This window comes from Grampus griseus (genome assembly GCF_964374135.1).
Source record: "Grampus griseus genome assembly, chromosome: 11".
In the NCBI taxonomy this organism is placed as follows: Eukaryota; Metazoa; Chordata; class Mammalia; order Artiodactyla; family Delphinidae; genus Grampus; species Grampus griseus.
In genome coordinates, this window is record NC_139005.1 from 98,022,590 (window position 1) to 98,091,856 (window position 69,267).

At 58.7% G+C, this 69,267-nt stretch overlaps 1 protein-coding gene across 2 annotated transcripts; it reads left to right on the top strand.

The window, feature by feature from the left end:
- The first annotated feature begins 9,006 nt into the window (after window positions 1–9,006).
- Window positions 9,007–60,180, top strand: PRR5 (proline rich 5). Of its 2 annotated transcripts, XM_082665813.1 has the most exons (9): window positions 9,007–9,051; window positions 34,625–34,744; window positions 44,543–44,623; window positions 47,052–47,100; window positions 48,604–48,661; window positions 53,373–53,464; window positions 53,886–54,026; window positions 57,514–57,649; window positions 59,225–60,180. In XM_082665813.1, the coding sequence occupies exons 2-9, from the start codon at window positions 34,635–34,637 to the stop codon at window positions 59,698–59,700; spliced, it is 1,143 nt and encodes a 380-aa protein (XP_082521939.1). In that variant the 5' UTR covers window positions 9,007–9,051; window positions 34,625–34,634; the 3' UTR covers window positions 59,701–60,180. The 2 variants fall into 2 exon arrangements, with proteins under 2 accessions (XP_082521939.1, XP_082521938.1); XM_082665812.1 differs by lacking the exon at window positions 9,007–9,051 and having other exon boundaries at window positions 34,529–34,744.
- Window positions 60,181–69,267: the final 9,087 nt, after the last annotated feature.

Genomic DNA, 69,267 nt, shown 5'->3' on the forward strand with positions numbered 1-69,267 from the left:
CACACCTCTCCCCTGAGCTCACCCTGCTTCCTCCATCTGACCCACCCTGTCCTGCCCTCTCCTCTGGGGTAAACCCCTCAGCCCTCTGGCAGAGAGGATTCTGAGTCCTGTCGTCCCCCCCCTCCCCGCAGAGGCCCTCTGGGATAGACAGAGCCCCAAGCCTGGTGTTGGTCCTCACATCCAGGGGCTCACTCTGTCTTGGGGTTGGGGTATGGCTCAGAGGCAGGGCTCCTGTCTAGGGATGGGAGACCAGCAGAGGTGGCCCAGGGGGAGGCCCAGGCAAGCAGAGCCAGGGCGTGAAGGACAGGAGCCTCACCCGACCTCCCTGCAGCTGTTCCCATAGCCCCAGCATGGCAGCGCTAACCCTCCTGAGCTCCCTGAGCCTTCAAACCTGACTCCCAGGACTGGCTTGGAGGGGCCAGCCCCGCCCCCTGCCCATCTAGGTAGGGGTCGGGGCCCCGGAACTCAAGCTGCATTGCCCTCTTAAAATTCTCCCGATTGGCTTCTGCTGGTGGCTACGAGGATGTTCCCACCTGAGTCTACTTTTCCAGCTCCTGTGCACCAGGGAAGGACATGGGGGGCCCCAACATCCAGCGCCTGCAGGCTGAGTCTGGATGGCTCAGTGGGAGTCTCTGCCCGGGGTCTGGCTCTTCGCCCAGTTCTCCCAGGTTCCTCCCATCCCACAGGCAGGGAGACCCCCTCCTCGAGAGACTTGCCCCTGGCCACACTGAGGCATTCTGGCAGAGGCGACATGGGTGCCCACTAGTCTCCTGACTTCTCCTTCTGGACTTGACTACACCGCCTGGGCTTCTTGGTAGATAACCAGGCGTGTGTGAGGGGGGTTGCCAGGAGCTGCAGTGACACATGCCAGCAGACAGATGGGCACAATGAATGTGCAAAGCCTCTGACAGCCCAGGCACAGAGCGCCCCGATAAAGCTGCTGGGCTCACCCCTCCCTTCTCCAGGAGAGCTCGTGTCCATTGCTTGGGGACAGGAGCTGGGCCAGGAGGACGGTGGAGAGACTGGAGCCAGGAGAAAATGGAGGCAGAAAAGGAAGGTCCCTGGAGAGAAACGCTGCCCACATAAAGCCACATAAAGTCTTTCAAGTGCTAAATAAGAAGATGCCTGTTATTTGAATTAGAAATAGAATATGTAAACCTCTACTCAGGCGTTAAAAATACAATAACACTAAATAAAATAACCTAAGATAAAGTGAGGAAAGCATTAGAAGTGCCGCTGGCTGGTTTTCCATACGGACATTTTTATCCACCTTGAATAAATTCAAGCCCCTCCCCATCCACTATGGACATCTAAGAAAATGGGGCTCTGAGGGTGGGCATATCAGAAAAGACCCTGGACTCCAGCTCTGGCAGCTAGCGCTCACACCACACCAGGCCCACACTCAGGTGCAAAAAAAGGGACACCTCACGATGCCTCTGTGTCTCACAGATTATTTTTTGCATTTCGGGTAAGTGTATTAGGGCCCTGATATCCATCAGAAAGGGTAGAAGATTCATCTAAGGAAACGATTCTTGTCTAGGGTTTGATTTAGGGTTTTTGGTAGGTTGTTGATGTCGTTTTGGTTTTGCACTCATTTATACTTTTTTAAAAAGTATTTTAACAAGTTAGAATTACACTGATAACAAAACGTGGCAAGGACCTTATAAGAAAATTACAGACCAGTATCACTTATGAACATATATGCAAAATCCTCAACACAAGTTTAGCAAATCGAATCTAGCAACATATACAAAGGATAATGAATGTGACAAAGTGGGCTTTTCTTCACAAATGCAAGGTTCGTTCAATACTCAAAATCAATGGGGGCTTCCCTGGTGGCGCAGTGGTTAAGAATCCGCCTGCCAATGCAGGGGACACAGGTTCGAGCCCTGGTCCGGGAAGATCCCACATGCTGTGGAGTAACTAAGCCCGTGCACCACAACTATTGAGCCTGCGCTCTAGAGCCCACGAGCCACAACTACTGAGCCTGTGTGCCACAACTACTAAAGCTGCGTGCCTAGAGCCTGTGCTCTGCAACAAGAGAAGCCACCACAATAAGAAGCCTGCGTACTGCAACGAAGAGTAGCCCCCGCTCGCCTCAACCAGAGAAGAGCCCACACACAGCAACGAAGACCCAACACAGTCAAAAATAAAATAAATTAAATAAATTTTAAAAAAAAACAAAAACAAAATCAATGGGCTTCCCTGGTGGTGCAGTGGTTAAGAATCCGCCTGCCAGTGCAGCAGACACGGGTTCAAGCCCTGGTCCAGGAAGGTTCCACATGCCGTGGAACAACTAAGCCTGTGCGCCACAGCTGCTGAGCCTGCGCTCTAGAGCCCGCGAGCCACAACTACTAAGCCCACGCGCCTAGAGCCCGTGCTCCGCAACGAGAGAACCCACCGCAATGAGAAGCCCACGCACCGTAACAAAGAGTAGCCCCCGCTCGCCCCAACTAGAGAAAGCCTGTGTGCAGCAACGAAGACCCGACGCAGCCACAAATAAATAAATAAATAATGATTCACGTAATTCACAGAATAAAGGATTTAAAACATCATATGATTTCAATAGATGCAAAAATCACATGATCAAACTCATTCATGCTGAAAAGATGTTTTTAATTTTCATCAATGCAGGAATAGGAGGGAACTTCACCAACCGGATAAAGAAACTGCAAGAAAAACTACCCCTAACATCACAGGGGAAGCGGAGAGACTGAGGCTTTTCTCAAAAGACCAGGAGGGAGACAGGATGTCCACTGTCCCCACTTCCATCCAGCTTGGCCCATGGTCACAGCCCACCTCTGTGTACCAGCAACATGGTAGTCCACACTGAAAACCCTGCAGAATCCACAAAAGGCCTCTCCCCGGTGAGGGAGGTCCAGTCCTTGCACTGAGTCGGGGGAACCCAGGAAGACTGAAGCTGGGGAGAGGGCCGCAGGCGCCTTCTCTGCTGAGTTATTTCAAGGCAACTTGGGCCTGCGTTTCCTGCGGAGGCCAGGCTTGCTCTCTCTGGGAAATCCGAAAGCAGCAATTGAAGACAGATTCTTGGCGGGACTGCGGGGTTGCACTAATTCTGCTCACCAGCCCCGGGTTCTTCGGCCGCGCGCAGGGGACTGGCTGCCAGCTTCTCAGAGTGTGCATTGGAGGAGTGGGGTTTTGACAGCTGGCTGCGTGTGAAACGCCTCAGCCCAGACCCTTTCATCGGCAAGTTATCCCCGCCCAGGGAGGGAGTGTCAGTTGTGTGGTCAGAGCTGTTCCCAGAGGGAGGGGTGAGAGAGAGGGTCTCTGGAGGAGGAATCTGGCCCACAGGGCTGGCAGGCTGGGTCCTCCGAGCCCACCCTCTCAGGCACCCCTGCCTTGGCTCAGCGCCTGGACCTGAGCCCTAGACCGTCACAGGCAGGATCAGGCCTGTGGGGTGTTCAGGTGGCAGCCTGCAGGACGCACATTCATCCCAGAGTCCCGAGCCGGGCTCTGCCCTTGGTGGGTGGGAAGCTTCCACTCAACTCCCAGGAGGGGGCGCGGGGGGTACCTCCAGTTCCAGCTCCCAAGACCCTTTCTGGGCTTCCAGTACTACAGTCCTCGGCCACCACCTGGCAGAATTGGTTTCCGGCTCTGGTTCCCCTGCCTCCACCTCGGAGCTCCCCAGGGCTCCCATGTACAGCCGGGCCCAAACGCAGGGCCTAGCACGGATGAGACACGTGGAAACACTCCTTGAACTGAACCGGACTCGGGGCACAAACCCGCGTCCCCAGTATCGGCAGGTGGACTCTCAACCACTGCCCCACCAGGGAAGCCCCGGAAGCCTCGTTTTTGATCAGCTCTGTCTGGTGTTCTGTGCAAATGCTTATGTTCCATGGGAGCACACGCTGTTTGTTCTGGAGAGGGAGGGCTCCCCAGGGAAGGGGGAGGGCTGTGTGGAGCAAAAGTCCCCTTAAATGTTCAGGAAAGTTCCTGAAGGCCCCTCATGCTGGGGTGGGAGGGCTCAGGTGTAGGTGAGGCAGAGGGGCCAAGCCCTGCACTGATGTCTCCCAGGGCCCCTGGATCTCCTGTAGGGCTCGGGAGCCAGGCAAAGGGACTGCCAGGCAGTGTAGCAGCCGCCCGGAAGCCCCAGGGACCCTGGGTGGACAGGCCAAGAGGCAGGACTGGGCATTCCCAAGCTGAGAGGTCCGAGGTTCGGTCACTAGGAAATAGCCTCTTGACACAAGCTTGTCAGGGTGGGTTCCATTCGGACCATGAGCCCTGGGATGGAGCCGGCACTTCCAGAGTCCAAAGGAAGAGTCTGGAACCTTCTAAGAGAGACACAGTCAAGGGTGAAGCCTGGGCTGCGGAGAAGAGTGTCAGGTCCTCAGGCCTGGCTGAGTCTGGGTCCTTCCTACTTGCCAGCCTGTGCCTGGTACACAGGTGTGATGCCCAGATGTAGGGCCCAGGTGAGGCATGCATTTACCAAAACGTCTCTTGGGTGCCGACTTTGCCCCGCTCTCTGCAAGGTACAGCCATCATTTGCCATTCACTGAGCACCTATGATGGGCCAAGCCCTGCACTGCACCCTAGGGACCCAGAGTTGAAGGCCAGGCTCCCTGCTTTCGAAAACTTTCCAGTCCAGGGACGAGGAGGAGGTAAGGAAGGGACCCCAACAGTTACTCCTGTTTATCAAGGCTGCTCGGCCACGCCAGCTCCGTAGTGAACAGGCGTCTACCTAGGGGACAGGAGGATCCACGTGCTCCCGCAATGCCATCAACGCAAGACCCAAGACAAAAGGTCAAGTCTGAGAAGCTAAAATGCAAGGTGAGGGCTTCCCTGGTGGCGCAGTGGTTGAGAGTCCGCCTGCCGATGCAGGGGACATGGGTTCAAGCCCCGGTCCGGGAAGATCCCACATGCCGCGGAGCGGCTGGGGCTGTGAGCCATGGCCGCTGGGCCTGTGCGTCCGGAGCCTGTGCCCCGCAACAGGAGAGGCCACAACGGTGAGAGGCCCGCGTACTGCAAAAAAAAAATTCCTTTTGCCATGAAAGGTAATATCCACAGGCTCCGGGGCTTAGGACGTGGACGTCTCTGGGGAGCCATTACAAGCCTGGCACACAGGGAGACCTGAGGCAAGTCACTGCACATTGCTGGCCTCCGTCTCCCTGTGGGCAGTCACTGGGTAGATGTCCCCAAGGGTCTTCCCCATGGAGTAGAGGCTCAGCGAGCCCTTGGAATCTTTGGGCTATTACCCCATCCCACAAGGGCACCAGAGCCCCTCTTGGCCAAGTGGGGTGTAGGAGACCCCAGAAGGGACCCCAGATCCACAGGGGCAGTGTTAGAAATAGGCAGACTCACCCGTCAGAGAACTGAGCTTGGCCCAGGGCCTTCGATTTGCAAAGCGCTTTTCTTACATGCCGGGCAATGAGCAAAAGCTCGCTAAATAATGTTCAGTGACTCAGCCAATGAACAAATAAATAAAAGAACAAACTTGTGAAACTGTACGGACGAGGAGCTGAGGCCCAGGATGGACGGGCCACTTGACAAGGGACTCAGCCTCGGTCTGCTAGCTGCAGAGCCTGTGCCCTTCCGTGCCGGGGCAGTCCTGGCACAGGGGGGCTGCCCTCCACCAGGGCGCAGGGAAGGAAATAGGAAATTGGCTGCCACTGCGGGGCTGGGGCCTCCCCTGAACCTCCCACGGTTTCCCACAGTCTCTCGAGACCCGCAGAGCGGCTCGGAGGTGACACATGTGCGTTCTGGGCTTTCCTGCCAGGCCCGGGGACACACTCAGTTCTCACCCGGTTGCTTGGAGGATGTGGATGGGGCTCTAGGGTTCAGCTGCCTCTGCATCACCTGCATCCCCTTCACGTTTACCCCACCGTCCTGGGCCCCTCAGAGGAGAAGAGCTCAAAATCCCCCAAAAGCCAGATATAGACTTTAAACCAGGGGTCTTGGGTTGGGACACTGGCTCTGTCGTTCCTCACTGTGTGGTCCTGGACATTTTTTTAAGACTTTATGTTTTTGGAAGAGTTTTAGGTTTCCAGCCGAATTAAGAGGGAGGTACAGAAATTTCCCATATACACCCTCCCCCCCCACAATGCATAGCGCCCTCCCCCACTATCGATACCAGATGCCTCCTCGTGGCACATTTGTTACAACTGGTGAACCTACACTGACACGGAGTTGACATTAGGGTTCACTCTTGGTGTTGGACATTCTATGGGTTTGGATTAATGTATAATGACATGTATCTACCATTACAATATCATAGAGAAGTTTCACGACCCTAAAAATCCCGTCTCCACCTATTCACCCCTCCCTCCCTCCACCCCAACCCTTGGCAACCTCTGATCTTACTGACCCCATAGTTTTGCCTTTTCCAAATGCCATAGGGTTGGAATCATACAATGTATAGCCTTTTCAGACTGGCTGCTTTCACTTAGTGACCTGCACTTACTTTCCTCTGTCTCGATGGCTTAATGGCTCACTTCTCTTTAGCGCTGAATAATGTTCCATTGTATGGCTATACCACAGTTTTTCCACTCACTTACCGAGGGACACCTTTGCTGCTTCCAACTTTTGGCAAATATGAATAAAGCTGCGATAAACATTTGTATGCAGGTTGTGCATGGAAATAAGTTTCAACTCCCTTGGGTAAATACCAAGGAGAGTGATTGCTGGATCGTACATATGGTAAGAGTATGTTTAGTTTTGTAAGAAACTGCTAAGCTGTCTTCCAAAATGGCGGCATCATTCTGCACCCCCGCCTGCCGTGAAGGAGAGTTCCTGTTGCTCCACATCCTCGCCAGCATTTGGTGATGTCAGTGTCCTGGATTTCGGCCATTCTAATAGGTGTATAATAGTATCGCATTGTTGTTTTAACTTGCATTTCCCCAATAACGTTAGATGCAAGGTATCTTTTCTTATGCTTCTTTGCCATTTGTATATCTTCTTTGGTGAGGTGTCTATTAAGATCTCTGGCTCGGCATGTTTTGTAACCTCTCCATGCCTCCGTTTCCAATTCTGTAAAGTGGCAAAAATCATATCTATCTGTTTCAGTCACGGTCCCAGCAGAAGACAGAATTTACCCCAGGTGGTCCAAATAAGGCACGTGACCAAAGGGACTGCTTACAGAGGTGCGGGCAGGTTCAGGAGCACCCAGAGACTGGCAATGGCGGGAAGATGCTACCATCCCTGGGGCTGGAGGAACTAGCAGAGGAGATGATGCTTCCAGCGGAAGCTGGTGGGAGCTAGAGTCACAGAGGGCCTCCCGGCAGGAGCTGTGGTCATAGAGAGGTGAAGCCGCATCCAGCCTCTGTCCCCAGACACCGAATTAAATCTCGGAGACAGAGTTTTGGGTGAAGTAGAAAAGAACAGCTTTATTGCTTTGCCAGGCAAAGGGGGCCAAGCGGACTAACGCCCTCAAAACTGTGTGTCCCACCTTGGAGAGGGTAGTGAGAAGTTTTATAGTAATGGTTCAAAGAGGGTGTGATCCGCCTGTGGACATTCTTCTGATTGGTTGGTGGTGAGGTAAGTCGGAGTCAGCATCATCAACCTTCAGGTTCCAACTGGTCTGGGGTCTACTTGCTTGTGGGCGGCATACCTTGGTCAATTGTTCACTTTTCCCACCTGGAAGGGGTTTCAGTATCCGCAAAACAGCTCAAAGATATTGTATGCATATGTTGATGGGGACCCAGGACCTTGCCCCAAGGCTGCCCTATTGTTTTTCTTGACCGTTTGTTTCTCCCTTGTCTCCCATCCCTTCCCTTTGGCTCCCCGTCGGGAAATCGAACCCCGGTCTCCTGCGTGACAGGTGGGGAGCCCTCTTTGAACCATTACTATTAAACTTCTCACTACCCTCTCCAAGGTGGGACACACAGTTTTGAGGGCAGGAGCCCGCTTGGCCCCTTTTGCCTGGCAAAGCAATAAAGCCGTTCTTTTCTACTTCACCCAAAACTCTGTCTCTGAGATTTAACTCGGTGTCGGGGGACGGAGGCTGGATTCGGCTTCAGGGGCACCGACAGTGTCAGTGTACAGCACATGGCAGTGGGAGGAAATGCCCCATCCTCTCTCCCTCTGATCTCCAGCTGTTGCCCCCACTGGCCAGACCCAACCACGCACCAGTGGGGGATGCAGCCCACCAGGGTCGGCGCAGAGCCAGCAGCGGATGGATCTGGGGGGCAGGGGATGCCACAAGTGAAAAGTGACCAGCGCTGCTCAAGATGGGGCCATTCATCCACGTGTTCTTTCAACAGACACTGTCTTAACCACTGGGGACCCTCTGGGGGAAGAAAAGCGACAAATCCCCCACCTCAGGGAATTGACATCCTACTATGGGTGTGGGGCATGGGGTGTGGGCTATTTCCACCAGAGCAGAACTTCTCAAACTTCACGGGAGCTTGGGAATCACCAGGAGGGCTTGTTAAAACCTAGATTCCCAGGCCCCATCCCCAGTTTCTGTAGGTCTGGGGAGGCCCGAAAATTTCCATCCTACCAAGTTCCAGGGTGCTGCCCATGGAGCAGTCGCGCCACCCTTTGACAACCATGGCCCTGGGATATTTAGATGCTGGAAGCGTTTGTTTGTCCCATCCCTGATCCCTCGGCCTCCCTCAAGACCCCAAGCCCCAGGGCAGGGACTGAATCTGAGTGTCTGATTTTTCCTCCGGGCTACCGGCGACCCCCACAGGCTGGGGCTTGGGGAAGGGGCGCTCCGTGGGCGTTAGAGGGCCGCGGAGGAATGCTTACTGGCCGGAGAGCCGATCTGAGCCGCCAGGGTGGCCGGGGACACCCCCTTCCCCGGCGGGCACCGCCCACAGCCGGCGCAGTACACCCGGGTGGGGGGACCCCGGGAGGGCGCCCCCGGCCCCCGGCTCCCAGCTCGGCCGGGCCCCGGTGGGTGGGCGTACCCGCGACCCAGGTGGCTACCTGCCGCGCGTCTCCAGCAGCCCAGGAGTCCGGTGGCTCCGGCCGCGTCGGGCGCCCTACGCGGGCCCGGGGGGCGGGGCGGGGCGGGGCCTCCGAGGCCCCCTCCCCCGGCCCCGGGCTCCGGCTCTGCGCGGTGGCAGCGGCGGCGGAGGTGGCGCGGGGACCAAGGTGAGTGGCGGGGACGGGTCCCGGAGGCCCCGTCGGAGGAGGGGTCCGGGTGGGCAGAGGGCGGCACGCGCGCCCCTCGGAGGGCGGGGGCCCGGGCGGCGCCGACGGAGTGGCGTGTGTGCGCGCGCGCGCGCGCGTGTCCCCGCCGAGTGCGGGGACATGGGTTGGGCGGGGGTCGGGCCTTCCCCTTGGTTGGGGGTCCAGCCCCTCCCACCCCCGTCTCCTGGGACCTCCGGAGCGCATCCTCTCTCGCAGTCTCTCTCTCGCCCACGCCCCGCTCCCCCGCCCCCCCTTCTCTTCTCTGTCTCTGAGTTTTTCTCTGTCTCCGTGGGTGGGTCTCTGCGTGTCCGTCCGGCCGCTTGTCCAGCTGCCTTGTTTCCTGATCTTCCCCTCCCCCGACACTGCCCCTCCCCATCGCAGCTCCCCCCTGTCTTTCCACTGCCCCCCCCAATAGAGCGAACAAAGATGGTCAGAAGGGAGACACCTCCTTTCTGAGCCCTGTCCTGGCTCGGCGTGCGGCCCCACCCCTCTGGCCTCTGGCCTGGGCCGCCCGCCACCTTCCTGCAGGGAGCTGGCCCTGCAGAGCTGTGCGGGTGCGTTTGGGGCAGCAGGCACAGCTGAGGGCAGAGGCAGAGCCTGTAGAGGTTCGTGCCCTCAACCTGGTGGGCCCCCTCCCATCCCTTGAGAGGTGGCACACGGGGCAGGTCTGCCCGGTCCGGGGTGTGGGCCTCTGGCAAAACCTCATCATGCAGAGAGCCCGTTCACATGAGCAGCGCCTGACGCTTTCTAAGGTTTTCTCTGATGGAGCCAAGGTAGGGGAGAACTTGCTGGGCTGGGGGAGGGTTCCTGGCCCGAAGGTCGCAGGGTGTGGTCTCAGCCCTGCTCGGCCAGGCCACTTCCTGAGGGCGAGCTCCATTTTCCCGTCCGTGGCTCAGGGCAGCCCTGAGAGCTGTGTGCAGCTGCTGTGAGAACCCAGCGTGTCCAGGTGATCAGCGATGCTCTTGGCTAGAGCGTGGCTGTGCCTGAGTTCCCCGGGATCCCAAAGGCCGGTCCCTGGACTGCATCTGGAGGGGGAGGGCGAGCTCTCTGTGGCCTCTCAGACCTGCTGCACCAGGCCCAACCCAAGACCCTCCCTGGAGGGGTAAGCTGGGGGCTCTGGGAGAAGAGCCTGGGACCACCAGACTGTCCTCTTTAATGACAGGGCTTGATACAATGCCGATTCCTGGACTCCTATCCTGACCTCTGATGGGGCACCAGGAATCTACATTGTACCACTCCCCCCCCCTTCTGGTGCACATTCAAGCGTGAGTGCCGCTGGCTGTGGCATTGGGTGATCGGACAAGGTCATATTAGCTCCCTCTGGCTGGCAGGCAGTGGAGCGGACCCAAGAGGAGTCCATCCTGGGTGCATGGCCTTGCTGTGTCCCTGGGCAAGCCACTTCCCTTCTCTGAGCCCACGTCCCCGTCAGTCAGAGGAGATTAGGGCCTCCCTAGGGTCTTTCCTGCCAAACGGTCTGGGATTCTGAGCCATTTGTTTAAATGGTGGTAAGGGGTGGGTGAGGGCTAGAGAAAAGCTGACCTGGGTTAGCACCTGGGTCAGCATCCACCACTGGCTGGCTGTGTGGCCCTGGGCAAGTCACTGCTTCTCTGGGCCTCAGTTTCCTTATCTGAAAACTGGGAACCTTAAAATTACGAACTCCTTGTGGGTAGTCAGGATCCAAAGAGGCACAACGCCCGACATATCACAAGCTCACCGCAAACTGGCGGTGGGGGTGGGTACCCGTTTTGAGAGTGGCTGGCACTCCGTGTGTCTCGACTGTTTTAACTCTCTGGTGATGGGGACAGTCACATGAACTTAATTTCTCATCAGCAGGGAAAGTGGTCTGTGCAGAAACATTTGGTAGCTGATGGATGTTTTGTTTCTAATGGGTGGCTTAAAAGGCCTGAGGACGGGCACGTGGAATTGCCTCGCAGCCTCAGGCGGCATTTCATGGCATCCGGCTGTGCGCCAGTGCCAGCTCTCTTGCTCAAGGCAGGCACTGGGAGACGACACCCTTGTTCCCCGGCGACTCCCAGCAGATTCTGGAGAGGCTGGGATGGGAGAAGGAAGGCGAAAGCCCCGGGCCCTCACCAGGTTCCCCAAATTGTGGACATTCATGGACGTGAACAAAATCATCTTCTGGGACATCTGTAAGGAGAGCAGAGCTCTCGTGACGCCCAGAGAGGAACGGGAAAGTCATTCATTCATTCGCTCACTCACTCGTTCCCCCAGGCCTTCTTCAGGCCTGGAGGATGGCAAGCGTCCCCAGGGAGGCAGAGGAACCCACGCAGAAAGGGGGAGGCCACAGAAGCAACCTGGATGGGGAGCTGTTGGGTCAGACGTGCTGTCAGTGGTCCTCCAGGTCAAAAGCGGAGTCAGGACGTCCTGCTGCGGGACTCACCCCATAGCCCAGGGTGGCCCTCGGGGGTACATTTGCTGAGGAGGACCAGAGTTAGGGTCGGGAGGAATGAATTAGGACCGTGGGCTGTGATGAAGACATGGGAGAGTGAGACAAGGAGGTGACTTCCTGGTGACAGTATAACCTTCTTTTTTTTTCTTTTAACCACATCCCTCTTTTATGTCTCAAAATCGAACCTCAGTGGGGGAGCACCTAGAGGCACAGGGACTTTGAAACTCTGTGTGAGCAGAGTTCTAGTGACTCAGGAATCCAGATGTCTCGGGGGAGCAGCCCGGGTGCCGCTGCATAGAGGACTTGGCTCTAACCTCAGACCCTGGACTCTGGGTGGCCTGGAAGGGGAGCCAGCAGGGGCCAGGGAGGGGCCGCAAAGGCTGGAGAGCCCAGAGTCAGGTCCACCTGCTGAGCTTCAGTGCTCTCATGTGTACAGAGTGGATTGGAAAACACACTTAGGTGATTAAGACCTGGGTTCTGGAGCCAGGCTATTTGGGTTCGAATTTCAGCCCCACCTCTCACCAGCTATGTGATGTTGGCAAGTCACCAAACGTCTGTGTGCACCTCGGTTTCTTCATCTATGACGTGGTGATTATCGTAGCACCTACCACATAGGGTGCTTGTGAGGACAACGTGGCTTCATGGGAGGTTTCCAGAAGGACGGTGCCCTGTGTTGGTGTGGTAGAGTGGTCGTGCAGTGACGTGTGGTCTTGCAGTGACAGTGGCTTGCGGTCAGGCTGACCTGGCACCGGCCCTGGAGTTCTTATCAGTATTAGTGTTAATGTTGTTGTTGGAAACTCACTTGTGGGGTCACGTGATGACTGGGTGAAGCCATGTACAGGGCCCCTCGGTGCACAAGGAAGCCCTCAGGTGATGCTGGCGCCCATCTGTACCCTCTAGGGAGAGCAGAGAGGACAGAGGTGACATTTGCTACTGCATTACCACGTACTACACCCAGGCGCAAGTGGGGAGGGGCCAGGGCCAGCTCCGTTCTGAAAAGATTTTCAGGAAAATCTATGTAGTTCATTGCAGTGGGGAGTACTGCTCTCCTCGGTTCTGACTCCAAAGCCTGGATTTACCTCTGGAAGGAAGCAGGGGACAGCCATTTCCTGAGCACCTACTGTGTGCCAGGCCCTGTGTGAAGTCTTCCCCAGGCACCGTCCCACTTACTCCTCCCAGCAGCCCAGAAGGTGATCGTGGCCATGCCCAGTTAACAGATGGGCAAACTGAGGCCTGGAGAGGCCAAGGGCTGCCCAGAGACACAGGGCGGCAAGGAGCAGGGTTGGGGCTCAAACACCAGGGTCTCTGGCATGAGGTGTGCGCGCCCACTTTCCACAATGCTACATGCCTTAAGGTGAGGGAATGTCACCAAGATGCCTCACTGTCAGGAACTGCCACCGTGGGCTCCTCTGACCCCAGCAGAAGTCCTGCTCACTTTCTGGAACGTTCTTAAGGTTTTGCTTTCTGTGCCATCAGCTGGGCTGGCTAAAGGCCTTCTTTGTGTTGCCAAAGCAGTTTCTCCAGCAAAAACAATCAGCTTGGAGTCACTTACATCCCTTTGAGTCTGAGGGGGTGACTCTCTTTGCTTCAGTTTTCAAGTCTGTGAAATAGGAATTTTTACTTCTGTCCCACTTAGCTCCCACAAGTGGGTAGGTAAAGCTGTGAAATAATAATAGTCCTGGATAGGCACCTGGAAGGCATCTTACATATTTGCTCTCAGTTAACCCTCTGAGGCCTTATGAGGTCATTGTATGATCCCATTGTACAGATGAGGAGGGCAAGGCACAGAGAGGTCAGTATCTTGTCACACAGCTGGTAAGACTTTGGGTCTCATTAAGATGGACTGAAAGACAGCCATTGAGGCCACGTCTTGGTGGAGAGACATGACGCTCCTTGCTTGGTTATTCCCATGACAGGGAGCTCACTACCTCATGAGCCCCTGTGATTGTGAGTCTAGGACTTGAGTAGGTGGTGGTGGTGGTGATCCCTGGTACAGTTGACTTAACGTGGGAGAACATCCTGAGCCTGGCTTTGGCTGTGCTGGGTTTGAGCTGCTGACAGGCCCAGTCATGGAGAGATGGGGAGGGTGGCCCCAAGTTCTTTGTTACTTAAAATGGTGTCCATCTCATTCCTCCCACTGACTAGATCTGAGGCTGAGAGAGGAGAAAACTCTCAGCAAGGGAGGGCAGACACTAGGTGCTCAATAAATCCTTGTGGTGGACCAATCCTACTTCTTTTTTAAAAAAAATTATTTATTTTATTTATTTTTATTTTTGGCTGCGTTGTATCTTCCTTGCTGCACGCAGGCTTTCTCTAGTTGCAGCAAGCGGGGGCGACTCTTCGTTGCGGTGCGCGGGCTTCTCCTTGCGGTGGCTTCTCTTGTTGCGGAGCACGGGCTCTAGGTGCACAGGCTTCAGTAGTTGTGGCTCACAGGCTCTAGAGTGCACAGCAGGCTCTAGCTGGGCCGCATGGCCTTAGTTGCTCCGCGGCATGTGGGATCTTCCCGGACCAGGGATCGAACCATGTCCCCCGCGTTGGCAGGCGGATTCTTAACCACTGCACCACCAGGGAAGCCCCCCAATCCTATGTCTAAGGAAAATTTCAAATTATAAAACCGACATAGCCACGTTGTACAAAGTCTGCAAAATAGGCTCCGATTTTACCCGTAACCTCAGCCTCTGAACATTATCATCTTGTGTATCATTTCCAGTCTTTTTTGAATCAGTACATCTTCATGTAGAACTATTTTCACAGGATGTCATCACAGCACACGCAGTTCCGTATCCTCTTCCTTTCCACTTGCTGTAATACTGCTAGCATTTCCCCTGTTCCCTCAATAGTCCACTAGCTCCTAAAGAGCAGTGACGATTTTTCACTGGCTGCACCGTATCCTGTGCATCTTCATCATTTGACTTGGACCATCCCCCTCTCAGTGGAGCCTCCACGTGGACAAGGATGTGAAAAGCAGGTGTTGACCCCGAGGACACGCCCCAGAGGTCCAGCAGGACAGCTGGTCAGCCCCCCCAAGCTGTGTGACCTCAGGCAGGGTCCTACCCCTCTCTGAGTCTCAGGTTCCTGCCGTGCTGTGAAATGAGGGTGGGAACCTCATATCACAGGGCTGCTGGGAGGAGTAGACAAGGGGATGTGATGTCAATTATCTGGCAGTAGTGGGGGCTTGAAATGTGGTAGCTGTTATTACTGTTGCTGTTATTATTATTATTACTATTATTATTATTATTTATTATTTATCTCTCCACAGTTAAATTGTGGAGCCCTGCAAGCAGGAGCCAGGCTCTATATATTCCTGTGTCCCACCCCTAGACATGCCCTATGATATTTATTGATTTGATTCCAAATGTTCAGGTCCCTCCAAAAAGAATGAGTCCATGTGGGCAAGGAGCTGGGAGATCCTGTGTTTATACAGTCTCATCTGGTCCACCATGAGTGGGGACCACCAGCCCCATTTTAGAAACAGGCTCAGAGAGTGTGATGGGCCTGCCCAAGGTCACACAGTGGGAAGGAAAAAGCCAGGAATACTTCCTGGAGGAGGTGGCAGTGCTCTGGGCCAACAGGAAGGGGTGTCTGACCAGGCCAAGGTGCAGAGTGCTGGTGTTCTGGGGGCAGTGCAGAGGAGCCTGGGAGCTGTCCAGGGCAGAGTGGAGCCCAGCACCCGCACAGTGCAAGGCAGATTGTGGCTGAGGCTCAGGGGCGTTTGCTGGGCTGAGCTGACCTGAAGTGACAGCAGGGCAGGAATGAGCTAGCTGTCTGGGCTCCTGACCCCACCGGCACCCCACCCAGCCACTTCCTTCTGTCCAGGCAGGAAGGGGTGCTCTGTGGGATCAGAGGCTGCAGGCACCTTCCTGGGGCCTGCCTGCTCTGTGAGCAGTGATAAAATATTTATCAGAGATGCCGGCAGCCGGGCTTCCCTGCACAGCGTATGGCTGGGGGCACTTCCCACCCCAGACCTGCAGCCTTGACAAGTTCCGCTGAGTCACGCGCGAGCCCGAGCCCTCCTCAGCCCCTCTGCCCTTTGGCCACGTGGATGCCTCGTAATATGTAAGCCATTCGGCTGCACACGGGGCCAGGACATCCAGCTTGGTCAGTGCTGAGGGTTTCAGAGCTCATTCGGCGGCCAAGGTCATAGGCAGAGGAGGCCAGAGGGACGGGATCTCCCCCGCACCCACCTCCGCGGGGTCCCAGCTCCTTAGTCCTCACTGCACCCACCCAGCAGGGTAGGTCCTCAGCACCTCCGTTTAGTGACGGAGACACCGAGGCGCAGAGCAGGGGCACGACGGGTCCAGTCTCACGCTGTTAGTGGCCGAGCGGAGATTTGGTCCTCAGCCGTCTGACCCCTCCGCCGAGGTGCTGGACTCTGTTCTAGTCCGGGGTCAGGGGCTGGGGGTCCTGCCCGCCCCGAAGCAACACAGCTGTGAATTCAGGTTTGTGCGTTTGATTTTCAGAGTGACAGCAACAACAAAACACAGTAGCAGACGGCTCCTTCCTGCTGCCGGAGGTGTGGGTGGAAGGACAGGGCTTTCGGATTCTTTCGTTCACTCATTCATAAAATACATTCTGGGTGCGCTGGCCAGGGCCAGCGTTCCAGGCCCTGGGGACCAATGGGGGACACTTAGGCCGTGGCTGGGGGCGCCCTCGGAGCCAGAGAGGGCTGGCCTGTGCGCCCGAGCCCACTTACTGCTTGCGTCCGTGCTCTGTGACCTCTGGGGGGTTGGTCTCCAGTTTGTGAATGGGGGCGTAGAATCTGCTTTCTCAAGTGAGGATCACACCTGTGTCCTTGTTCTCCGTCACATCTTCACGTTGGCCTGACGGACATCGATTGGCCTTTGGGACAGGTCTGGTTTCCAGAGAGATCCCAGCAGGCCTTGAGGTTGGCTCTCCCAGGAAATAACCCGGGACCACTGCCCCAGGAGCCTTGCAGGTCTGATGGTTGAAGGTGGAAGTTTTTGCCAAGCTTGGTTCTGAAGGGAGCTGGCCTCTGGAGCCTCACTGGCTGCCCACAGCTGTGAGAGGGAGCCCTGTGGGTGGCCCGGGTCATCTCCACGCTCACTGCCTGCAGGTCATCTCATATTCCTGCTTGCTGTCCGCCTTTCCCTCCTCTGGACCCTCCTCCTGCCATTCCTCTATCTGGAATTCTTTTCTTCCCTTCCTCACTGGGGGCTTTTGTTGGTTCTTCAAGCCCCCGCTGGAAGATACCCTCCTCTTCCAGGAAGCCCTCCTGGCTGCCCTGTGTCCCCCCCAGGCAGCGTGGGTAGGCGCCCCTCCCGTGCCCTTTACCCTGGAATCTTTGCTCATATCTTTGATCCAGCACTGGATCAGGTCCCCGGTCTCCTCCCCTCCAGCCTGGGGCTCCAAGGGCGGAATTCTGCTCTATTCATCTCTGGGTCCCAGGGCTCAGCTCAGGGTTGGCACAGAGTGGAGCCCCAAGGATGTCTGAGGAACGAGAGAGAATGTCGGACATGAGGGCGGGGCTGGGGTTTTAGGAACGTGTGGTAAGGGGCAGCCGCAAACCTGTGAGGTATGCTCCACGTGTGAACTCCCTGTGTTTCTGTGAGGGACCCCTGTTTTCTTGGTCTTCACAGACAATGGACGTTCAGCTAGACAGCGGGAAATAAGGGCTTCTGGGGCTGAGACTCTTGTGGGGCAGGGGGTGCTGAGTCCTGGGGGTCGGGAGGGCTGGGCCCCTCCTCTTGGAACTGCATGACCCCAAGCGACTCAGCCCCTCTGTCAGGCCTCACTCCCATTCTGCAAACCCAGCATTTATTTGTGGAAGAGAAGCGGACAGGCGGCAGGCTTGCGTTCACGGTGCTCACGGGGATGTCCGACGAACACTCACGACCGGCACAGAAAAAAGGCTGGAGGGAAGTGCACCAAGATGGTAGCAAGAACTTTCTCTGGTGGTTTGTTTCCTCTTCCAACTTTTTCGTGTTTTTCCAGTTTTCTCAAGTTCATTCAGTGACTTTGCATGGGTGTTGAGAGCCTTGTGCTGAACCCTATGAGGCAACAGAGCCCGTGCTGCTGGAACGCTCAGTCTGATAGAGAGGTAGCCCCTCTCCAACAGACTGACCCTACATGGTCTGATGGACCCATGGTGTGATGGAGCTGTCCTGGTGGGAAGCCCGGAGGAGGCCCCTGGCCCAGCCTGCAGGCTTGTGAAGGTGGGACCTTGCTGGGGAGTGGGGGAGGGCGGGGGGTGTGCAGGGGGTGGGTTGCTAGGGAGGCCGGTGTGCTGGGACTGGGGAGTGGTCTTTGGCTGGAGACCTGGATGACGGTGAGGTGAGGATGGTGAGAGACCCTGCAAGGAGAGGGTCTGGACCAGATCCTGAGGGATGGGGGGAGGGGGTGCTTCTGTTAGAATCACAATGGCTGCATCCCCTGAGGGTCCACCCACCAGCCTTTGGGGGGTGGGGGGAGGCACTGTGCACTAAGGAGCCCAGGCAACCCTTACCCCTAGAGGGACCCTATGGGACTGGCACTGCTGTATCCCCACTTTACAGAATGGGGAAACTGAGGCCAAGTACAGTGAGTGACCAAGCTGCACTTCAGATCCAGGTGTGTTTGTCCCCAGAGCCCAACCGGGACCATCTGGCCTCTCCTGCAGCCCTTGCTTGTCGCTGAGCCTTGGGGCCTCTGTTTTGTCATCCGTAGAGTGGGGATTAGAACCTGACATCTTAGACCAAATGAGCACCCTTCCTATAACTGTCAGGTCCACCCCTTGAATATTTGCTGAGTTCATGATTTCTGTCATCTATGGTTAGAGCATCGCCCAGGGTGGCAGGTTAGGGGGACGAGACACAAGCGCAGGAGGCGCCTTGGGGACAGGGCTCTGAGGAGAACCCACAGAAATGGGAAATGAGTTTGATTTCACAAGACCAACCGGAAGGAACTTCAAGCAGCCAAAAGGAGGTCAACGTGGACAGTCCCAGGACCGGCCCCGGGGGAGTGTGGGCCGCGGGCCCCGGGGGTGGCAGAAACAAAGCAGGCCGGTGGCGAGGGAGCCGGTTCAGAATGCTCTGGGCCGGGCCAGCTGAGGACTCAGAGGCAGGTGGGGAACACAGCTGCCCACAGAGGGGGCAGCCCCCGTGCAGGTAAGGTGTCCTTTGCTTTACCTGAAGCTGCAGAGAAGAACCAGCCAGCGAAGGGAAAAGGCCTCCGTGCTGATGGTCAAGGTCACCGGCCATCACCTTGGTCTGTGGGCTGCCGGCCTTGGTGCTGGGCGAGGTGTAGGGGGGATGTCGCGAGCTCAGATGGGTTTCCTCCCTGCATGTATGCTAATACAGCGGGCTCTGACGGGTGCTGTAGGCAGTAGGTGGGCGAGAGGGGAGGAGGGGGGAGGGAGAAGCCCGCCCAGGCCCCAGCCAGGGCCCACCATTCTCTTCCCTTTGCTTCACCAGCAGAGGGTGAGGGGCCCCTGCTCTCTGTGGCTTTCAGCTGGGTGGGCAAGGTGGGCAGAGAAGGCAGTGTGCGGTGGCCCCCCAGGGGCCTGGACGTGTGCCCAGTGTGGGCCTCTGTCCCCCGCTGGAAAAATGAGGACAGCCCCCTCCCTCCCCCACATTCTAGCTTGCTTCCAGAGCAGTTATGAGGCCAGACAGACACTGAGGCTGCCATAGGGTAGAAGATTTGGCCAAGGTCAGGTTCAAATCCAGCGCTTAGCTCAGGGCCTGGTACATATTAGATTCGCATGAAGTACTTCCTGGAGAGAAAGTGCACATGGCCTTTGGCAAATTGTGTGGCCCTCTGAGTCCCTGTGTCCTCAGGGAAGGGGGCTGCCGAGGCCCACGCCACCCAGGAATGTTGTGCAGACAGGCCTGGTGCGGAGGGGAGTACTAAGCTGCTAGCCAGGTTAGGACCACAGGAGCCAGCTAAGGAAAGAGACAGGAGCATGTCCTTAATAGTGAGGGATCTCACTCTCTGAGCTTCCTGGGGGAAAGTGCCACTGCAGCAGGTGGCCTGGGCAGTACTGTCCTCCAAATGCACGGGTATGTGTGGTCGGGTGGGGCTTATGGAGAAGGCTTAGGTGGGTGACGTCACCCTGAGCAGGGTTTTGCAGGATGAATAGGAGTTGGCCAAGCAGCCCAGGCTTAGGAAAAGGTTATCCCAGACGGTGGGACAAGGGGCAAGCATGTGGACGTGAACTGGGCCTGGCCTCCAAGGACTGCACCTTCCACCAAGAAGCTGACTTCTGCTTTCATTTGTTTGGGAGGCTTCAGGAAGGCTATTGGCTCCCTTTCGTCTCCCTTCAGACAACCCATGAGCTGACGGCCTCCCTGTAAGGGGCTGGGAGCTTGTGACTGACTGCTTACCCTCTGTCTCATCCCTGCGGCAAAGCCCAGGAGACCCCGCTCCTGTCACCTGCCCCCGAGTCTGGGGAAGTCCCGTGGGCCCGACCAGTGCAGGAGGTACCATGCAGCTTTACAGTGGAGCTGGCGGCCTCAGCTCCCAGGCAGACTTCTCACCTCGGTCCCCCCCCGCATCTGCCACCCACACCAGCAACCACAGAGAAAGAGCCCAGGCCTCCATGACTCAAAAACAGAAACTGCTGAGACCTGAGCTGCTTGGGGGTCAGGCCGGGGGCTGGGCAGGGCCGCCCTCCCACGCCCAGCACCCCAGAGGGGGGCTCCAGGGAGAACAGGTGCCAGGACGCTGTGTCCCCGTGCCAGCTCCTGGCCCTGGCCCTGTCAGGCCATTGATCTGCCCAGGCTCTGTCACTTGGGTGACTTATGGGCCCGCGGGGAGTCCCTTCTCTGAGCCCATCCAGCCATGCCCCAGGACCCCTGAAGGCACAGTTTCGATACACTCACACAAAGAAAGCAAAGTCACAAGAGTCACTACTTACAGATCCCAGAAATGGGGCTGGGGGAGCATAATGAGGGGGAGAAGGGGGAAGGGCAGCCCGTCCCAGGTCACCAGCAAGAAGGACACGTGGAGAGCAGGGCGGCAGCCTCCGTGACTTAGAAGGCGTCTGGGGCGGAGGCCACTGGCTCTTCTCAGCCTCAACTCTAAGCGCCCCGGGGAAAGCAGAGCCCCTGGAAAAGCAGAGCGGGAACTCCGGGCGGAATCCTAAGCTCAGGCCCTTCCTTATCTAACTGTCCAGTCTCTGGGCGTGAACCGGGTGGTCACACTGTAAAATCTCTGGGCGGCAACTCGGACTCATCACGGGGTCTTCCTGAAACCTTTCCCCCCAAACCCCCTCATGCACCCCGAGGCGGCATCGTGGCACCCACTGTCCTCCCAGCCTTTGGGGCCCCTGCCTGGTGGCCTCACACCCTTCACAGCCCCTGGAGCTCTGGCTCCCGCCTCCCCGGGCTGCATCTTCTGCCTCTGCTCTGTGTGTGCTCTGCCCTCCCTCTGTGGTGCCCTCCCCTTCGGCCTGGAGAGAGACCTGGCCCATCTGAGCACCAGCCATGGCCCATCCCCAGACGCCCCCCACCCAGATGCCCCGGGCAGGTCTGGGGCCTGCAGCTGCAGGGGGCTGAGGAGTGCTGAGGAGAGAAGGGGAGGCCAGAGGGCCACCTCCTGCCTTTGCCCTGACTGTCCCCTCCAGAGCCCAGAGTCTCTCCCGGGGACCGCTGAGTGCAGGGCCTGTCCTCTATTGATGGCTCAGCCCGTGTCCTCATCGATGCTGCGGTCCGTCCAATTCCTGCCACCAGGGCTGCAGCCCGCCCCGGCCCTGCTGGGCGAGGCCATCCTTCCAGGCTCGTTTGAAATGTCACTGCCTCTGGAAGCACTTCGGAGCTCCCCAGGGCAGCTGGTGTCCTCGGGGTTCCCATAACCCTCCACCCATTGCCTCCTCTGTTCCTGGCCTCCTGTGACTCCAGGGAAGGGGAAACGTGGCCTCCCCTGGGGACAGGTTCCGGCCTGCAGCAGGTGCTCACAATCACTAATGACTTGATGGGGGCAGAGGGGGTCCCCCGGAGTGACAGCGTGTAGTGCGGGCCCTCCAGGTTGGACCTGGGCTCGATCTCAGCACTGCCGTGCAACAGGGTAGGTCAGTTCCCTCAGAACCTCAGTTTCCTCCTGAGAAGAATGTGAGTGGAAATTCTGACCTGGCTGCCCCAGGAGGGAGGGAGTGGGGGGGGCCCAGCACCCAGTAGGACCTCAGTATTTGCTCTTTTCACCACACATTAGGACAGTCCTGCTCTGTGTGTGACCCTGAATGTGCCACCCCTGCTCCCGGCCTCCGTCTTTCTGTCTGTAAAATGGACAGCTGAGCTACATGAACTCCGGGGGCCTTTGGACCTGACCTCCTGTGGGAGAGAGTGGGGTGCAGAGGGCCTGGGAAGCAGCGTCAGAGCCAGGCCATCCCCTTCTCTTCCTTCCCCCTGCGTTTATTGTATTGACCGGCCTTTCTTGTAGGAAAGGAGTGCCAGATGGGTTTTGTTAAATGCTCTTTCTTAGCTGCTTGTGTCAGTTACCAAACTTAAACCACATTCACGGCCAAGAAAGTGTAGGAACTGCAGACTCAGGTGTGTGAGGAGGGGAGAGTAACGGAGGGCTGGAGGGTCCGAGACTCCAGGGTCCTGGGTCCCTTCCCTCCAGACACCTCTAGGAGTGGAATCCTCCCAGTCTCCTACTCCCCCTACCCCCAGTCCACCCCTGCCCCCAGCCCCTCCCGAGACAGCGGAACCTGATTGCTGCTGCTACCCTGCTATGCAGGCTGCCCGGGGAAATGCCCTGTCTGAGGCTCCACTGCTCTGATCTCACCCTCCAGGTGCCGCGGGAACATCACCGCCCCTCCTGCAGCTTCATTAGCCCTGTCTGCAGAAGCGGGAATGGCGATACCCGTGTGAGAGGGTATTGGGACTGTATGATTGTATGGTACACCCTTCAGGCCTGTGCTTGGCTATTAGGAAATGCTTATAATGTAATTATGGTTGTGTTATTGCTATAATCATTATCAAGATGTTCCTGGATTTTAAAAAACAAAACATGCTAGGAGATCTAGTACATGTGTGAGATATGGACTGATTTTTTTTTACTCCGAGCTTCCTGGCAACAAAAGCAAAGAGGGAAAGTGGCTCACTCACTAGATTCATAATGCCCTTAAGATGAAAACACAGCCTTTCCTGGGAATGAAATCCAAGGGATGATCCTCCTAGGTGCCCTCCTAAAGGGCTCCCTGTGTGATGTGGTGAACAACACCCTGGCTTGATCCAAGGACCTAGTATCTGGAGCAGGACCCTCAGGCTTTCCTAACTGCAGGGAAGATGGAGAGGGGCATCCTCAGGTGGTCTGCAAGGGGGACCCAGTGAGGCCCATAACCTTGAGATGACTGAAGCTTCATGTGTTATCTTCAAAATCCGTGAGGATTTCACCTCAGTCTATAATTAAGGCATCTGTATTAACTCTAAAAATAATGTTTTCCCTCCTTTACTCAAAATCTTTGGGTACCACAGACGTTCCCTACAGATGGGCCATGCTCATTCCTTGGCTTTGCCGTAAGGTGGGGTCCCAGCCCTTTTAGGGAAGCCCATGAAAGCCACACTCCTCTCCCCAACAAAAGGCACACTCACATTCAGGAGCTATGCAGACAATTTCAGGGTTTCACAGATCCTGAAAAACTCCCAGGCCTCCAGGACCCTGGCTTGACAGGCTCTGATCTGGGGTGACAGGGGTAAGTGCATATCTTCTGAACCAAGCTCATGAGAATTTTTTCTCCCAGGTGGGCTTCTGTTAGACATGGAGCAGCAGAAATCTCCAATTGATCTTGAGGCTGTCTACTCTGTACAGAGCCAGATGTTTTCACTGTGGCCCAAACAGGAGTAGACCTGGTGCCTAACAGCCTCCTGGACACGCCAGGCACTTGAGTCAGTGAGGACTTTTGCACTGACTGCAGAACACCAGGGAAGGACAGGGAAATCAATGCTGAGACTGCGTACGATGCTCCCTTGTCCTGGGTCCCATCCCCTTTTTTTTTCTTTTTTTTTTTTTTTTGCGGTATGCGGGCCTCTCACTGTCGTGGCCTCTCCCGTTGCGGAGCACAGGCTCCGGACGCGCAGGCTCAGCGGCCATGGCTCACGGGACCAGCCGCTCCGCGGCATGTGGGATCTTCCCAGACCGGGGCACGAACCCGTGTCCCCTGCATCGGCAGGCGGACTCTCAACCACTGCGCCACCAGGGAAGCCCTCCATCCCCTTTTACACCTGGGTGGGTGCCCAGTAAGCTGGTACCTGGCTTTTATAGCATCTTGTTATATTCATGCTTTCTTTTCTCTTTGATTATGTTAAGCAAGTTCACTTTACAGTCTCTTTCCAATAGTTTCGTGGCTGAAGTTTTAGGAATGTCATCCTGACATTTGTAGCGTTTGCTCTCCTTTCCCGCATAGCGGCTGTTTCTCCGTGTGTCGCATAATTTGAGATCATGAGTTTATTTCCAGCCAGGCTTTATCTGTGGAAACCCCAGGAGGCCTGGCTTGTGCGCTTACCCTCCAGAGCATCTCTGTGGTCGCTCTGCTTGGCAGCCTAGGGCTGTCACAGCCCGGGGCCACGTCTATGTTAATCAGTTTAGGCTCTCTCCACCCTAACCCAGCAGCCTGTGAAGGTAGGCTCTTGGCTACCGATTTTCAGGAGCCCTGCATGCTTTTTCCTACCTCGAGTTCAGGTGGTCAGAGACAAGTTTTCTTGTCATCTCTGTCAATGGGGAGATCTTTCTCCCGGCTACCCATTTATTAGGGGTGCAGCCCCTCGAGACCCCTGGCTTTCTGTGAAGAGCTCAGTTGCATCTCCCATCGTCCTGCTTGCTGGTGTCTTATCTCCCGACTGCTGGGTTTAACCTCTCTGTCTCGATATCCCTCTCCCTACCCTACAAGACACCTTCATTTAACGTCTGGGTTTTTAGTTCACAGTATTTTCCTGTGACTTAAATGTTATGCGAATTAGAGTACAGCTAGTAGAGTGTAATAGTTAAGAATACAGACTCTGGAGCTGGACTGCCTGGGCTTGAATCCCCGCTCCACCAGCATGAGATGTGCTCAGTTTCTTCATCTGTGAAATGGGAATAGCAGTAGTTGGGGTTGCTGCAAGCGCTAGAGGGCGTTGACGGAAAACAGTAAAACACCTGTTATTTTACCAGCAAAAATGGGTTTATTCGGGAACGGCAAAGAATTGCAATTCGGGATGCACAACCTATGGTGAACCACAGGCGCGTCCAGGGTACCATTCTTTTATAAGAGAGAAGGGGAGCTGGGAGGGGCTGTTATAAACAAAGAGTCCATTGGAGGAAACTGGGAGTTTGAAGTGTAATGGCTTTTCATTGGCTGAGTTGTACCAGTCTCTCATTGGCTGGGCTGTTGCCAGGCGAGGAGAAATTCTTCCTTCCTCCTGCTGGCAAGGAAAGTAGTAACCTTTTTCCTGTTGGAGATGCAAAGGTATGTCTCTTCCTGTTGGGTCTGTGGTTGACCAGGAGTGATGGGGTGTGAGAGCTCCCCCTTCTGGCCTCCCAAATCCATTTTAAATGAAGTTTCTGTTTATTAATTTTCACAAGGGCTTGATACATTAAGACAATTGAGAACATCGCTCCTTATTGAATTATTGCATATTGCAAGCATTATACTGGCCTTCAGTAAAATTAATATTAAATATGACATAAGTATACTGATAAGATTATCTTAATGATAATCCTAATATTATTCTGGCCCCGGTGATCATCCTCATTTTCTTACTAGCTCAGTTATGCATTGAGATGTGTGTAATTTTTTTATCCAGCATTTCTAGGCGCTATGTAGGAAAGAGCTTTCAGGTTGTGTCGTTCTCTAAATTGACCTTTCAGTGGTTAATGCAAAACAATGATCATACTCTCCAGGTATTACTACTTCTTACCAAGCACTTTCAGAGCCTGTAGATACCTGTCTAATTCTCCTAGTAAGTTGCAGGCCACCTTTGGAGTCCGGTGGAATCCAGCTCAGCCGCATACCTGCCAGCTCTGTGACACATCTGTGACACATCTTGGGGTCTGTGCAAATCTTCCATCCTTTATCCGACCGACACCCCCAGGGCCAGATGTGACTTTGGAATTCCTACTGTTTTTGAATGATAATACAGTCTGTTGCTGCCCTGTAGAAGGGATCAAGGAGGCATCCTGGGGAAAGTATTGCACAGGATCTCCACTAAGTAGGGTAGACAGAGACTCTAAGTAGCCTCACTTCTGGTCAGGTCAGGTTTTGTGGCCGAATGAGCCCTGAAAAATCTGAGTTTTCAGAGCTCTTTGCATTTCTGAATCACAGATGGAGTCTTGCAGTCGGGGCGGGGGATTGGACTTGACTGTCACTCCAACAGGGAGAAGTGGGGATTTATAGCCAAGGAGCGGGGCGGGGGTCAGTGGATGGGAAAGTAGGAAGAGGAAACATCTGGGGAAGGAGGATTCTTGCTGACCCACTTAGCCGAATCCTTGCTCAAGGCCAGCCAAGGTGGTGAGACGGCGGGGGGGGGAGCAGGACGAGGGGGGTCTGACAGTGGCGGGTGGAGGATTTTCACTAAACTGACTTAGGATTCTCACAGTGGATCCTACAAGGACAGAGAGGGAAGCCCAAGGTCAGGCCTCGTCCAGCAGAGGCTCCAAGGAGACTGGTTACAGTTAGGTCAAGAAGAAAGTTTTTGTCCGTGTCCGCTGGGCGTTTGCCTCTCACCTCAGCTTGCAGAAGCCTCGGCCTCCGAGAGCATCTGATGGAGAAGGTAGTCCCGAGATCCTAACGCAAGACAGAGGGAGGACGGCCTGGGGGTTGTTGGCTGAGCTGGGTCGAGGGGAGAAAGGTCTGCATCACTGGGGTGGGGACCCAGTGCCCAGGGGAAGCCAGAGGACTGGGAGTGGAGAGCGGGAGGCCAGCTGGTGGTAATGGCTAAGGCTGCTGAGGACCTACTGTGTGCCAGGCCCATCCTAAGCGCTGGACGTCTCTGAATACATTTACAGCCTTGAGATCTCCCAGGGAGGAAGGTGTTATTCTGACTCTCATCTTACAGATGAGGAAACTGAGGCACAATTCAACAGAAGTACTCAGCCCCAGGTGGTCAGCTGTCCACTAGTGAAGGCACGTTCCAGCCCAGGCCATCTGGCTCCAGAGCCCATGCCCCGAATCACAGTTCTTTACTGCCTTTTACTACTAATACAATCCCTGAAAAAGAAACTAGTTGGAGGGAAGGGAGGAAGGGCACCCAGGCAGAGGGCAGAGGCTGGGTAAAGGCCCGGAGGTGGGAAGCAGGCAGAAGGGCTGTAGGACAGTGGTTGCTTTGTCTCCTCGGGGGCTGGGGGTGGCAGGACGGGGCCTGGAGGGGCTTCGTGGGAGACGCAGCAGAGATGGGAGGATGAGTACCGCACCCAGGCTGCGGAGGTCTTGGACACCTTGCCGGAACCATGGAGTTCATCCTGCAGGCGAGGGGCCCCGGCTGAAGCCGCTGGGCAGACGGACAGGTCACACCTGGGTGGCAGAGTGAGTGTGCCAGCAGCAGGGTGGAGCCCCGTAGGCTGTGAGGCCAGGAGGCCGTGTCTGGGGCAGGGGAGGTGGTGAAGTCTGGAGCCTTCGAGGCCCAGAGGTGGGCAGGCTCCAGGGACAGGGACGGGGCCTACGCTAGCTGGCCCTTCAGGGGCTGGGGGACAGCAAGGGGGTGCTACCTGCCCAGGCTTCGGGCGGGGAAGGCCCCAGTCTCCTCCAGGAGCAGGCCTGGGTTCAGTCCACGGCCCACCATGGAAGAAGCCGGGGACTGGAATAGGGACCCCTGCATCTATGCTGGCCCTGCCTCTCTCAGCCTGTGACCTGGTAGGTGACACAGGATCTGTGGCCTCAATGTCCGTCTGCAGTGGAGGAAGAGGCAACCCCGCTGGCAGGGTTACCGTAGGGACCATGGGCCAGGCTGGCCGGGGTGAGCCCTCAATAAGGGGTACCTCTCACCCCTAGGAGGAGACGCGCCCCCCCGCCCCCAAACCTTACAGCAAATCTCCGCAACCGTTTCTCCTGCATTAAATGCATCCCTTCGTGGACTGTGAACTTCGTCCTTGGAGAAGCGGGAGGATGGCGACTGGAGCGCCGTCCTGGGGGGACGCCCCTCCCCTGGGAGCGAAGCCTGAGCAGAGCCCAGCTGACCCCGCATCACCTCCCCTCTGGGCTCTTTGGGCTTTGTTTACAAGGTCAAGAACACAGCCACCCACCCCCCACCGGAGCTAGTCATTCCTGCCTCACGGGCCGTTTGGAAGAATACGTGAAGCGGCACTTCCAAAGCTCCCACGGCCACCAACCTGGTCCACGAGCTCAGGCTCCTTCTCCTGGGGCTTTTCATCATCAGTGTGAGCTCTGATGTCCTGAGCGGTACTTTTCTTTCCAAGGATTCTTCTAAGAATAGGCTGCTGGCCAGGAAAGTGCCTAGGGAGGATATAAAGCTGGACATCAAGCCCAGTCCGCCCAGCTCTGCCCTGTGTGCCCTCAGTCCACCTATCTGCACAGTGGGGATGGTGGCAGGGCCGCCTTGCAGGGCAGCTGCATTTATCCAGGGCAGGAAAGGCAGATGCGGACCCGGCTCTGCTCTCGTTCAGGGGCCACACCACGATGCCTTCGCCAGAAGTAACCTGTCACCGCCCGTCTCCCGGAGTTTGTGTGCTCCTGTTAAAGAAATCGGGAGTAGGGGGATGAGGGTGCCTCCGGTGTGCTGAGCTTTGGGGCCTGGCCTTTCCACGTTTGGATGTGGGAGTTTTCTGGACGTGGAGGTCAAAGCCGGAGTCTGGGGGCGTGCAGGCCCTGTGTGGGGAAAGGCAGTATACTGGTGTCTTAGGACTGCTTTCACCAGTCGCCACAAACTGGGTGACTTAAAACAGAAGTTGATTTTCTCACAGTTCTGGAGGCTGGAAGTCTGACATCAAGGTGTCAGCAGGTCAAGGGTCGCTCCTCGTCTCTTCCAGCCTCTGCTGGTAGCTGCCACCACGTCGCTGTCTTCCCTCTGTGCCTGGATCTCTGTGTCTTCAGGTGGCCTTCTCATAAGGACAACAGTCACTGGCTGCAGGGCCCACCCGACTCCGGTATGATCTTATCTCAGCTTGAGCACAGCTGCAAAGACCTACACCCAAATGAGTTCACAGGCACCCGGGGTTAGGACTCCAGCGTGTCTTTTGGGGGCAACGACAACGGGTGAGCAGTCTGGGTACCCCAGGACTCAGCCCAGCGGGCAGATTGCTTCTCCTGTCTTCAAGTTGATGGTGCAGAGCTGGACGGGGCAGGTGGGGTCCTTTTCCGAACAGGAGGCACCTGGGTGGTGGTGGCCCCCCTGCGTCAGTGTTGCCTCTTCTCGTGACATCGCTGAAAGGAAGGAAGTAGTGGCTGCTGCTTTCTCGGGGCCTGCTCCGCGCTGGGTCCCAGGCAGACATGCACATCCTCATTAGTGTAGGAGGTCACTGAGCAAACGTCCAGACGCCGAAGCCAGCTGGTTTGAATCCCTGGCCAGGCCGCGTGACCTTGGACCCATCACGTTTTCCAGGGGCGCCCCTGGCTCACCTGTAAACTGGGTTGATGAGAGCAGCTCCCTCCCGGTGGAACTGCTATGGAAATTGAAGGGCGGGTGCCGCTCACGCTAGGAGGGACATTCTGCAGAGGAGTCCAAGGCTCAGGGGGCTAAGGAGCTTGCAGGGGAGGTGGCCGAGCAGGGAGCAGACCCGGTTCGGGGGGCCGTGGAGCCTGGCATCTCTGCTGTGCTCTACTCCCCTCACTGCGCCACGGGGCACCTATTTATAGACCAGAATCAGGGTTACACAACACCCGCCCGGGAGGGGCCTTGAGGACTGATTGTTTGAGACCTCGTTTACAGATGGGAAACTGAGGCTTGGAGAGTCTCCTGTGGATGCCCTGTGGGATCTAAGAACAGGGACCTCTGCTGATCCGAGCCCCCTGACCCACCCCAGGAGTGGGATCCAGAGTGAAAGGAAAGGGGAGTGTTCTGAGAGCAGAGGACAGAGACCACTAGTGTGGGGAAGGGACTCCAGGAGGGGTCCTGGTGGCCGTGGGGTGGGAGTCGGGGCTCAGCTGGTAGAGAGAATACTTCAGGGGACCATGAACATGTCAGGAGGTGTCGGATGACAGAGCTAGGATGGGACGGCGAGCTCACCCCATGACGGCAGAGACCCTGTCTTTCCTGTCCCCTGCTGTATTCCCGACACCGAGAACAGCGCCAGGCATGTAGTAGGTTCTCAGCGTTTATTAAAGCACTGGGGAGGTGGGCTTCGTCCCCCAGCAGCACAGTGTCCTCACTCCCGCACTTTCTAGCTGACAGCTCGAGCAGGTAGCTTAACCCCACTCAGCTTCACTGTCCCCGTCTGTGAAATCGGGGTGATAACGGTTGGCACTGGCTCTGAAGCCACTGGAAGGGACTTTTCCTCCGGAGCACCGTGAGGGTAGGACCCACCCACCTTTGGTGTTGGTGCCCGCAACCCAGGCTTGGCACGGGGAGCATCTATAAGTCCCCCCAGTCACGAAATGCCACACATGTTGCTTCTGGTGGGCCGACGCCCATCCAGCCTTGGAGGAGGACCGGCCGTGCAGCCTTGGGACGGAACCGGCGCGTTGCAAAGCGTTCGGAGATGACCAGGCTGGAGTCACCGAAGGTGACGTGGGCTTAGCCCTGACTCAGGAAGCTCTTTCTGCAGTGCGACCGTCACAGTCGGCAGTAAGCAAGCCCTTGGCGTGCACCCCACGACTACGTGAATGGTCTCGTCCCACCTCGGCCCATCGTGGGGCAGGTGTGTCCCCATCCCTGTCCATCCCAGAGAAGGGAGGGATGGGCCGAGCACTCCCCGCATGGCTCCCTGCGCCCGGCATATTGCCAAGCCCTTGCCTGGGTGTCCAGGCCCTGGGGGTCCCCAACCAGCAGGAGGGACTTTCCCAGGCAGCTGTGGGGAGCACCAGCCTTCGCCACCAGGGGGCGCACGTGCCCCTCAGAGTGGGCAGGCCTGGGGCGGGCAGGGAGCGGCCGGCTGAAGTCAGCACCCGAGAGAGGGACAAGAAGGTGACAGAGCTGGCGGCTGTCTCTTCCCCGCTCGTGTCCTCACCCCGGTGGCCTAGAGGTCTGAAGGCCTGGGTTCCAGAGCTGCACGGACTTAACGGCAGTCCTGTCCCCAGGCGTCAGGCCGTCCATCCGTGACGTGAGGGGCTGAGCCAGGCTCAGGGGTTTGCAGACCCCACGGAATCACGCAAGAGTCCCCGAGGTGCTCCTGAGAAATCCCAGGTCCCACTCCCAAAGGTCCTGACTGGGGTTTTGTCCCAGCCCCAGGGGACTTCCTGATGCAAAGTCCCAGTGCCTTGAGCCCATCCTAAAGGTCACTGCCAGTCCTAGAGCGGTGCCCGTGAAGACAAAACCTCTGGCCAGCTCCTCAGCACAGTCATACCTCAGGGACCAAAGACACCTAGGTCACCATCTCCTGCCACATCTACGGGGAGCACGTGGCCTCTGAAAGGCTTTATGGGGTCTCATTTCCCCTGTCCCTCAACCCTCAACCCCATGCATCTTACAGATGGGCAGACCGAGGCCCTAGAGGTCATTTGACTTGGTGGCAGGGCCAGTGGACCCCAGTTCTGGCCCCCCAACCGAGGGCTCCCTCTCCCAGCAGAAGGAAGAGCCCTGCGGGGGGCGGTCCCGCTTAGTGACCAGGGTCCTGTACCAGCTCCCGACACCCCACTGGTCGGGGAGGGGTTGGAATGAAGTTTGGATCCTGAAGGAGAGGACATGGTTGATGCTGTCAGGCCTGGCACGGTTCTCGGGGCAGGGTTACTCTGGCAGCTTTGGGGGTGCATGATGGGTAGCCCCGTCTCCCATTCCCTTGAATGGAGGGCATTTCCCATCCCTGAGTGCCAGACACACATGGGCCCAGCGCAGCATCCCCCCTCCCCCCGTACGGTTGCTCAATCCCCAACCCCTCTTCTGGCCTGGAAGGCTCTGTAAGTGAGTGGAGGGCCCGTGCCTGCCTACGGGGCAGCAGCTCAGCCAGAGCGGTCACGTGGGGCCTCAGGCCCCGCAGGCCTGGTCATCTGATGCTTCCCAGGAAGCCAGAAATCAGGGTTTCTATGTCAGCCTCTCCATTGTAAAACCTTGGCTGCATGCAGTTGGGGTTTTTTGTTTTCTTTCCCCGCACTGCCGGCTGTGCGGAACACGTTTAAGGGCTGGACTTGGCCATCGGCCACCCAGTTGCCCCCTGCTTTGGGGGGTGGGAGGGTTTGTCTCCTCCTGGCCTCGGCCTCAGATTCTGGCCCTGGGGGCTGGCTGCTCCCCTGGCTGTCCAGCCCCCCTCCCCGCCCCGTGCCCCTCCCTGCCTGTCGCCAGCCCAAACACAGGGCGGCGGCACCTTTGCCTGGGTCTCCACTACACCCCCAGTACTGGGCTGTTGGGTGCAGACGGATCTTACAGAAGTCTGCGGCGGGCTTCAGGGGGCAGCTAAAGCTAATTCCTTAACACTGAGTGTGCATGGCTTTTAAATCCCTCAGCCGTCCCCACCTCTGGCATTTCTTGCTGGCCTCTTCTCCCAGCCCCTCCTCTTCTTGTCTTCTCCTGCCCTCCCACCGTGGGCTGCCCTTACCACGCACCTCCATTTTTCCCTTGATTCCCCATCCAGAGCAGTCCAGCCTCCCTCCGCACTCAGCTGGCCGCTCTGGCCAGCAAGGGCCTCCCGGTGGTTGGGTGTTTCGCACCCGAGGGTGCCAAGCAAACGCAGCCAGCCCCTCCCCCGCGAGTCTGCCTCCAGTTCGGGAAACCATCCTTCATCCCGTCCACCCGGGGTCTGAGCCAGTCCCGGGGGTTCTCTGCTGCATTTGCACCAGAGGCAGTTACAGTGGTTCTATCTCTGTCCAGTGTGGTACCTTTTACAAAGCATTGAATCCCTTCCTGCCTGTGAGACAGATGCTTATCCGTCCATTTGACCAAATATTTACTGCGTGTCTACTGCATGCTGGGCTCAGGAATGTAGTGGTGAACCAGTTAGTACAGTCCCAGCCCTCCTGGCTTATGGCATCGCATGGAAAACTCACCAGATGACCAGAGGGCAACCCTTGAGCCTAACCCAGGGTGAAGGCGGTCAGAAGGGGGAGCCAGGAGAGGCAGGGAAGGCCCTCCAAGCTCTGGCTCTGGACTCCAGGCTCTGGACCTGATTCTCGGGGCAGTGGGAACACGCAGGAGCTCTAAGCACAGGGGCGTGTGAGTGTGCACTCCAGCCACCACCCAGAGGATGGGCTTGTCCGGTGACCTGTGTGGCCCCGGGGAGAGAGGTCAGGGAGTGTCTGTTGTCCTGGCCTGGGAAGGTGACAGTGGAAGTGGAAGGAGTAGACGGGGTCCACAGAAGTTTCTAAAAGGGCGAGAAACCACCAGGGGCTTCACTGAGAGTTCAGTCCTTCCTGGTCTGTCACTCACACCGGGTCACGCAGGTCTCGGCCTTGGGGATTATGGGTTCTGGGGGAGTCAAAGGTCTCTGTTCCCTCGATTTGGAGCTCAGGGTCGGGGGGTTTGCCGGGCATGACTCTGCCCCCCTAGGATGATGGTAATGTCTGGCACGCAGTAGGTGCTCGGAAAATGCTGGTTGATTTCACTGGACGTCTCCTCACCAGGGTCTCATACACCTTATATGAGGTTCTCCTGGTTCCTGGAGCCACAAAACAGGCTCATTGGCTGCTCGGCCTGGCCTTGGCAACCCACCCTGCCTGGGGCATTCAGCAGAAAGAGCCCCAGCCGGGGGGGCTGAGGCAGGCCCCCTGCACCACCTCCTCCACACCGAGGAGCAGATCCCTGTCTCTTGAGTGGGGACGATAACGTCGACCTATGCTGTGTCAGACTGAATTAGCAAGCCCCACAAGGCCCGGGGGGCAGGTGCTATGATTCTGCCCTTGGGGAGGAGCATCTCATGCACACACCCTGGCATAGAGGACCCCGGGAACCCAGTGGCCTCTGGGCCTCCGTTCCCTCTTCTGTACAGCATGGTTGAGGGGCCTCTGAGCACACGTCCCATGCTGAGGTTCTAGGATTGGCCCCTCCTCTCCCCCTCTGATTCACGCAGGAAGCATTTATAGGAAGACATGAGGCCCGTGCTCTGGTGACACAGGCATTGCTTCAGGAAAGAAATGAAGGAAGTAGAGGAGGGCGGCAACACTGTCTTGCTCTGTCTGATGGAGGGGGGAGGGGGGAGGGAGCCCCACGGGGACCCCGGAAGCTGGAGGAGTCCCCTGCCGTGTGCTCAGGAGGCCTGAGTTAGGCCCAGCCTTGCCATTGGTCGATTGCATGACGTTGGGCACGTTCTTTCACCCTCTGAGCTTCAGTTTCCTCAACTGGAAAATGGGCTGAAGACCTCGACCCAGTCTTCATGATAACCACGGAGGAGTCTGTGTCCACGTGGCGGGGTCCTGAGGGATCTGTGTGGGCACAGCCTTTGTGGGGAGGGATGGCAAGAAGGGGAAAGATAACCACTGCACTAGGGGTCTGGGAGCGGGCGCGAAGCTGAGCACCGTGTGGGTGTGGCCGCAGGAGCCGGCGCTGGGTGGGTGCTTGGGGTTGGATTGTGCGGTCGTCCGTGTTGATTTCCTGTGGGCACTGGTGGCCCTTGGAAGGACAGAGGGGGCCAGAGTGCGACCCCAGGAGGGCGGACTTGGGTTGCCTGGGGGAGGGGCGGGGCGAGTGGGATGCGGCGGCCGAGGCCGCGGAGGCCCCGGCCCCGCCCCCAGCTCGTGGCCCCGCCCAGCTTGGTCCCGCCTCTGCGCACGCCCTCTTTCTTGAGGCCCCGCCTCGGCTCCGCCCCTCTCCTGCTCCGCCCCCGGGGCCTACCATGCTCCGCCTCCAGCCCTGAACCCCGCCTCCAGCCCTGAACCCCGCCCCCGGGCCCGTTTAGCGCTGAGTCCGCGCTACTGGCAGCGCTCTGGGAGCTCCACGTTGCGGCCGCTCCGAGCAATGATTAACCTGGCGGGGCGGCCGGCGCGGGGCCCGGGGCGGAGGCGTGGGGCCGGGGCGGGACCCTGGAGGGCCGCTCGGCTTCCTGCTTTTGCCCAAGTCTCCTCGTAGAGGGCGCCGCAACGGCCGGGGCCCGCGGCGCGGCGTGGCGCAGGGCGAGGTGCCGGGCGCGCGTGGGCGCGGAGCCTGTCGCCGGCGTCACCATGAGGACTCTCCGCAGGTTGAAGTTCATGAGTTCGCCCAGCCTCAGTGACCTGGGCAAGAGAGAGCCGGCCGCCGCCGCCGCGGACGAGCGGGGCACGCAGCAGCGCCGGGCCTGCGCCAACGCCACCTGGAACAGGTAAGGCCGCGCCCTCCCGGCCGGCCCGCGGGCCGCTGGCCCCGGGTGCCAGAGCCAGGGAAGGGGGAGCCCTGGAGCAGGTCCGCGGGCGAGGGCCGGCCCCCAGCGAGGAACTGTGCTGGGGGGCAGCGCGGCACTTTACAGTTTGTAGAGAACTTGCTCCGCCGGAGTTGTGCGGACGGGAAGGGAAGTTTAGTGCAACGTGTTTCTAGAACGGAGGGACGAGACCGCAGACCCGGGGCTGGTCCCAACGCGCCCAGCTGGTGGGTGGTGGGGTGGGCCTGGATCCCGAGAGCCAGCCTCCCCCGCCCTCCCCCCGGGGTCTTCCCACGTCTTCGCTCCAGTGCTCATGGCAACCTGGGAGGTAAATAGAGCAGGAAGTATTTATCCCATTTCGCAGATAAACCTCGCGGGCGCAGTCGGTGGGTTGCCGCTGCGCTTCCTGTTCTGCGTTTAGGTCCCTTTGGTCGGCAGTGGGCGGGTGGCTTTCCCTTGAGCGGCCCCCTGCCCTCCCAGCTGTCAGCAGGGGTGCAGCAGCTGCCCGGCATTCTTTAGACGACCTTCCCCCCGCGGGCCCTTCCCAGACAAGCAGGGGCGTGGGAAGTCCCACCACTCCCTCCCACTTGGTTTGAAGAGCAAGGCTGGGATCTCCGGAAAAGAGACGATTTATTTAGTGGGATTCCCCACCGTGTTTGCTCATGAGCCCTTTTCAACAATAGATATTTCCACCAAAGGGAAAATGGGAGGGCAGGAGAAGAGAGTAGGGCAGGCTATCCAGGGGGCTGTGCCCCCGTCACCGCACACACCCGGCAGTGAAACCCTGCCAGATGCTCCACCGTCTGTGGTCTTGGCCATCGGAAAACCAGCTGTCAGTGTGGACACTCATTTATTCTGTCCATCAGTCGTTTCATGAGCGTCATGGTGGGCACAGGGCTTCCAGCCTGAGACCCTCCTCTGTGCACTAGGCAGGACGCCGTCGTCCAGTCGCGTGCTTGTCTTCTGCCCCCTGCCAAGTTGCGAATTGCTTGAGTGCTGGGACGAGCCTGCCTCAGTTTCCCTATCGGTCAGCGGGCGTACACATTCCTTCTTACAGGACCGGTGTGGGGACAGAGAAGGAAGGACTCTCGCTGGGTAATATCATCAGCTCAGTGACTGCACACTGCCTTCAGAGGCGTTTCCTCCTCTCGCAGAATTGCGGAGAGAAGCGGTCTCCCTCCTCGTTTCTCTGCCGTGGTTTAGCGCGAGGAGCCAAACAGACTTAGTTCAAATCCCAGCTCTGCCTCTTCCCTGCTGCGTGTGCTTGAGCAAGCTGTTTAGCCTCCCTGGTCCTTAATTTCCTTTTCTGTAAAATGGGCCATTGTGGGGGTTAAACGTGAAGATCTGTATTGAAGTCCTCAGCACGTGCCTGGCATGTGGCAGGGCCCCGCAACTTATATTTCAAGCTCCAACTCGTGCTGGGGACAAACTCGTGTCAGGGAGGGCCTGTAGGGACAGGGTTTGGGGGGGCCCTCAGGCGTCTGCTGGTCCCTGAGCTTTCACCACCAGCAGCTTTCTCCTGCTGAGGGGTTCTCCAGGCAGAGGTGGGGGCACCCTGGAGTAGGCTCGGAGTCTTCTGGAGCTCAGGGAGGTGCCTGTAGGGAGAGGCCGCCTGGGTCCCCCCCACTGCTTCTCACTTAAAGGAACTTTCAAACTTCAGTGCCATCCTGTGCCTCGGCCGGGCAGACTGCAGGGCAGCGGCCCGGCCCACAGCCGGCGTCTCTAAGGCCCCGAGCCGCCCAGCCCTTGGACCCACGAGCCCCGCTTGCCATGCGGCACTCCTGCGTGCCGGGCCCCTTCACGGCCCTTGGTGCCCTTCGTAGCCCAGGGAGGGAGTTATGACTACCACGCCCCATATAGAGGTGCAGAGGGGGACGCAGAGAGGACCAGGCAGCCTGCCCGTGTGGACGCCGCAGAGCGGAGCCACCGCTCTCCCTGGGCAGAGGGGGCCCTGAGCCAGGGAGGGGCAGTGCCTTCCCCGCCAGCGTTCCGCAGGTACCACGGGGAGGTCGGGGCCTCTTCTGGTCGCTGCCTAGCTGCCCAGCCCCGATCCTCGCAGTCCTCCCTGCCGGGGCCCCCCAGGACACAGCCTTGGGGGGCGGGACAGTACAGGTCCTGCCTTGCTAGGTTGTAGACTCCTTATTTTGAGTCCAAGATGAACCCCCTTTTTCCACGTGACCACGTTAGCTTCCCGGGGCAACCGTAACAAATTGTCACAAACTTGTAGCTTAAAACCACAGACGTTCGTTCTCTCACAGCGCTGGAGGCCGGAAGCCCCACATCAGGGTGTCGCCAGGGCCTCGCTCCCTCTGGAGGTTCCAGGGAAGGCTCCTTCCTGCCTCTTCCAGCTCCCAGTGGCTCCTTGGCCTGTGGCTGCATCACCCCGTTCTCCGATTCTCCCTTCATCTGGCCACCTTCTCTGTGTCCAAACCTCCCTCTCCTTTCTCTTAGAAAGTCATTGGGCCCCCTAATGTAGCGGCCACCCCAAATCCAGGATGACTTGGTCTCAAGATTCTTAACTAATTACATCTGCAAAGACCCTGTTTCCACATAAGCTCTGGGGTAGCAGGTGGACATGAATTTCTAGGGGACACTGTTCAACCCACTACAGTGGACCCTGGGTCCATCCCCTAAATTCCTTGTGCCTCTGTTTCCTCATCTGGACATGGGGCAAAATACATAGCTTGCTCCCGTGATAGTGGAATCCGTGCACTCACCTAGCCACTCGCTCATTCGTTCATTCATTCACTCTCCGGCACTGGTCCGAGCGGGTGGTGTTGAGCGCTGAGGGGAGGATTAGCCGGGGGACCGCGGGTGCTGACCACACACAGAGGGGGCCCGGGCTCCCTTACGCACGTGCGCAGGGCAGGTCTGAGTGCTGGGTGCCGGGCTGCCGGCCGGCTGGGCCACACTCACAAACCGGAAACTAGAACAGAACCGTCAGAAGCTGTTTCCTAAGCCCCTGCTGCTGCTTTACGGGGCGGGTTTGCCCCCTGTGCCTGGCCCAGGGCACTGCAGGGGAGGGCACAGGGCTGGCTTAGAAGGCTAACCTGTCACTCCCACCTGGAGCCCCTGATCCCCTCCCTCCCGAAGGGCCCGGGCATGGCATGTTGTGTCCCTGTCTGTCCCTGTGTTGGCCCCAGTTAGCTCCTCGCCGGGTGTGCCCCCACGCGTGTGCAAGGCCTCCAGCTGCACGAAGGTCACTGAGCTGAGGGGCCCGCTGGGGGGCGGGCAGGAGTCCCATGTACCCGCGTTTGGGCCAGAGGGTGTACACCATTATGGAGCCCTACTCCTTGCCAGGCCTGGATCTGCCCGAATGCCTGGGGCTTGGTGAGCCTGGCGCCCACCCGCCTTCTGGCTGTGAGAGCAGAGGCCCTGCGCAGGTGGAGCGCGCGCCCTCTCGTTCCCACGGGACCACCTCCGAGGCTGGGCTGATGGTCCTTAGCATCCAGATAGAGAAACTGAGGCCAGAGAAGGAGAGGGACTTGGCCAAGAGCCCCTGCTCACGTTGAGTCTGAACCCTGGCCTGACTTGAAGCCGCTGCCCAGGGACACGTGTGAGTTGGTGTCTGCTGGGGCCGGGCGAGGCGGGGGTTGGTGGTGAGAGCCCGAGGTGCAGCCCTCCCTCCTCATCTGCTCGTCCCTGGTCCTGGACGGGGCCACTGCTGGCCAAAGCCCACAGGGCGTCCTGCACCGGGCCTGTGATTGCTCTATCCCCTGGACGGCGGTGCCCACCAACCCTGACCTGTGCCGGGCCCTGTCCCAACCCCAGGCGTGGAGAAGCTGCTTTCATCCCTGCAACGGCCTTCAAGGTGGGACTTGTTGCCCCCATCTTGCAGATGGGGATACTGAGGTCCAGAGGTGTGGGCACTGCCCAGGTCTAAGTCCAGAGCTTCTGCCACCGCCTCATGGGGTCTCAGGGGCCGGAGGAGGTGGGCTGAAGCCCTCAGGGTGACCGGTTGGTTGGGAGTTGGGGGGTGGAGGCCAGTGGGGGGCCGGTGCTTGGCTTCCCGGCCAACCCTCACGGACAACTTGCTCTGAGTCGGGCCTGGGTCCTGAGCCCCCTGCCGCTCTGAGGCGGTCTGGGAGTGGCCAGCAGAGTCACGGCCCTCGAAGATGTCTGGGAATCTGTGAATACGTTCCCTTACACGGCAAGAGGGACTTGTCAGATGTAATTAAGTAAATGACTCTCAGATGGGGAGATGGTCCAGGTGGACCCAGTGTCACCACAAGGGTGCTAATGGGAGGGAGGCCCAGGGGTCAGAGTTCAAGAAGGAGACGCAAGGATGGGAACCGAGAGGCTGAGGACACCGCACTGCTGGCTGTAAGGATGGAGGGAGGAGTCCTGACCAAGCTGGGAAAGGCCGGGAAGCAGACTCTCGCCCGGAGCGTGAAGGAGGCGCACCTTGATGCCAGCCCTGTGGCACTGACACAGCTTCCGGCTGCAGAGCTGTCAAAAGCCAGCCTTTGGCTGCCTTGCAGCCGCTGTGTGTGGGCCTTGGTTACAGCAGCCAGAGGACACTCGTGTGCTGGGCTTCCCTCCCTCCCCGCCCTGCGCCCTGGGCCCTCACTTCTCCCAGCAGTCGGGGCTCAGGGCCATCCGCTCTCCACCTCCCGGCCCCCAGCCCAGCGTCCAGAACCTGCCCTCCAGCTGGACGGGTGGGACTGTGCGGCCAGGCAGCCATGGGGGCGGCGTGGGCACCCTGCTGTCCCCCTGCAGCCTGTCGGGACGGGGGGTCAGCGCAGTCAGGCGTCTGCCTCCCTGGGCAGGTGGGGCTCTGGAGAAAAGCTCTGAATTCTTGCCTGGAGCCCAGGGAGGAGCAGGGCTGGGAACTGGGGGCCGTGTAAGCCAGGGCCAGGGCACTGAAAGCAGGGTGAGCGTGGGAACGGCCCGCAGGCCTGAGAGTGGTGCCCTCAGTACCCGCATCTGCCAGAGGGTCACCTTGAGGCCCGGAGGGGGTCGGATTGGGTTCCGAGTTGCCTGCCTCCCCTGTGCCTTCACTGGGCGTGAAGAGGAGGCCCGTGGGTGCTTCCCCCGGGGCGACCGGGGCAGAGCGAAGCAGGGCTTCCTCTCTCAGGGCTGGCCTTGGGCCCCTGGGATAATGATGAGGATGTTGGAGGCCCCGGGCCCAAGTTGCACTTCTGTCTGGGGGGATACGTCACATGAGGGCCTCTCCTCTGCCCACCCCACCTCCCCTCTCTCCGGTGGCTCACAGCAGGGCTTTTTATCGACCCAAGGGTTGATCACCCTTGGATGGACAGAGCAGAGGGGGGACTAGAGCCTGGGCTGTCCGGGGTGGGAGCCCAGGCGGGCACACCGGTGGAGCCCAGCGCCTCCGCCCACCCTCGCCCACCCGCGCCCACAGGCCAGCTCCTGAGAAAGAGCCAGGCCTCGACAGCAGGGGGAGGGGCTCGAGGAAGCGCTAACCCCTCTCGGGGTCCGGGTCGCCCTTCTGGGGACACCAAGTGAGAGGGTGAGGCGGGCACCTGGCGGAGGCCTGCCCCCCTCTCTGATTTCTGAGGCTCCAGAGGCAGCGCCAGAGCAGGGTGGGGCCTGAGAAAGGGCAGAGCTCCACCTCTAGGCCTCTCCGCCTCTCCGAGGGTTCCCGGAGGTGTGTTGTCTGTCCCCCCAGAGGCCAGGCTTTGGGGTCCCCCACGCACTCTCTGCCGGACCTTCCTGTGTGGGCAGGTGGGCAACACTTGAGACCGGTGACGGTGGGCCAGGGACCCGCCCCGCTGGGGTCCCACCGGCTCGCAGCACCACACCGGCCCCAGCCGAGCCGGGGCTGCTACAGGCGGGTTCCCCCAGAGGCCTCACCATCAGCCCTTCCCCCCCAAGCCTGACCACAGGGCCCCCGGCCCCCCTGGTGGCAGCAGGCCTTGGCACCGTCCTGCATGCCGTGGGTCCCCACTAAGGGTTCTGGCATCTCCCCTCAGCCCGTGCTCAGGTGACAGATGCTGAGACTTGTCACTGCCCTCCTGTCTCCCTACATGGGCAGAGCGACAGGCCCGGAGAGAGGAGGTGATGGGTCAGCTGCTGCTCGGCCCTCACCCAGAAGTGCCCCGGAGCGCCTGCCGTTTCCAGGGGGCTGCTCCCAGTGCCCCCGGCTGGGCCTCGGTGTGGGAGGCCCCGGGCCGGAGTTTCACTTCTGTCTGGGGGGATAAGTCACATGAGGGCCTCTCCTCTCCCCACCCCTCCTCCTCTCTCTCCCACGGCTCACAGCAGGGCTTTGTTATTGACCCAACTTGGACTTTGGAAAGAAGGCTGCAGAGAAACGGGAAGGAGCGGGGCCTTGCCTGTCCACCAAGCCCAGGTTGAGCAGCTGTGGGGGGCAGGAGGACGGTGGGCCCCGGGCTCCCTTCTGGCCCTGCCGGGCATCGAGCTGTGTGACTCTGGGCCGTCCGCTGGCTTCTCTGAGCCTCAGTGTTTCCTTCTGCAGCCTGGGCTGTCACAGTCCCCACCTCATGGTGTGGTTAGAAGGAGATGGAGGAACCCCGGGGCAGATGGTTGGGCCGTGGGATGCTTCCGGGGGCACATATCCTGCCCCCCCACAGTCACTGCTGATGATGCCGTGGCACACGGAACCCCACAAGGGCTGCAATTGAGTCCCATTGTATGGAGGGGGAAGCTGAGGCACTCACGGTCCAGTCTCCAGAGGCGGGCAGCAGGGAACCCAGAGCTGGGATTCAACCCCAGGCCCGCACCTGAACGAGCCTCGGGGCTGGAGGTGGGAAAGGCAGGGGCAGGGTCCACCAGGGTGGAGGCTGGGCTGGGTGGGGGTGTGGATAGGAGAACTCAAGGGTGACCCTAGGGCTGGCCGGGGCGCTGCTCAGATACACGTAGGGTGGTGCGAGACCCGGGCTGCGGGGAGCCAGGCCTAAGTGGTAAACCAAATAGACCTCCCCTCCCCGCGAAGGAGCTGGGATCAAATGCTGTCTGCACACAGGTGTGAGCAGGGAGGGACCTGACGTCACAGTGAGCCTCAGGGAGAGGGAACAGCAAGGATGATGGCCCTGAGGCAGAAGGAGGCCAGCACTGCTCAGACCCAGGGGTGGGTGGTTCAAGTGACACAGATGGCGATGGGCCCCTGAGGGCCTCGGGGAAAGACTTGTCCAAAGAGCCCGTCTTCCCATCCAAAACTGTGGGTTAAGGTGTCTCCGGGCCGGGGACCAGAGTGGGCTGCGCTCCCTCCGGAAGGCTTACTGGAGGAGGAGGGAGGAGGGACTTGGAAAGGCTGGTGAGAAGAGCAGGGCCAGGCCTGGGAGGCTGACGAGGGTCCCCCACGCTGTCCCCTCGGCCTGGTGGAGACCTGGTCCCCAGGGAGGACTTGGCAAGGCCCCTCTGAGCCTCAGGAGGGGCCGGGCCCCCGGGGCTATGCTCAGGACGCCCCATTTGCCAGCTCCCAGGCTCCTGCAGGTTTGGGAGGGTCTGACCTCTGCCCCCAGCAGCCCCCAGGCTGGGCACGAGTCCGCATCTGTTAGGATTTCAGGGTGGCAGCCATTAGACTTCCCGTCAGACTGTAAATGGGGAACAGCCTTACTGTAGCTGTTCGCCGGAGCCCACCAGGCACTTTTTTTTTGTGTGTGTGTGTGTGTTACGCGGGCCTCTCACTGTTGTGGCCTCTCCCGTTGCGGAGCACAGGCTCCGGACGCGCAGGCTCAGCGGCCATGGCTCACGGGCCCAGCCGCTCCGCGGCATGTGGGATCTTCCCGGACCGGGGCACGAACCCGCGTCCCCTGCATCGGCAGGCGGACTCTCAACCACTGCGCCACCAGGGAAGCCCTCACCAGGCACTTCTGACAGAGCCGAGCACAGCCCCGGCCGTGACCATACCAAGGCTCGGCGCCGGCCGGGCTTTCGTCCTGACAGCAACCTGGGGGCGGGCACATTCGCGGCCTCCATTTCACAGGCAGGAAACAGAAGTTAGAGGGCATGTGTGCCTGGACATGCGAATAAGCAACATTTCAACACCAGGTGCCTGGGTAGTCAGGCGTCGTCGGGTCAGGTGACAAGGCCTCTGGCCTGGCCTGGTCGGGACCAGCTGTGGACCCCTGGGGCACGTCCCTGCACTGCTCAGAGCTGCCTTCACCCACCTGGGGTGCGGGGCCCTGCCCCTGCCCTGCCCCTTCCAGGGTGCGGAACTGGAAGCCCTGCCCACACCTGGCTCCGTGGGGAGAGGGGGCAGCGGTTGGGTGAGCTATGTGGCCTCCCAGAGCTTGGTCCCTCTGAGCCTCAGTTTCCTCATCTGCAAAGTGGGCGGCCAGTCCACATTGCTGGGAAGGGTGGAGCTGGTGAGAGCAGACAGGGGCAGCAGGAGCTTGGGGGCCCCCACCTACTCCATGATGTGAACGGCAGCACGTGTCCAGCTGTCCCTCTACACCAAGAACCACACAGCTCATCTGCAGTGGTGAGTTTAGAGCAGCAACCCAGTCCTGAGTGGAGGGCGGTGGAGCCCCCCAGACCTGGTTCTCCCCCTTGGGAGCTTATGGCCGGTGGTGAGGGCTAACATGAAAGTAAATCGGCAGAGTGCCGGGACCTAAGTCTGCACGGGGAAGGGAGGCGGTCAGGAGGGCTTCTGGAGGCAGTGGCCTCTGAGCCAGGGCTCCAGTATGAATAGCTCCTTGCCTAGTAGATAGCATAAGGCCCCCCCACCCCGCCCCAGGTAGGAAGGGCAGTGGGTACAGAGACCCTGAGCTGTGGCTCCCCTGGCGGCTCCAGTACTCTGTGAGCATTGGGTGCCCAAGAATGCGGGGAGGGGCCATTCCAGACGAGCCTTGAATGCCACATTCAGGCCTTGGGCTGTACCTGCAGGGCCCAGGGCAGGGGGCACTGAGTGCATGAGGAGGTGCCTGTGCGATCAGAGGCCAGGCGAGCATGGAGGAGAGAGAAGCGTGCAGCAGAGCTCTAGCGGGTAGAGATTGTTGGGGCTTCAGGGTCTGTAGGACCTGGAGGGCCAGGGAGAGTCAGGGTGCGTTTCACCAGGTAACTACCCGGCTGCTCCTTTGAGCCAGGTGAGAGCACACAGTCATAGACGGCACAGGGCCCTGTGCGCTGAGGTTTATAGATGGCCGTGGGAACCCATCAGTCAAACGAGTCCCGGATAAACATGTAGGTGCACACTGACAAGTGCTGTAAACGCTGTGACCTCTTGTGACCTGAAGGAAGGATCCACGTAGACAGGCGTGGGGGGTGAGGGTGGGGACCAAGCAGAAGAAAGGACATGTGCAAAGGTCCTGTGGTGAGGGCAGCTTCCCCAGTGGGGCCAGGTGCAGATAACACAGGTACCCAGTTCAGTGAGGCAGGCGCTGGCTCACAGGCACCTGGAAGCACAGGGTGAGAAAGCCAGTTGGACTTGGTTATGTTTGGGGGTGCGAGAGACCATCAGAGGGTGTCCCCTAGTTTCCAGCCTGGAGGCAGAGGGTTCAAGAACATGGGAAGGGAGGCAGAGTGTGTGGAAGGTAACCCAGTGACAGCCTGGAGAGGTGACCGGTGGCAGGCCTGGGGCTCCAGGGAGGCTGGGGCTGGGAGCCCAGGATCTGGCGCTCAAGATGGGAATTGAGGCTCTGGGGCAGATGGGGTCCGATGGGGCGGCCAGTCCCTGTGCTCCAGGCCTGCCTTCGAAGCGCAAGGGCTGGCGCCCTGCTTCTGACCGGGCCCCTTCTGTTCCTCGAGGAGAGCGGGAGGGGCTCAGTGGGAGGGGGAAGGAGGGGAGGAGTCTTAGGGCCTCTGGACAGCAGCGCTCGTCTTCCGTCCCCCACGCAGCATCCACAACGGGGTGATTGCCGTCTTCCAGCGCAAGGGGCTGCCCGACCAGGAGCTTTTCAGCCTCAACGAGGGCGTCCGGTGAGTGGTCGTTTGTCCCATCCAGGCCTGGGTCTGTAAGTGGTGGGAGGGCTGTGCCAGGTGGGAGGCCTGCCCCCCCCACCCCGTGGGTCCACCAGCCTCAGGTTCTGCCTTTGGAGCCCAGGTGGGCAGTGACCACCACGTGGACCTTGACCCCAGGCCCTGTCCTGTGGCCTTCACCCCCACCCTCCTGAAGACTCCTTTTCAGGGGAAACAGGGAGGGACTGGGACAGTGGCTCAAGATAACGCCCACATGCCCCGCTGGTGTTAAGCATCACAAAGCGTATTTGTTCTGTTAAAAGAGGAAGGACTGGAACTTCACTGGTGGCACAGTGGTTAAGAATCCGCCTGCCAACGCAGGGGACACGGGTTCGAGCCCTGGCCCGGGGAAGATCCCACATGCCACGGAGCAACTAAGGCCGTGCGCCACAACTACTGAGCCTGCGCTCTAGAGCCCACGAGCCACAACTGCTGAGTCCGTGAGCCACGACTACTGAAGCCCACGCACCTAGAGCCCGTGCTTCTCAACAAGAGAAGCCACCGCAATGAGAAGCCCGTGCACCGCATCAAAGAGTAGCTCCCACTCGCCACAACTAGAGAAAGCCCGCGCGCAGCCACGAAGACCCAACGCAGCCAAAAATAAAGTTAAAAAAAAAAAAAAGAGGAAGGACCCACCTGCCTAATGATGGGAGTGTTGTTCCCAGAAAAGCAATCACAGCCCCACCGAGTACCCCTCATTTCCTGTGAATAGCTGAGAATTGAGCGCTTGTGAAGGGGCCCAGCATGGACCAGCTTTGAGGGAATCTGCGGAGCCGAGGCATTAGTCCTGCGTTTTAGTGGAGGAGGCTGGAGCTCAGAGAGGTCGAGAGACTTGCCCGGGGTCACAGCTGCCGCAAGGAGGCATTTCCCACCTCTGTGCTCTTTCCCTCACGCCCTGGCCTGTGCCACCCTGTCCCTACAGCAAAAGAATATGCAAACCTCCTCATCAGCTTGGGGCAGGGTCCCCCCACTCCAACCCTAAATGGCCCTTACAGACAGATAAACCGAGGCCCAGGGAGGGAAAGGGGCTGCCTGCGGTCACAGCAGGGGCTTGTAGCCTCTCCCAGGCCTGATGTGTGTGACCGTTGCAGGGGGTCCTGCTTTTTTTGGGCTCATGTGGCCACTCAGGGGTGGGGCCCCAGGAACCCCATTTTCCTAATATGCCTCTGCATCCCTCGGCTTTGCCCAGCCATGAGAAGGGCCGGGGATGGTGCAGGGTAACAAGGCTCTGATGTCTGGCCGTCATTCTTGTTTTCTGCCATTTTATACGCGTGTGTGTGTGTGAGTGTGTGTGTGTGTGTGGTTTCGTGTATTCACAAGTTGTGCAACTGTCGTTAATTCCAGGGCGTTTTCATCACCTCAGAAGGATACCCCATATTTATAGACAGGTAGTCCCCATTCTCCTCTCCCCCCAGCCCCAGGCCACCACCAAATAGGCATAGCTTTTGTTTTTTTAAGATACAGGTTGTCCTTTTACAATGTACAGTTCAGTGGTTTTTAGTACATTCACAAGCTGGTATAACTCTCACTATTTAATTCCAGAACATTTTCCTCACCCGCCCCAAAAAAAGCCTGTACTCCTTAACGGTCTCTCCCGGTTACCCGACCTCCCCCAGCAGCCTCTGGCCGACACCAGTCAACTTTGTCTCCATGGATTTGCATATCCTGGACATTTCATATAAATGGAGTCGTGCTACATACGTGTGGCCTTTTGCATCTAGCTTCTTTCACAGCGTGATGGTCCTCCACACTCGGGGGTCATCCAGGCTGGGGCAGGTGTCAGCGCTTCGTTTCTTTTTATGGCCAGAGAATGCCCCGTTGTGTGAAAAACACCACTGTGTTTATCCAGTCATCTGTTGATGGACATTTGGGTCGTTTCCACCTTTTGGCTGTTGTGAGCAGCGCCGCTGGGAGCATCTGTGTAGGAGACCTTGTGTGGATCTGTGTTTCCACTGCTCTCGGGTCCGCACCTGGGGCGGAATGACTGGGTCATATATCGGCTCTACCTGTAATCTTTTGAGGAACCGCCCAGCTGTTGTGCACAGAGACTGCACCATTTTACGTTCCCACTAGCTGTGAGTGAGGGTTCGATTTCCCCACTTTTTCACCGACACTTGTTACTGCCCGGCTTTTTTCTTTTCCGCCTGGGGTTTTGATTCTAACAGCACTAGTGCAGGTGAAGTACCATCTCGGGGTTTGGGTTCGTGTCCCCCTGGTTACTCACGATGGGGCATCTTCCCACACGCTTATTGGCCATTTGTGTATCTTCAGAGAAATATCTAGTCACGTCCTCACGTCACTGGGCTAAGGGGGCGGGTCTCCCGCTGCAGGCGGCCCCCAGCCCTCACTGGCACCGTGGGGTCTTTGACTCCTGCCCTCCCGCCCACAGGCAGCTGCTGAAGACGGAGCTGGGGTCCTTCTTCACGGAGTACCTACAGGTGGGTGCTCTGTGCTCTCCTGAGGGGTTGCTTCCTGAGCTGGCCAGAAAGGGCGGGGGTAGGGGCCACTGGCTCCCGGTGGGTACGTGGAGCTCTGGGTTCAAGGTCTCCGCCTGGCCATGACTCAGTTTCCCCCGTCTAGCCAGTGTGGGTTGTTGGGTAGGTTATACGGTGAGATGCAGGTGAGGACTCACCACCCTGCCTGGCACGTGGCGCGACTCGAGGTCAGTTTTGTGATTAGTTGTCCACCTCCTCCTGGAGCATCGGGGTGGGTCCCCAGAGCCCACGGGTGGCTCATCTGCAAACCCCAGGGCCCTGAGCCGCGTGGTGATGATGTTAGCGTGGCACCAGTGTCGCCGAGGCTGAGCTGTTGTAGGCGCTGCGGCCGCAGGCTTGCAAAGTGGATGAACACATGGAACCCTGGGGCTCGGGGAAGGGAGAGGACCCCCGAGGTCGCACAGGCAGGAAGGCAGAGATGCTGCAGGCAGGGGCGTCCTCACGCAGCCTCGGAGTATCGTGCCCACCCTCCCGGGGGAGGGCGAAGTGAGGACCAGCCTGAGGCTCCTCCCATCCTGTGGGTTTAGGGTTGGTTTTTTTTTAATTTAACAGCTTTATTGAGGTGTAATTCACCTAACCATACTGCACACCCACTGAAAGTGTGCAGTTCAGTGGTATGCAGTGTATTCACAGAGTTGGGCAACCGTCACTGCTAATTCCAGGGCTTTTTCATCACCCCAAAAGGAAACCGCATGTTTATAGCTGGGTAACCCCCCTTGCCCTCTCCCCCAGCCCTAGGTCACCACTAGTCTATTTTCTGTCTCTGGATTTACCTGTGTGGACATTTCACGTCAGTGGGATCTCACAGCGCGTTGCTCTTTGTGTCTGGCTTCTCTCGCTGAGCACAGAGTTTTCGAGGTTCGTCCATGTTGTGCCCGTATCAGAACCTCATCCCTTTTTACGGCCAAGTAGTACTCCACAGTGCGGCGAGACCACGTCTTGCTTATCCATCCGTCCGTCTGTGGTCCCCGGGTTGTTTCTACTCTCGGGCTGCTATGACTGCTGCTGAGACCACGGGGCGTCACTCAGCCACGCCCAGAGTGAGAGTGCAGGGGGGCTGCCGTTGGAGCCTCATGGCAGTGGGTGATGGCAGCGCTCAAGCCAGGCCTTTGGTCCCGGGGCCCCTCGTGCCCGAAAGTCCCTCCTTCCTTGTGGGATGCGGGGGCAGCTGCCTGCCCGCCCGCTGAGCCTGAAACAGGAGGCCCAGGCCTGGCCTGTCTCTTGGGGGCGGTGAGGGTGGGGTCCCCGCACCACCTCCCATCTGGGACAGCCTGGTTGGGTCAGTTGCCCACGTGCGCCCGGGGAGCTGAGGTTCCAGCTCTGCAACGACTGGACCGGGATGTCGGTGAGTCCTTCCCCCTCTGGGCCTTGGCTGCCTGTTGGCGGAGCCTTGGGGGCCCTGGGTACCCCTGGGGCGGTGACAGCATCTCCACGTGTGCCTTGCAGAACCAGCTGTTGACAAAAGGCATGGTGATCCTGCGAGACAAGATCCGCTTCTACGAAGGTGAGTCTGGTGGCCGCTGCCGGGACCGGGTGCCGGGCCACGCTGCTCGTGGGGTGGCCGCTGGGAGCCGTGGCCTTACATGGGCTCCACCTGGGGCTGTGGGTGGGTGGTGTGGCCCTTCTGGTCGAGAGAGTCCAGAGGGGCAGAAGCAATGCCTCGAGGGCAGCAGGGCTGAGATCTGACCCCGGGAGGGGACCCTGCTGGGAAGAGCATCTGCCCCCCATCTTGCTGGGGCCCAGGAGGGCTGAGGGATGTCTGGGAGAAGGCCCCTGCTTCACCTCACTGCCCACGAGGGCTTCTGGCCCCCGTGAACCCTGTCCCAGCAGCCTGGGAGAACCCCCATCAGGATCTTTGAGGACCGGAGGGGAACTGGCCTAGACCCGGGGGAAGAGGTAGAGCTGGAAGCTGCCGCCTGGAGGACCAGCGGATGTGGGCTCCCTGCCAGGGTTTGGGGCCCAGGCTTGGTGCGGGGCTTTCTGGGCAAATTTTCTCTTTTAATGCTCATACCTACCCTGTGAGGCCTTTGGGTCACTGTACCCATTTCACAGATGGGGAACAACGCAGCGATGGCCCTCAACGTGTCCATAGCCACAGTGCACGTAAGGGGTGGAGGTGGGATTCGAACCCAGGGCATCCCGACTCCAGAACACACCCCCTTTGCCCTTCTAGGGGCAGGCCCACAAGTCACAGCTGGCCTCGCTGCCCAGCTCGGGCCCCAGCAAGGAGAGGGAGGTCCTGGCCGGCCGCTGTCTCCTTCTGCCAGGCCCAGAGCCCTGGCAGGATGTGCCCGGTCCCGGAACCCTTGGGCTCCCTGTGCCCATGGGCTGGGGGTGACAAGTACTGTGTGTACACTTCCCGGCAGGAGTGAGTTGGTGTAGAGAGAAATCAAATTATGGGGGGAAACGCAGCTCAAACCGGCACATCTTGCTACGGGTCCGCTGTATGTCAGGCCCTGTGCAGGTCACGACCCTCCCTCTGTGTACCAGGCACCAGCCGCCGTACGTCCTCACCCTGTGCTGGGCTTGTCCCAAGAGTTTCCATTGCCTGACTCCTAGATCACCCCACAACCCTGTGAAGAAGCTTCCATTGTTGTAGCCACTGAACACTTGGGGAAACTGAGGCACAGAGGGGCTGAGTAACTCGCCTGAGCCCCACAGCCCTACCTGGCAGCCTGGCTCCCGAGCCTGCACTCCTCTCTGTAGTGCTCCAGGTTCCTCCTCGAGTTCTCAGTGACCCCAGGAAGCACGGGTCGTAGCCCATTTCACAGAGGCAGAGACCGAGGCTTGGGGTGCTCAGCGTAACTCAGAGCCCCGTGTCCTGTGTTCCTCCTGCACCGCCTCTGCGTGTGTCGAGGGGAAGCAGCCAAGGCAGGAGCCTGAGAAGGGCTGTGAGGACCACAGACGTGGGGGCAGGAGGCACAGGCCGCTGGGCGTCCGGGCGGGCTTCCTGGAGGGGACAGCACCGAGCCAGCAGGCTCAGCACATTCCGGCAGTGCCTGCCCTCCCACCAGCTCCGGCCCAGGGGAGCTGGGACCTTAGCAGAAGAGGCGCTTTGTGTGGCTTGGTGGAGTCCTGCCCGCAGTGGCCGTGTCCGCCAGGCCACCCAGGAGGGAGCACCGACCCCATCCAACCGCCCTTGGCCTCAGGCACAGGCACAGAGCCCCAGGCTGAGGGCCAGGGGGCCCGGCCTCCAGTTCCCTTCCAGCCACAGACTGTCACTTCCTTCTGTCCCCACCTTAGCACAGGGGGTTAGACAGGCTCCACCCATGTGCTCACTACAGGTCAGGCCCCAGGTAGCCTTTGGGGACCTGGAGATGGACCTAGGCCCTGCCTGGCAGGGGCTCACAGCCCAGCTGGGGACACAGACATGGACCAGACAGTGAGAGTCCACTGTGATGAGTGTCAAAGTGAAGGGAAGCCCTGGGGAAGGAAGGGCTAGTTCCACCTTGGCAGTCAGGGAGGGCTGCGTGGAAGCGGCAGCCTTTGAGTCAGGCCTCGAAACATCGAGAGGACATCTGCCCCCCTTCAGCCAATGCAGTGGGGACAGTGGCTGACATCACACCCCGAGGAGCTGCCTTGGGAGCCTCCCCGTTCTGCCTACTACCGGGTCCCAGGGAGAGCTCTTCCTTAAGACTACTCCCTGCGGCCAGCCATGTCCTCAGCCCGTGCCTCTGCTGGAGGTGGTGGGTAGCCCCATGAGGGGCAGCCCAGGACATGGCCACCTGCCCCCCTCCAGCCTCCAGCAAGGCCTTGAACCCGAGCACAGTGATTCCTGGAAGTGGGAGGCCTGGAGGGGCCTTGAGGTGGAGGCCTCCCTCCCTGGGGCCACATTCAAGGTGGTGGTTCGGTGGGCTCAGCTGCAGCGGGGGTAGCTTCTCAGCAGCCGGACGCTCTGGGACTCCGAGGGGGAGCCCAGGGTTTCTGCAGGCTCCGGGCCCTGGGCTCTGCCTGCCCTGCAGGAATCCCAGCCTGTTAAGGTCAGGCCACCAAACTGCACTGCGACGGCCCTCACACGCTCTCCTCCGAGCCTGGCCACCCTCCTCCAAGCTCCTGCTGTGGCCTTTCCGACTGCCCTCTGGTCACCACTAAGATCTGAGCTAAGAGCAGCCTGGTGCATTCCGTCTCCAGGGCCTGCACAGTCGGACTGAAGAAAGGAAGACAGACAGGCTGACCCACGCCCCATCCTGGGAGATCCAGCTCAAGGGCACGGCCGCTGGGTGGCGTGTGTCCTGAGCGTCGGCGCGGCCTCAGACCACGCGGGCCCGCTAGTCAGCGCCAGGCTAACAGCTGAGCACTTGCTACAGGGTAGCTTTTGGCCTTTGAGTGTGGACATGTTGATCACGCCCATTTTACAGAGGACCACACTGAGGCTCGGGCTGAGGGACCCCCTGGGGCCCCAGGGCGGTACTTCGACGCCGTGTGCTTGACTCACCCCTGCCGACCCTGGTGTCCCCAGACCGCAGTTCCCAGGCAGCAGAGAGCCCAGCCAGGACACGGAGCCGAGCTTCCTGGCCCCTTGGTCGGCGTGTGGCTCTGGCGGGGCCTGGACTGTACGACATCCCCTTTCCGCCCCGCGGGCTGGAGAGCAGCCTGCGCTCCGCAGACGCCGCCTGGCCCGCGCCCAGAGCCGCCCCACGGCCGCCTGGGGAACTGAGCCGCCTTTCTTCTCGCCGGTGATGGCGGGGACCTCAAGGGACCTTTGTATGCAGGCAGAGCTCCTCGGGTGGTGGGCACCCACCGTCCTGGGTTCCATAGAGCCTGCTGTGGGCTGTGGGCCCCCGGTCGGACCAGGAGCTGGCCGCCAGCCAGGGTGCTCCAGTGCCGGCAGACGGGCTGCATGGAAAGGTGGACCCGCCCTCACCACAGTCACCCCCACCAGGCTCCCCTCCCAGAGCCCGGCACCCACACAGACCGGGGGGCTTTATGGGGGGGAGGGGTTGGGGGGCTCAGAGCCCAGGAAAAGGGAGCACAAGAGGCAAAGGCCCTTGACCGACCTCCTGGTTCCCACGGAAACCTTGAGGAGTCGGGCATGGGCGGTGCGCTCTGGGAGGCTGGCCAGCCCGTGGCCCTGGCCCCTCCACTCCTGGGGATGCCCGCCACCACGGCCGTGTTTCTCCAGCCAACCGCCAGTCTGGCTTCCAGGTGGGGTCCCGCCAAGCAGCAGAGGCCTCGGCGACATGTCCCGGAGGCCTGCTTATCCTGACCCAGCAGCCTTTCATCCCAGCTCTCCGCTCCTTCCAGGCAGAGGGGCTGAGGGTTCAGCACTTGGTGTTTCCTGGGGGAGTGCAGAGCCGGCTGGGGGGCACCTCAGCTGTCCCCACCCCCAGGGTCTGTCCACCTTGTGACTGGCGCTGCTGCTTCCCCAGAGCCGGCAGAAAGGCCCACAGAGCTTGTCCAAATGCCTGCTTTCCACACGTGTACTTCCATGGTTCATGTGCCAAGGGTTTCAGTCCACCAGGCAAAACGGTCCTCCTGAATTAGCTTGGATATCACCTCCTCCAGGAAGCTCTCCCTGCGTGACCCCCTCGTGCCTGGGACCATTGCTGCTGTTGGATGCCGTTTCCCTGGCTCCCCAGATCCCAGCCCAGGCAGCCTGGGTGGTGGGGACGCAGGCCCTCGAGGCAGAGACCCGCACCTCTGAGGCCCAGGCACCTCATCTGCCCGCTGGGGGTCACTCCTCCCTCGCCAGGGTGGCTGTTCACTGTCCCGCTGCCCTGTCACGTGGTGAGACTGGAGCAGTTTTGGGCTCAGCTGGGTCCCCAGTGCCAGGCCTGGCACAGCATAGCTGCTGTGTGAATGTCTGTCAGGTGGACAGAGGGACAGACGGATGGGTGGGCGGAAGGAGGGGGAGGGTGGATGAGGCAAGGGTGTGAGTGGCGCGCCTGTCGGGCTGTGGCCGTAGGGCTTGTGTGCAGAGGAAACGGACCCCCTGGCACCTCTCTGCCCCAGGCCCTGCTTCATCTCCTTTCCTCCTGTCGGCTCTGAGGGGTTCGCCCTGCTCCAGCCCCGTTTTATTAGTGGGGCAGCTGAGGCTCAGGGGCGTGAAGCTGGGCATCCGGGCCCATTACCCTGGCAGGTGGGGGGGCCTTCCAGGGCCCGGCCCTCAGCTCCCACGTCCTCCTGCTGCCAGGAGAGGTGACTCGCGACCTGGGAAGGCGGGAAGCATCTGCCGGCGCCCCTTGGGGTAATGGTGATGGTCCCTGTGCCCACAGGACAGAAGCTGCTGGACTCGCTGGCAGAGACCTGGGATTTCTTCTTCAGCGACGTGCTGCCCACGCTGCAGGCCGTCTTCTACCCGGTGCAGGTGAGCGGCTCCTGGGCCACAGGGACAGCCGATCCCGGCCTGGGGGTGGGCACACCTCTGCCCTTGTTGCCACGTGTGGGCCATCTGCGCCTGCGCTCGCCCCCGGACCTCCCAGAACCTGCTCCCCACCCCCAAGACGGGCATAAGGACAGCTCCATGCTCAGAACCTTGGGAAGCCCTTAGCAGCACACAGTGGGCCGTGCCCTGCCCGCAGTAGGGGCTCTGTGCGTGACAGCCACCCTTCCCTTGCCTGAGGGAGCCGCGTGGGGCCCTCTCTCCGCAGAACGAGGATCATCTGGGGAGGAGGACGGGGTGGAAGGGGATCTGGGGGTCAGTGGTCCGTCCCTGTATCTGGCCCCAGAACTGGTGGGGGCAGGGGAGCAAGGGTCTCACGTGATAGCGGCGGCCCCCACGTCTGCAGGGCAAGGAGCCGTCGGTGCGCCAGCTGGCTCTGCTGCACTTCCGGAACATCATCACCCTCAGTGTGAAGCTGGAGGACGCGCTGGCCCGGGCCCGCGCCCGCGTGCCCCCCGCCGTCGTGCAGATGCTGTTGGTGCTGCAGGTGCGCGGGGCCCGTGGGGGCTGCGCTCAGCCCGGTTACGGGCACAGGCGGCATGTCCCAGGCTCCCCAGGGACAGAGCCTGAGATGTGGGTGTGGGGCCACGTGACTTCTCAACGGTGGGGGAGGGCGGGGGTGGGGAGGGACTCCCAGGAGAAACCTGGGAGGGAGAAGGAAGCAGCGGGGGCTGAGAAGGAGCTGGACGAAGGTGTGGGTTCGTTCACAAGAAGGCCGGCCCGGGAGCCCACAGGGAGCCCAGGAGTGTGGACAGAGTGTCCCTCGAGGGCAGCGGGGCCAGGCCTTTACTCCCCCATCGGTCAGTCACTGAGGTTGGGGGCCACCGCCTCCCGCTCCCCACAGCAGTTCCAGACATTTCTGAAGGACCTTTCTGCAAACTGCCGCGCCCCAAGCCCTGTGGCGGGCACGGCACCCTACAGTTTGCCAGCCTGTCTCACTGTCACAGCCCCAGGATGAGCACCGTCAACCACCCCATTTTACAGGTGGGGAAGTAGAGTCCTCACTTGCCCGGAGCTGTGATGGCTGGGAGCCTGGCCTTCCCTGAGGCTGACAGGCTCCCAACCCTGTTCACTGTCCTGAACCCACCCGTGCACGTGGAAGTCCTTCTAAATTTATGTCTGTGAGGTTGGTCCTGGGGCCCAGGGCAGCTGGTTGAAGATTCCAGAGCAAAGAAGGGGCTGATGAATGTGGACGTTAGAAGGGTTGAGGGGCTACACTCGGTGGGAGCCAGTGGTCGTCCTGGCGGCCACGCAGGGCAGCGACTGGCGGGACATTGCATCCCTCGGCCTGTTTCCTCGAAGGATAACGAGGAGAAATCGACACAAAGTCCTCCGTGGTGCACTTCCCCTTGGGGGCGGGAAGTGACGAGGCTGGGATTTCAAGCCAAGGCATAAGGTCTCATCTTGATCCCTTGAACAGCACCTGGGTGGCGGCCAGGCCGGGGTGGTGCTGCCCCCTGGTGGTCGCTGTGCCTCATGCAGCTTCTGGGCTTGGCCCCATTTTCCCCCAGAGCGTCCTTCTACCCCTCGTGGGTGCGACCCCTACCCCCAGCCACAACCCTTTGCTCTCGCCTTGGCCTCCACTTTGAATGGCCTTGTCCCAGCCCTGCGGTGAACTTGTCCCCACTGTTTTCAAGTCCCAGATGGACCTGAGGTCACAGCTACTGGTCAGCATATCTTTTGAGGGCCTACTATGTGCCCCATGCTTCACGTGCAGAATCAAAGCTCCTTCTCACCGGGGTCCCAGAAGCTGAGTGTCAGCCCTGCATCTGAGTGTGGTACACAAATAATGCAGCCCCGGGGCCCGCATTTCCTCACCGGGCAATGGGGAGCAGAGACCAGACTCAGAAACAAATGCTGGGAATGAAGGGACACAAAGTTTGTGAAACGCCCAGCGCAGCTCAGCAGTAACGCCATCCTCATCCACGGCACTGTTGCTGGGGGCGGGGGCGGCTCCTCCAGGTCCATCTGGATGACTTCCGGGGGCACCCCCTCCTTGTCCAAACACAGCTGGATCCGTGGGTCTGTAGTGATGTCCCCGCTTTCGTTTCTCACGTTAGTCGTTTGGGTCTTCTCTCTCTCTTGTCTGCAGCTGGTCTGGCTAGAGGCTTGTGGGTTTTATTGATCTTTTCAAAGCTTTTGGTCTTGATTTTCTCCATCCATTTTTCTGTTTTCAATTCCGTTGATTTCTGCTGATTCTTATTTTTTTTCTTCTGCTTACTTTGGACTTAATTTGCTCTTCTTTGTCTAGTTTCCTAAGGTGGAAGTTTACAAGACTGCTTGTAGACTTTTTATATTCTAATGTATCCATTCAGTGCTATAAATTTCCCTCTAAGCACTGCTTCGACGCATCCTGATAATTTGGACGTTGGCGTTTTCATTTTCATTTAATTCAAAATATTTAAAAACTCTTCTTTGACCCCTGTGTCATTTAGAAGGGAGTTGTTTAATCTCCGTGTGTTTGGGGGTTTTCAGTTATCATTGTGTTACGGATTCCTGGTTTAATTTCTTTGTGGTCTGAGGGCAGACGTTGTACGATTTCTGTTCTTTTAAATGTGTCGAGGTGTGTTTTATGGCCCAGAACGTGGTCTGTCTTGGAGGATGTCCCACGTGAGCTTGAGAAGAATCTAGATTCTGCCATTGGACAAGTTGTCTATAGATGTCAGTTATATCCAGTTGATTGATGGTGGTGTTGGGTTCATCTGTGTCCTTCCTGATTTTCTGCCTGCTGGATCTGTTTCTGAGAGGGGTGTTGAAGCCTCCAGCTAGGAGGATGGATTTCTCTGTCCTCGCAGCCCCGTCACTTTTTGCCTCCGTAGTTTCCTGCTCTGTGTTAGGTCCGTACACATTAGGGATTGTTATGTCACCTCGGAGAAGTGACCTCTTTACCATTAGGTAATGACCTTCCTTATCCCTGATAGATTGCTTTGGTCTGAAGTCTGTCCTGTCTGAAATTGACATGGCTCCTCGTGCTGTGATCTGTGTTATCGTGATCTGTGATCCGTGTTCTCACATACAGTCCTGCACTCCCTTACTTCTCGTCTGTGTGTGTCTTTAATAGTTTAAGTGGGTTTCTTGTAGGCAGCACAGAGTTGGGTTCTCGCTGTCTTGAATCGTCATTCAATGTTAACCTGGGTGTATCTTGCTTCTTAACTGCTGGCAGCCCCTTGGGGATGATTCATTCGTTCAGAGACATCATTCGTTCAGCAAGCACTCGCTAAAAACCTGCTGTGTGCCCGGCCCTCTGCCGGGGGCGCTGGGGACCCAGAGCCTGCCTCCTGGTCAGCTCACAGCTGAGTGGGCAAGGCCACGGCTGTCCTGTGGGCAGCCTCATTTTCCAGGCTTTGGCTCCAGTGAAATGGGAGGGGTGGAAAACCCTTCAAAGCTATGAATGAGGGCAGGTGTTGGGAGGCGCTGGATGGTGCCTGGCCGGGGAAGCAGTGTGGGAGGGGGAGGGGCGGCTCTATCAGATGGACGGGCCTTGACCACTCAGCTTAGATACAGACCTGGACCTGGGCCTGGCCCAGGGGGCAGCCTGTCCTGCCTACAGTGCTCCTTGGGGCGAGGGAGTGAGGGTGCGGGTCCAGGTGAATGAGCTTGGCCCCCCAGGACTGCCCAGAGCCTCTGGGAAGCCAGCTCACGGAAGGGGACACACAACTGTCCCGAGGGGGAGGTGCAGGGTGCCCAGCCTAATTTGGCCACAGACCCCTTTACCGCAGGCATCATGGTCTCCCAGCCACGCGAGCTCCTGTGTGCAGCGGGCAGCCACGAGGGCGTTAAAGCAGGAGGGTGGCTCAGAGGCCCCAACCCAAGAGATGGCTGGGAAGGGAGGGTGCGGGGCCACCGCCATGGGGGCCAGGACCCCGGGGGAGGGGGAGGGCGCCGTTCGTGGTGGCCTTTGAGCTAAGCACGGCTGGGCTAGGGAGGCAGGGAACAGGCCGACCAGCGGACCCCCGCACCCCTCCCTCTTGCAGGGGGTGCACGAGTCCCGGGGAGTGACCAAGGACTACCTGCGCCTGGAGACGCTGATCCAGAAGGTGGTGTCGCCCTACCTGGGCACCTACGGCCTCTACTCCAGCGAGGGTGTCTTCACACACTCCTGCATCCTGGGTAGGCGTCGCCTGGGCGTGGGTGGGAGCAGGGTGACCCCTGGCCCCATCCACCTCTGCCCGGTCGGGGGCCCAGGCCTCCCAGGGGGGTCATGCAGAACCAGATGTGCAGCCACGGCAAACCTGACCTAAGCATCCACCGGCCGTGCTGTGTGCGGGGCACCGGGCAGAGGGCGGGTCACGTGGGATCCCTCCTTCAAGGGCTGACGTCACAAGTGGTGCTGCAGTGACTCCCCTGAGAGCCCGGCAGAGACCCCCGCACCCGCCACGGAGGTCACATCCGAGCTCAGTCCTGAAAGTCAGGAGTTGACGAGGGAGAGGACCCAGCATGTGCAAAGGCCCGGAGCCCAAGAAGTCCTGGCTTATTTGGGGACTCACGGGGGATGTGGAGGGGTTGTGAAGTGGGCATGGCTGGGCGTCCTGGGGCTGCCTGGCCCCATCGGTTCGTTCAGCACTGTAAACTGAACACCTACTGTGCGCCAGCCCCTGTTCTTGGTCCTGAGGGTTCAGCAGAGACCAAGCCCCACACTCATTTGCTCTTGTCCACCAGGGGAGGCAGACCAATGAGTAAACCATCCCCAGATGAGCGCCCAAGGGGACCAGTGCCCAGGTGACATGAGGGCCATGGGCGGGGAGCTCAGGGAAGGCCAGACTGGGAGCTGAAGGGCAGGGAGGATCCAGGCCTGGGAAGAAATGCATGAAGAGAACCAAGGGGACAGCGGTACGAGAGCTCATCAGGAGTGTCCCCTCGTCCAGAGGGCCCACCCACCTGCAGTTATAAAACCTGCCCAGCTAGCATGTCCCAGCTCCGGCGGGGCTCCAGCAGCTGGAGGAACTTTGAGGTCTGTGTGGCCCTGGACACCGAGACCCCTGCCAGGCAAAGAGGGAGCCTGTGTCCTGTGGTCCAGGACAGCCTCTGGTTCATCCCGCTCAGCCCTGCCACCTGGTGGTCAACTCTGGACCTGCAGGGTCCTGAGTGGGAGCCTGAGACCTGCCCCTATATCCATCCTCCCCCACCCCCGGGGTCACCCCCCACACTCAGAATAAACCCCAGCCCTGACCTCATGTGCTGCGCCATCCGGGCACTTGCCACTGCCCGACCTGTGGCCCACCCAGAGGAGTTTCTAGTCACACACACACACAGTAGGACTCCAGCTCTGAAGACAGGGTCTGTGTCTGCCTAAGAAAGTGCTGGCCCTTAGCAAGTGCTTGGGTTTGTTGACTTTCCGCAGGTGAGGAAACTGAGGCACGTGCACAGGTCCCTGGCAAGGTGCATGTTTGAACCCAGGCGGTTGACTTGAGGCCCCCCGCCCCCATTCCAGGCTGAGAGGCCAGACCGAGGAGAGAAGGAGGTCACGTAGGGCTGGACCTAGTATCAGCTGGGGTGGAAACCCCAACTCCCCTCCAGGCTGCCCCAGCAGGATCTACACCGGTCGGGCTTTTCCCTGTAGCGGTCCCTTCCTGCAGAGCTGGGCGCAAAGTAGGTGCTTGCAGTGGGTGTTCCCTAGCATCTGGCCAGCCCCACCCTGGCCCCCTGCCTGATGCTCTGTCTGTCTGTCTGTCTGTCTGTATGCAGAGAAGCACTTCCTGCGCCGCTCCCGATCGGGGGACATCCTGGCCAAGAACCCGGTGGTGCGGTCCAAGAGCTACAACACGCCACTGCTGAACCCCGTGGCGGAGCACGAGGCTGAGGGTGCGGTGGCCGGCGGCACGGGCATCCGCAGGCACTCGGTCTCCGAGATGACGTCCTGCCCCGAGCCCCAGGGCTTTGCTGACACACCCGGCCAGGACCCTGCTGGGACCTTCAGACCCTCCCCAGCGCCCCCATCGGGGCCTTGCCCCAGCAGACTGTACCCTCCAGCGCAGCCCCCTGAGCCTGGCCCAGGCCCGGCCCGCAGCTCACCAGCCTCCTCCAGCCCCGAGAACCTGGTGGACCAGATCCTGGAGTCGGTCGACTCGGATTCGGAAGGGATCTTCATTGACTTTGGGCGGGGCGGTGGCTGTGGGACGTCTGAGTCTGAGGGGGCAGGGGGCCGGCAGAGTGTCGCGTGACCCAGGCCTTGTGTTTTTACTGACCCCGCGTGTACGCCTGTGCGGTGCGTGAATGCGAGTTTTCTACTCTGTCCCGTCCAGTCCCCCGTCGGCCTCAGCCACTTTGGCATTCCTGAGTCTTTGTCGAAAAGACCGTCGCCGCCCGAGACCCCGGCACCTTTGTTCTGGGGCGTCAGGGGCTCAGCAGGTGCAGGGCAGCCTCCTGTGCGTGGAGCAGACCTGGCCGCTCCCTGCACCCCAGCCTGCTCAGCCCTCCAGTGTCCACACCATGCAGACTGTGAACCCCTCAGCTCGGCCAGGCCTCCAGAGAGACCCCCCCCAGGGTCAGTGGCAGAACTGCCTCCCCGCCCCCCACTCGCCTCGGGCCACAGCGTGACCTCCTGTGTGCACCTCTGTCCCAGACCCTCCACGCAGCCCGTCCTCGCTCAGCCTGGCGTGGCTGTGGGTGGGAAGCGGGTGGAATAAAACTTGTCTGCCCGGCTCTCGAGCTGTGTCTGCGATGCCAGGCCCTGAGGATGTTCTTCCAGGGTCCTCACCCTCGGGCTGCACCCGGCCTCACTGGGGTCTCCTCTTCCCGCTCCCAGAGGGCTCAGGTTCCCAGGGCCGGCTCTGGGCCTCTGGAGGGGGCCTTCCGGGCTAGGCGGGGAGACCCCCGACCCCGTTCCCAGGGCTCCCCTCTCGTGGAGTTAACCTTTGGTTGGAGGTGGGGTGTGGGTGCCCTACGGGCAGATAACAGGACAGACCCAGGGCGCGTGAGCCGGTGATTGGCGGTTGCTGGGAGTCGGGTGGTCGGGGAGGGGAGGTGGGCGCCTGGTGAGAAGCGTCAGCCCACGGGGGTCTGCGGGGGGAGCCACCTGGGGGGACAAGTTCCTCCTGTCGAGTGGGAAAGCGAGCCAGGAGCCCCTGCTCCAGCCCAGGGAGGGGTGCGCAGGGGATGGCAGGGTAGGAGCGAAGCTTCGTGGTCTGATCTGGGACGTACTGACTGCACGGGGCCAGCGGGAAGGTGCCCAGGGGCGTGGCCGGCAGAGCGGAAGTGAGCCGGCCTCGGAGGAGCCAGGGTGGGGGATGGGGCCGGAAGCCCGTCCCCAGTCTGAGGACCAACGAGCATGTGGCCGCTCAGCTCCGCTGATGGGGCTGAGATCCCTGAACCGCCCTGCTTGGCTCCCAGCTCCCTTACGGAACCCGGGATAGGCCTGGGACCGGCTGAGCCTGGGGTGGGGTGGGGAGTATTATGGGCAGGGTCCCCTCGAGACGGAAGGACCAGGCAAAGGGCAGAGGCTGTAGCAGGGGGCTGTCTGCCTGGGCTCTATCCGCCCCCCACTGCCCCGGCACTGGGCCCTGTCCTGCCCTCACCTCCCGAGTGTCGGGGGCTCTATCGAGCACTGCCACCTCGTGGGCTGCTGGGCCTGCTCTGATACCTGGGGACTCTGCTGGCACACGGCCCCACGCCCAGGCATGACCTTTGTCTGTGGGGGACCCTGAGCTCTTTTTTTTTTTTTTTTTTTAACCCTGAGCTCTTTGACCAATCCCTCCACCCCGGGCGGAAGGGGAGCCCCAGACACCGGCCAGCCGTGCCTTCCCAGCAGTGGGGAGACAGAACCCGGGGAGGGGGTGGCTGCTGAGCCTGGGTCCCGCAGCAGCTCCAGACACCCAGGCGGGGCCTCCAGCTGGGGCTGCCCCCGCTCCCCCATAAAGGGGTATCCCATCAAGGTGGGCTTTGAGCGTGTCCATGTGTTGAACCCACTCTTGTTCGAAAAATGTTTGAGGAACTCTACATCAAAACATCTTGCTATAAATTGGTAAATTATAAATGAAAAATCAGGACCAGGGAACACAGAAATTCGGATAGAAAACCAGCTATAGCTGGTCTCCCCAATCTACAGAACCGCCACGCGCAGCCGCATGGGCCTTGGTTTAAGATGCAGCCCAGGTGTCCCAGCCAAGACCCAAACCTTGCAATGAAGTCACATCACCGACCGTGTCTCACTTTGGCCACCAGGGAGCTCAGGCCAAGCCCAAGCTAGCTGTGGCCAAGGCCGGCCTATGGCCCTGTGTCCGCCCCACCGGCCTACCCGCCTCCCACCCCCGAGTCCTCTCCCCACCTCCTGTTTCCCCACCCATTCACGGCACTTGTCACTCTGTAATTAAGGGTGGAAACAGGGACTGTGCGGTCGGAAGCTTATGTGGTGCGGTTTTCTTTCAGAGCAGAGTGGAAAGAGACAGTGGATAAGGGACCAGAGCCCGAGAGAGGCTCGGAGGTTTTAGCTCATGGGAGACCCCTCTGGAAGAAATGAATTTGTTATTAGCTTTTCTCCCCACTAGAAGGCAGGAGGCCAGGAGGCCCCCCTGCCCTGTTCCCACTGAGCCCTCAGCCCCAGGTCAGTGCCCAGCACACGCTGGTTGCTCAGTTAATTGAAGGTTGATCCGGCCTCAGCATGAGCAGGGGAGCCTTCTTCAGAGGATGGTCCGTCTGCATCTCCAGGGCTGAGGTGCAAGAGACCAGCTCACTGTTTTTGTCTTTTTCTGGTTTTTTTGCTGTAGGTCTTCCAGGGGACCCTGATGACCACGCTCGCCTTTGCCTCTCAGATGCAGAATCTCAGGCCAGCCCACGCCTGCTGATGCTGGATCTGCATTTCAGCCAGATGCTGGGGGTCTGCGTGCTGTGAGCTGTGCTGGCTGTGCTCGGGGTCTGAGGCGGGTGTTCCGAAGGCATCTGGAATGGAAGGTCCCGCTAAATAATGAAAGTCGACAGCACTTCAGGCGAAATAGCCAAAAAGCAGATGGCAGAACATCCCTTGTAGTCAGAGTAGGACGTCTGTCCCGTCCGTCCAGCAACCTGCAGCAGGGGTGCTCGCTGTGGAGAGGATGTGCTCACGGTGAAGGGGGTACGAGGGGCCCCGGAGAGCTGCACGTCCAGGAGATCTGGGGGAAGTGAAAAAGATGTTATTTAAAAAACACACTTGGGGACTCCCCGTCAGCACTGAGCGGGGGCCATTCTCCACCTCGGGGGGGTCTTGACCTGCCCTGTGTATCTCCTTCGGGCGTCCCGGGAAGCCCAGGGACACAGTCTTAGAATAGTGTTTTCACAATAAAACGCATAGGATGACGAGGAAACCAACTATGCTGACGTACAACCTTGAAGGTCTCTTTAAAATGTGTGACTGGTGGTGCCTTATTAACTCATCAGTAGACAGATCTCCTGCAGGTCACCTGCTGACCGGGGTCGGGGTGGCGATGAGTGGAACTAGCAACCGCTGGGTGTGACGTCAGCACAGTCCCCACCTCTGCTGGTGACAAGCCGATTTGTCGCAGAGAGGCTGACCGCCACTCCGAGGTCAGTTAGCCAGCACAAAGCCGTCGCTTTTGCCAAGTGCTTTCCCCAGGCAGCGGGGAGTCCGAGAGCTGCACTCCAGACCCTGCCGCCCACCTCCACACTCCCCTCCGCTGGGGCCTTGTAAGCCCTCCAGTGTCTGCTGGCCTCCTCTCCCCACCAGAGGAGCTGGACTCAGCCCTTCAGGGAGTAAAGGGCACACAGGATACAGGCTCCCTGCCCACCACCCTAGAGGCCCCCAGTCTCAAGGGATAGCTGGTTCCAGGAACATTGCTGGTAGAGTCGGGAACTCCTGCCGGGTTGGGGGGGAGGGAGGAAGGGAAATTGGCTGTTGGGGTGTGTGTGTGTGTGTGTCCCCAGGACCTATATTCTTGCGAACACAGTCCTTGATGTGATGGGACAGCAATGAAAACTATGTATAGATGCAGGAGGGGAAGGTGTCCATCAGTGGATGGTGGCTAAGCAAAATGTGGTCCATCCATTCAATGAAATATGACTCAGCCTTAAAAAGGAAAGAAATTCTGCCATGTGCTACACCGGGGATGAACCTTTCTAAGTGAAACAAGCTAGTCACAAGGACAAATATTGTAGGATTCCACTTACATGAGGCACCTAGAGGAGTCAAGTTCATCAAGACAGAAAGTAGATGGTGGGGGCCAGGGGCAGGGGGAGGGGATGTGGAGTCAGTGTTTATGGGGACAGAGTTTCAGTTTTCTTTTTTTAAAACATTTTTTGGTGGGGGGTGCAGGGAGCACACCACACGGCATGTGGGACCCTAGTTCCCCGACCAGGGATCGGACCCGCATCCCCTGCATTGGCAGCGCGGAGCCTCAACCACTGGTCTGCCAGGGAAGTCCCGAGTTTCGGTTTTGCAACGTCCGTGTGCTTAACAACACTCACTGTAGACTTAGATGTGGTTACGACAGTAAATGTTATGTTACGTGTATTTTACCACATTAAAACACGCACGCGTGCACACACACAAGAACGAAAGGAAGAAGGGGGGAGGGGGGATGAAGAGTTCCCTTTCTACTTGCAGTTCCGCAGCGCTTGCCTTGGGGAGTGTGGGCGGCCCGTGTGGGCCCCTCTGCAAGGGCCCGAGTGGAGGGGAGCAGCCTTCCAGCAGGGAACCGTGTTCCCAAAGCTCAGGCGTGTCCGGCAGTGGAGTGGGCAGTACTCTTGGGGAGGCTGGGAGAAGTGGGGAGGCTGCTGGACAGAGGAGCATGTGCCAGGGATGCAACGGGCACAGACTCAAGATAAGTCCCTAAAATCACAATGGTCTCCTGCTCCCTGCTTCCCGAGCACACAGAAGGGCCACACTTCCTGGTCCCCTTGGGGCTGGGTGGGGTGCTGTGACCAGCTCTGGCCAGCGACTTCTGAGCAGAGGGCCCCTCTGGCGTTGGATCTTTTCATTGCCAGGCAGAGACCCTCCAGAGCTCTCCTCTTCTCTGTGTGGTGATGGGCACTCTCCAGATGGGGCTGCTCCGGCAGGCTGGGTCCCAGGGGGCTGTGGACGGGCAGCGTGCATGAGAAGTAGACCAGTTTGGTGTAAGCCCAGGAGACTGGGGATATTTATTGCTGCAGCATAACCTGGCGTGACTAACTGATACACTCCTCTTTCCCAAACACTCTAGAGGAAGGTCATCTGCGGATGGGGAGAAGGCTGATGCTGGCATATGGCATTTTATTTATTTATGTGTGCTGCATACCCCTCGTGGGCAGAGCCAGGACCCAGGGTTCTGATCCTGAATTGGTCACTACCTTGCTGTGTAATATTGGGCCAGTCACACATTCTCAGATTCCTCATCCATAGTGAGGATCTTTCCAGATGTAATATTCTGTGACCGATGATATTTCTCTGCTAGTCTGTACACTATGGACACAGGCAGAGCAGGGGCTGTAAGATCACAAACCCCGAGATACCAAGCATCCTTGATTAAGAAACTCTGTGCAGGGCTTCCCTGATGGCGCAGTGATTGAGAGTCCGCCTGCTGATGCAGGGGACGCGGGTTCATGCCCCGGTCCGGGAAGATCCCACATGCCGCGGAGCGGCTGGGCCCGTGAGCCATGGCCACTGAGCCTGCGCGTCCGGAGCCTGGGCTCCGCAACGGGAGAGGCCACAACAGTGAGAGGCCCGCGTACCACAAAAAAAAAAAAAAGAAAGAAACTCTGTGCAGATGACAATGTATGGGGCCCGACAAGAACTTAATGGATTTTGACCTGAAGGTGATAATGACTTAATAAACTGATGGTTTCACCCAAGAACGCTTCCCCTCATTGACAGACATGTTTGCAGAAAACTCAGAACTGCTTTAACAGACTGCAAAAAGCTATAAAAATGTAAAGCATCATCGACGTCATCACGAGAAGAATTTCTCACGTTGGCATTTCTCTTTTCACTACGGGGATTTACGTCAGCCTGTGTTTGGCAGGGGAGGAGGGACAGGTTTACGTCAGCCTGTGTTTGGCAGGGGAGGAGGGAGAGGTAGCGCGAAATAGGAGGGTGCAGAGGATAAGGCAGGGCTCTTATCTGCAAGCAATGGCGGCAGATTCTGCTGATTACCCAGAGAAGGAGTTTATTGAAGGATGTTGGGAGTTCCTAGAGCTGTCAGGAGGTGGGAGAGCCAAGCTCGAGGCTTACCTTCCAAATGCCTCAAACTGTCGCATATGACAGGCCTGGTGGGAAAACTGCCACTACCACGCCACTGCACAGGGATACTCACACCCCACAGAGATACTCCCATTGCCTGGAGAGGCTGCTATGGCACAGAGATGCTCCCACCACTCAGAGATGCTTCTACCACACAGGGATGTGCTTACCACATAGAGATGCTCCCACCACACAAGGATGCTCCGGTTGTACTGGACCAAACCCACAACTGTCACCAGCACCAATAGCAATCACGTCCCAGGTATTTAAACTTGTACCCACTGCAGTGTCAACCCCACCCCCCACCCCCAGCTGAACATCCGAGGCTGCCCTTTCCCATAATAAATTGCAGGGCCACCTCCTCTCTTAAGGTGTAGGTTGCAATGGTGGAGCCTAGTCAATGTCTGGGTCCTGACTGCAAAGGACTCTGGGTAAACCCGTGGTCTGGCCACCTCGGGTGGAGAGACTGGTAGGACAGGGAATCCCAATAGAACAAGGGCATTTGAAAGGTGCACGGTGTCAGGGGACACAACCAGCGTTCCAGCCTGATGTCAAAAAGGCATCAAGAATGTCACCTGCTCAGTTTCAGATCAAAAGAGTTTCAACAATTAGGTCCAAGCAATCACAGAAGACATCGTGGAGTGTGCATGTGGGTTGTACTCAGTTTGCAGAGAAGTGGTTTGCCGTTTGCAGTCGACGCTAACAACCAAATGCATTTGCTCTAAAACTTGGACCAGGGCACATGATAGGAGGCCAGGGAGTCGGGAAACCTGGCTGGGGTTCCTGGCTTGGCTACGCAGCAGCAGAGAAAACCCCTTACCTCGCTGGTCTGCGCCCTTAAGGGGGAGGGTTGGAACGCGATCTCCCAGATGCCTTCTGGCTCAACCTATTTTGGTTTCATGGTTTTAATAAGGTTCAAAGCAGACCACGTCTTGGCTCAAGCAGCTGGCAGGGAGAGTTAATTTGGGAAAAAACAAATGAGAAGTCCAAGACCAGGGACCAGGGGTCTTTCTTTCCTCCTTCCTTCAAGTTCCCATCCCCCACTGCTTATTGATGTGGAATTTGCTGCTTGGGGGAAAAGCAGCTCTCCGACTTCATAAACATTTGTACCGAGAGCAAATTTAATAAAGCTGAGAATAATACCATTCAGATGTAATTCCTTCATTTTGCATTATTATTCTTTCTTTTCTATCGCAAAGCATTTGAAATGCAAGGAGTTATTGTTATAGCTACAAAAGGAAATGACTAACTGGTGGGTTATTGATTAGACGTGCTTGGGGAAAAACAGAAGAACCAAAAAGGGAGCTGGCCTGGGTCTCACAGTTTCTTTCTACTTCTTTTTCCTTTTATTATGAAAGGCAGGATACACCTGCATTCTTTTCCTGACAATCATTCTGTATGATTGCTTTATTGTATATATTTAAATATCACTAAGCTATGGTAGTGGAATTTGTATGAGATTTTCACAAAACACAAATGCGAGGAGGGTGGCATTCCCCCTGACATGTCTTGATACCACGGAATTACTCTGCCAGCCATAGACCATCTGGGGCGTGTTTTCTCTTACTTCTGTCCAAAGTCGCTTTTTGAACCAGAAAACCTGCAAATTGTCCGGCTTTCATGAGACCCATCTGACACTGATAATAAAAGGTGTTTACATTCCACAAAAGGAAAAGAGAAACCAGCGCAAAGCACTAGACGAAACCCATCAAGTGTGAGTCCCTGGCATTAGGCATCCTCTCGATTTCCTTGTCAAGTTTTGAGAGGGAAGAAGAGTTTCGACCCAGAAATAGGCCCCCTTCCTGATCCATCGAGGGGGGCTCAGGTATGCGTGAGACTTAGAGGTCAGGCAGTACCATAGATGCTTCCGCTTTCTCACCACCAAAGTCCACTGGGAGCAAGGAAGGTACAAATAACATGCAAGTGTGCTGCGTGAGGTGAACAGGCCCATGTGCTAGGATGGTTACAAATTCTTTGCACAGAAACAGGCAGCTGCTTGAGTGACGGTAGAGAGAAACAGTGGTCATTCATTCATTCACACTGATTGGGGATAGTGGCTACCATGTGCCGGACCCAGGGCTAGACACTGGAGATACTGCAGCGAGCAAACAGCCTCATGGTTCATGGCTACCATTAGCACAACTGGCTTGAAGCTGACTGTCTTGACTTTGGGGAGGATAAAGTTTTGGTCTGTCTAACTCCCTTCCTATCCCTGGAATGGTCATGTGTCTTGGGCTCAGTCATCCAGGGCTTCCCTGGGCTTTTTTTTTTTTTTTTTTTCTGCTAATGCTGTCAGGAGAGAAACTCTTTGTAATTTAGCTAAAAGGTATAAAGATATTTTATCAGAGGGCATTTTGGTTGTAAGAAATAGAAAATTCAAACTAGTTCAAACAATAAGAGAATTTATTGGTGCATTTAATGAGGAAGTCTGGAGGAAGTGTGGGCCCCCTGGGTGGGTTTGATCCAGGGGCTCTGCAAGGTCACCAAGGACCCAGTTCCTTGCCATCTCTGTTTTATCCCAAGCCTTGATCCCATTGTGGTCACAGGATGGCTTCTTGCTATTCCCAGTGCACTAAGCTTCTCATCTAAGTTGGGGGAGAGAAAAGGACAGAGCAGGATTTGTTCTTCCCCAATCTTCCAGGCAAAGTCCAGCTCCTCCCACCAACTGGAGTGTCCTGAACTGCTCACTGTGGCCCAGCGAAGGCCTGCGTCATTGGCTTGGGCCCAGTGACTTCCGGAACCGGAACCAGTCACTGTAGCAGCGTGTGATATTATGCCAGCTGGCCTCTGCAATCAGATCCCCCCTCTAGAAATGGGGAGGGGTCAACACACCTGATTGTCTTGGCTGCTGTACACAGGCCACTGGGGACCACAGAGCCCACCACACGTGATCCCAGAGCTGCCAGCAGCCGTGCCACCTTCCACGCAAGGCAGCCTAGGATTGTGCAGCTGCTAGCACCAGCCCCCTCCCCCAAGAGCAGGAAGGGGGAGGGACACGTGCAGGGGCAGGGCAGGATCGCATGGAAGGATGCCCCTGGCTGCTGTGCTAACACAGATGGAAAGGGGCAAGGGCAGAAGCCAGGAGATGTATTAGGAGGCTCTGCTGCACTGAGCCACGTAGAGATGCTGGTGGCCTGGACCACTTGGGCCAGCGTGGGTGGACAGAAGTGGTGGCACTGTGACATGTTTTGAAGGAAAAGCTATCGGGGCTCATCCAGGGACCACGCATGGGGTGTGAGGGAATGAGGGGAGCCAAGGATGCCCCGACGGGTTTGGAAGGGGCTGGTGGAGAACCGGATGGGAAGCCCAGGAGAGAAGGCCACGTGGACGTGTGGGGATGTCAGGTGGGCAGTCAGAGGCAGGAGGCTGGAGTCGAGAGACAACGGTTGGGGATCATCTGCTACAGGCTGTATTGAAAGCAGGAGGCTGGGGAGTAAATGAAAAGAGGTGCAGCCCCAGTCCCGGGCGCCGACCTTCAGAAACCAGGGAGACGGGGAGGAGGCAGCGGAGACAGAGCTGCAGCCAGAAGGGGGCGCCAGACACCGGGCCTGATAGAAATCCACCCTTAGAAGTCACCTCCTGAGCG

Coding starts and splice junctions, on each gene's coding strand:
- PRR5 (XM_082665812.1), top strand. CDS start 34,608: ATGAGGACTCTCCGCAGGTTGAAGTTCATGAGTTCGCCCAGCCTCAGT. Junction 34,745..44,542: donor GCCAACGCCACCTGGAACAG/GTAAGGCCGCGC, acceptor TCCCCCACGCAG/CATCCACAACGGGGTGATTG. Junction 44,624..47,051: donor AGCCTCAACGAGGGCGTCCG/GTGAGTGGTCGT, acceptor TCCCGCCCACAG/GCAGCTGCTGAAGACGGAGC.